Here is a 65,702-nt window from a genome sequence, read left to right on the forward strand (position 1 = left end):
GTACCTGAACTGGGCTATTAGCTCCTGGCATTGGACCCACATTGGGAACAGCAGCTCACTTTCGCACCTGTATTCTTCTGTAAGCTGGGAAATTATCAATTTTGAATCCCCAAAAACTTCCACTGCTTCGGCTCCGGCCTCTAGAAGCAATTCCATGCCTTTACGTACCGCCTCATATTCTGCAAGATTGTTGGTACAGGTAACAGGTAATCTGATCGAGAAAGAATATGTTGCCCCCCGAGGTGATACCAGTAAGACGCCAATATCGCATCCGTCTCCACAAACTGATCCGTCGAAGTACATAGCCCAGGCTCGTACAGAAAGTGCTTCTATATTGGTATTAACCCTCTCAGCAATGAGATCCGCTAATGCCTGCCCTTTAACCGCTTTTGTAGGTTGATATCGGATATCAAATTCTGATAACGTGAACATCCATTTCCCCAATCGGCCTTTCAATACAGGAGCCGATAGCATGTGTTTTATGACATCCGATTTGCAAATGACGATTACCTCAGCCGATAACAGGATATGGCGAAGCTTGGTGCATGTAAAAAATAAACACAAACAAAGTTTTTCCATATCGAGGTACCTTGTTTCTGCATCCAACAACCTTCTTCTGAGATAAAAGACCACCCTCTCTTTGCCATCATGTAATTGCACCACCACTGAGGCAATAGAAGTGTCACCAACTGATAAATATATGTAAAATGGTCTATCCTGTTGTGGTGGCACCAACACAGGCGGTCTCGACAAATATTCTTTAATTTCTTCGAATGCCCGCTGCTGTTCTGCCCCCCAGCGGAACCCATCATTGGTTCTGGTCTTTACTAACTCCATAAATGGTTCAATTTGCCCAGATAAATTAGAGATAACCCTCCTGACGAAGTTAATCTTACCGATAAGCTGCTGGAGCTCCTTCTTGGTGGTGGGTGGCACCATAGTGCGTACGGCTTCCTGACTTTTTAGGCCAATCTCTATTCCTCTTTCATGAACCAGAAATCCCAAGAACTGCGCGGCTGACACACCAAAAGCGCACCTCTTTGGGTTCATCCTGAGCCCGAACTTTCTAGTTCGTTCCAGAACCCGCCGTAGATCATCCAGATGCCCCTCGACCGATGCTGATTTTACCACAACATCGTCGATGTAGATCTCTACTAGATTGCCGATCAAATCGTGGAAAATGTGGTTCATGGCACGCTGATACGTAGCACCAGCATTCTTCAAACCGAAAGTCATAACCACATACTCGAACAGGCCCACCGCTCCAGGCACTCTAAATGCAGTCTTGTGTATATCTTCAGGGTCCATGAAAATCTAATTATAACCTGCATTACCATCCATGAAACTTAAAATTTTATGGCCGGCAGCAGCATTGATCAATGTCTCTGCAATAGGCATTGGGTATTCATCCTTTGGAGTGGCTCTATTGAGATCCCTGAAATCCACGCACACCCGCCATCAGCCATCTTTCTTTTGTACGGGCACAACGCTGGAGATCCATTCAGCGTACCTGCAAGTCCTGATAAATCCAGCTTCTAACATCTTTTCCACTTCTTTCTTTACTTCAACCAGGACTTCAGCTTTCATCTGCCGTGCCCGCTGCTAGAATGGTCGAAATCCGCTCTTAAGAGGGAGCCGATGCTCGACTATACTCCTATCCAGCCCAGGCATCTCTGTGTAATCCCAGGCGAAGCAATCGGCATATCCCTCCAGCAAAGTTATCATCGGCTCTCGTAGTGACGGGTGTAACTTCCTACTTATGAACGTTGGTTGTGGCTTATCCCCAGGACCAATATCTATCTCCTCAAGTTCGTCAGCCGATGTGAAACCATATCCTAACTTCCCTTCCTCCGTTAGATCGATGCTGCAGATGGAAAAGGAATACAATATACAAAAACTTGGCCGATCGTTAAGGTCGGCCGTTCCACGCATCCCATTATTTTCCAAGTTTTTACAAAAAGAACAAGGCCGGCTGCCAGCGCTGGCCATCTCATAACAACTATGTAAAACACTTGTCTTTACAAATTCGATTTTTTGGGGCCGATTGCAGGAATCGCCCTCTATGGCTTCGCTACAACGTGTTGCTCCTTGCAGCTCCTTTACTCTGTAAGGCCGGTGGATAAGACCAGCCTTACTCCATTTTTTGTAGCTTCGATACGGTCACACCCCTCTAGGCTCATCCCTGAAATCGGCTCTTGATCCTCTGCATCTCAAATGCTCATGGCAGCATGCGAAATTTCTATCGAATCGTCTGCCTGGACCACTTCCACCTCATCTCCATCCCACTGGATTAAACATTGATGCATCATGGAGGGAATGCAACAATTGGTGTGAATCCAGTCTAAGGATGGCAACGGGTACAAAATATCCACGTGCCCGCGGATAGCAAACCCGACGGGCGCGGATACGGGTTTGCATCTGTATCCGCGGGCGCGGGCGCGGGTACAACCTTAAACCCAACGGATATCTGCTAACGGGTATAAAAAATTGATACCCGAACCCGTAAACCCGCTAGACCCGTTTTAAGAGCTGACATGTGGGCCTGAATATCCAGATATATAAGTAAGGGCTAGGGTTTCCATCCCCAAATCCTCCTCCCGGCGCCGCACCCCCGACCCCGAGCCCCCCTCTGCTGCTAGTCAACTTCTCTTCCTGTGCGCCCCCAGGCCCTGCCCCCTCTGCTTCTCTTCCTGTGCGCCGCCACCGTCAGCCCGCAGCCTTCCTCCCTCCTCTGGCCCTCCCTCACTGGATCCGCGTCCAGCAGCCCGGCAGCAGGCGCCCAGGCGGCCGTGGCCCCGGCAGCAAGCGCGCAGGCCGTGGTTGCAAGCGATTCTTGGCGAGCTAGCTCCAGCCTCGAGGTCCTTGGCGTCCTGCGCGTCTGGCTCTGCATCTCCTAGTCCTTGAGGATCTGCTCCAGGTCAAGCATCCTAGATTCCCAGCCAGTAGTTCTGTGAATTGACATTTAGAAGAACTGTTTTGGTTTGGTTTCTTTCCTCAGTATACGAATAGGGCAATCCTGATAGTATGTTTCCCTCTGTATGTAGCCATTTGAATGAATTGTTCCCAATTTACTGGGTGGGCGGCACCATTGATCTAGATATACGATTTGAATACAATTTGCATATGAAATTTCATTTCTGAATGCCATATGCTTTAGGTGATTTGAATCTAACAGTACGTCACCAACTCACCATTCATTACTGGAGGGTTGGTATGCAACAGCACAAATTTCTATACTCTTAGTTTCTGATCTTCTTCAGACTTGAGATGATTTATTGGAAATCTGATGGTTCTTTTGACCTGCAGTTCTTATGCTTGTGGCTGGAGTTTGCCCCGTTAAATAAATGATCTTTACTTGCTATTGAAATGTAATATGTGCTTGATTTTCTAAAATTTGCGGGTACATGGGCGTGCCCGCGGGTACGCGGGTATCCGCGGATAGCGGATACGGGCGTCGTTTCATGCCCGTGGCGGGTTGCGGACGCGGGCGCGGGTGCGGATTTCGGTTCGCGGATACGGATATACAAAGTTAATACGCGCGCGGGTTTTACCCGTTGCCATCCCTAATCCAGTATCTGCCAAGTAAAACATTGTAGGTGCTTTTACTGTTGACGACGAAGAACGACGTCGGGACGGTCTTGTTTCCAATAGTGAGATCCACACTGAGGACGCCCTGGGCTTCCGAAGTCTGCCTATTAAAATCACTTAGCGTGACGTTGGTCTTGATTAGATCTCCGGTGGACCGCCCCAAACGGCGCAGAACTGAGTACGGCATGATGTTGACTGCCGCTCCTGTATCCACCAACATTTTATTAACGGGCTGACCATTAATAAACCCTTTAAGATACAAGGCCTTCAGGTGCTTGTAGTTCTTAGCTTGTGGCTTCTCGAATATCACCGGCCGTGGTCCCAAATCAAGTTGGGCTACCGACGGCTCCTCCTGGGTCCGAGCATGGAACTCTGCGGGAAGTATAAAAACCATGTGTGCATCAGCCGATACCTTCTTATCGGCTTTTGCTGACTTGGGCTGCCATTCCTTCCTGGGTGGGCGCGACTCTTTCTCCTACACATAATGGACTTGTTCTGCCAGATCCGGTCGCGCCTTCCTTAAAGTCTCGATATACTTGGCCTCGGCCTCCTCCAAGCTACGCAGCCGCTGAACCCTGCGCTTCTGGGAACGATTAAGTCCATCGGGGCACCAACGTGGACGATGATACCTATCTTCTTCTTCGTCTTCCTTTCGTGGTGACCGAACCCGCACTTGCCGGATTGGGGCAGGTCCTATCCGCTGGAAAACCGAATCCCTTGCTTCTGACCACCTTGGTCCACACTCTGGGCAATCCCTGATAGTAGGCAGCCGGCTCATACCTGAATCCCAACAGTACCTGAAGAACGGGCAGTGCCAATGATCGCGGGTATCTTCGTGCTTCCTCAGGCGCTTCCCGGTGCGGCGCTCATACTCCTCTTCCTCAGATTCCCGCTGGAGGCGCTGCTGGTACTGGTATTCATATTTCCTGAGAAGATTAGAAGAAGTCGGCCGTTGATTCCTTACGTACCTTACTTGCCTCTCTGTAACGTATTCCTTCTTTTCTTTTTGGGGCCGATCGCTAGGATCAGCCTCTTCGTCCTTTCTCTGTCGGCGTGATGCCACCCCCTCCATGTTGATGCCAAGTGCGAAGTCCAGTTGTCGCCTTGCCGTCCGATCGTGATTTTCCACCATATTGACACCAGAGAACGGCTGATTGTCGACTTTCATAGCGGTCTGGCCTAGGATCAATCGGCTCTGCTCAATAGCCGATTGGATCTGCCGACGGAGCTCCTTACAGTCGCTTGTGCCGTGGGTAAAACAATCATACCATTTGCAATATGATCTTCCTTTCAACTCCTGCGCCGTGGGGGGTTTGTATCCTTCTGGAAACTTCAACTGCTTTTCTTTTAATAATAAGTCGAAAATTTGTTCCACTTTGCTCACATCAAAATCAAACCCCTTTGCCGGTCCTATTTGCTTTACCCACTTGCACGATACGGGATTTGCACCACGAGCCCATTCTGCAACCGATACTTCCGCTTCTTCCCCGGAGTCATCGGCTTCTTCAGTATCAGCTAGCGCTACTTGGCGCTTAAAATTTTCTTGGTACAGCTCAGGGTGACGCTGCTCGTGCGTCGTCAACTTCTGGACGAGATGCGCCAAAGAAGTGAATTCCAATTGAAAAGCCAGATCTGTAATCGGCTTCAATAACCCTAGTGACGCCAATTCTACAGCTTCCTTTTCTGAAATCCGTGTTGAATAACACCTATTCTTCATCTCCCTGAAGCGCCGAATAAATTCTGCCACAGTTTCTCCACGCTTCTGTCGCATCTGCGCCAGGTCGGCAATCCCTGCTTCTGCAGCTTCTGAATGATACTGAATATGAAATTGTTCTTCCAGCTGCTTCCATGTACGAATAGAGTCAGGACCTAATGACGTATACCATCTGAAGGCCGGTCCTGTGAGCGATTGCGAGAAGAACCTTACTCGCAATGGATCCGATACAGAAATCATACCTAACTGTGCCAAATATCGGCTCACGTGTTCGATAGAATTAGAACCTTCTGCCCCACTGAATTTGGTAAACTCAAGGAGCCGATACTTGGGCGGCAATGGAATCAGATCATAATCTCTTGGATACGGCTTTGTATAGCCGATCGCTCTCCTCTTTGGTAATATGCCAAACTGATCCCTCAGAATGGCACCAATTTGCTCCGCTGTTTGTAATCCGGGGGCCGAGTGCATACTGTCATGACTCGGCCCTGTAGCATAAGTTTCTAGCCATGCTTGTTTATCCGCGTCGGCTCCAGAAACCCCTCCAGCTACTTTCTGTGCAGAATGTACCGGATTATTACTGTCCGGAATGTATGCACACATGTAACCATGTGGGATTTCCTTGGGTGGCTCGTTGAAGAACTGGTGGTCCGTGGGATCACCCCCCCACTTTGTAAACCACATAAGCTGGAGCACCATGTGATTCCGCCGCTGCAAGCGCATAAGGCAATGAAGGTCTGGTCTGGAATGGCAACTCTCCCTTATGGCTTCCCAGAGTAGGCCCAGTCGGAGAATGTTGATGCTTCATAATTTCTTGGACCACTCGCAAAGCTACACGCTCGAAAGCGTTAACCAAACTTTCAGAATGCCGGTGCAACGAATGAGCCACCGCATAATTCACCTCTTGCCGCAAAGCTCTGGTACGGTCTCCAGATGGGGTAGACAGATCTACTCCATCAAGAGCACCCTCAGGTGAAAACCCTCTCCACCTGACACCGTGGCTACGAGTCCTTTTGAAAGAGCCGATGAGGTCGGCTTCGAATTGAGTCTAGATTTCGTCATATCTTTGTTTATGCTCGGCAGAGAGTTCCTCGTAGGTGATTGGATCGTCTCTTGCCATTCCGCCGTTTGTGATTGACGAAGTCGAAGGTGATGATGAAGTCGATGCAGATGGTGTCGATGATGACGAAGTCGATGAAGATGGTCCCACTGGGCGTGCCAGAATGTGTTGTCGATCAAAACCCGCCGGCGAGCAGTGACAGGCAACACGAGGAGCCGGGAGGCTTCCGGGACGGCTGGTGGGCCCCGGTCCCTCGGTCAACGGCCCAGTGATCCGGCGCGTGCCCTGGCTGGAAGTCGCTAGGCGTGTCACCTGATCCTACACCCGATCAGGAAGGTGTGACGTGTCAAACTCCTGCGTACATAGACACGTATAAAGATTAGTCCGAGCCGTGATCGGCTCATCACCTCTTCCCCGGTATCGGCTATAGAGAGCCGATTGCATCAATACCGGATCGGATCTTTGGAATATGCAACACACGAATATATATATATATTTAAATAAGACTTGCTTCATAAATATCAATCTAATCCAACCCACGACAACTAAGCCCTCATTGCACGATCGGAACATCCTACACGTGATTGAGCCTAACAAATACACGAAAGCATAGGGATAAACGATCTAAACAGAGATTAAAGAAACAACTGAAAAGCCGATTCCTGAAGCAACCTCTATTCAAGCGATAAGCCGATACAGAGCATACTGCCGGAACATTCAACTCGTTTATAAGGCCTAATCATGCACATATTGAGCTAAGCCTCTAAATAAACAGAAACTAGCCATAACAGATCGGATCTACTGATAAACACAAAACAAGATATAACCATCGCATCCGTGAACGAACACGACGATCAAGCACACGAGAGCAACAAACAAAGCATGATTAAGATGCAAAAAGAATAACATTACTCTATGCGTGCTGGGATAACTAATGCTACTCGCCATCTACAAGGCTTCAGAACGAGCAACATATAACAAACGAGCAAGGATAATGCTACCCCGATCACGCAGAACGTGACCGGGGTCGCATGGCACTTACCCGATGGAAAACCCTAGAATAAGGGAGGCGATACGCCGAGAGTTGTTGATGAACGATTCTGTCTTTCTTGTTTATTCATGATACATATTTATAGTCCGTAGTGTGACAGTTCATGTGTTTGTAAACTAGGCATATAATTGGTTAGTGTGAAATATGTATTGTTTATATAAAGCTTATGTGAGTTTATGTGAAACTTTTGAAAATTTAAAAGTACAAGTTAAAAGGGTATTTTTGTAATTACAGAAAAACCTAGGATTGTTTTTGCAAAATGTATTTGGGAAAGGATAATTTTGAAATCAGTGAAAGGTGGTTTTGTAAACATGTTTTCCTTATTTTATCTCTTGTAAAAATATATATTTATTTACCCAAAAGTTGCATTTGAAATGCATATGTTGAGGTGGGTAAAAAGTTAGGGTAAAATGGTAAAAATAAGGGTATTTGTATAATTTTATAAAAATACAAGTCCTTTTATGCAAATATTTGATTTACAAAAAGTAACTTTCAAAATTACTTAGGGCTAAAGTGTAAAAGTGTAAGTCATCATGACGAGTCTATCCCGTCATTATGACGTGTCATAAATGCTTGCATTTAGGTCCTAAATTTTATAAAGTTACGCTCTATAGGACAAAAGTAATTCAAATCCGACTTTTGTTCAAAGATTCACGTGTAAAAATATAAGTTTTGAGTTTTTGAACTTGAGCCCTAAAGCAATATTGTAGAGTTTGAAAAACTCTCCAACTTTCGTTTTGGGAATTTCTTCATTTGAGTTTTAAATCAACGGGAAATTTTACTTTACAAATAGGTCCCTGCAGTTCTCTGATTTTACGTATAAACCCTTGGGGAAATCCAACTGTCTTTCTTCTCTCTTCTACCTTATCCTGGCGCCTTCTTCTTTTTCCCCAACAGGCAGCACTCTCCAATCCCGTTTTCCCCTCCCCACTCTCTCTCCTCAGCTCAAGCAGCAGCGGTCCAGGCGCTTGGTCTCGGGCGGCAGAGGGAGGCCGGCCCAAGCAGCTGCGGGCGCCAGCGCAGGCGGCCCCACGCGGGGCGCTGCGCGGCCGGCGGCGCGGCTCGGGCGGCCAGCCGCGGGCCGGCGCGGCGGCTGGCGAGCGGAGGCCGGCGCTGGGGCAGCGCGCGGCAGGACGAGCGGAGGCAGGCCAGGCGACGGCGGACCCGGGCGAGTGCGGGCACGCGGCAGCAGGCGGCGGCCGCAGGCGGAGCGCGCGCAGGGCGCAGGGGAGCCAGCGGCGCGAGCGGCCCTGGCGGCGGCGCGGCTCGGCCCGAGCGGCGCGCAGGCGCACGGCGCGGGCGCGTGCGCGCAGGCGTATGCGGAGGCGGGGGCGAGCTGCTGGTGGCGCGGCTCGGCTGGCGGGCCCGGCGCAGGGGCAGCAGCAGGCCCAGGAGGCGCTGCGCAGGGCATGGCCCCAGGCGCCAGACGGTGCGGGCAAGCGCGTGGAAACAGACGGGAGCAGTGGCTCGGGTGCGGGGCGCAGGTGCGCGGCAGCAAGAGGTGAACGCCGCGCGGGTGGAGCGGAGTGAGCGGGTGTCGTGCGACGCAGCGAGGGTGGCTCGTGGTGCAAGCGTTCGGGCGAGGTCCCGGGTGGCAGAGCGACGCGGCGCTAGTGCACTGGGCGAGCGAGGAGCGACTCGGCCGAAGCAGGAGCGGAGCTCGGCTAGCGGAGCGGCAACGGCTCAGGCGAGCGGCATGGAGCGCGCGGGAGGCGTACGCGACGGCGTGCGCAGGAGCTAGAGGCGCAGGGCGATGTCGTGCGTGCGGTGGCGTACGGGAGCTGGTGGAGCGCGACGTGGCGGCGCGTGCAGGAGCGAGGGGCACGCAGCGCACTGGAGTGCAAGCGCTGGGTGGTCGGAGGACAGGTGGCGCGAGCAACGCTGGAACGCGTGTGCGAGCGCGGGAGTGACGCGGCAAGGCCGGCCGAACACGGATTCGATAGCAGGAAGCGGAAGAGTAGCTGCACGGCGTGCGGGACGACAATATGCAGGGAGGTCACGCGCGATGCGAGGGAAGTTGCAATGCGGCAGCTGCAGGCTGACCTGCCCAGGAAGCAGTAGAGTCGCGCGTGGAGAACGTCGGAGATCGTTAAGGAGGGAGCCGCGGACGAAGTCAAGCGGCACTGCGAACTGCTCGAGGAGAACGGAGGTGGTTTAGCGCAGACGGTAACGGAAGATGTGATCCTGATACAGGCAGGCCTCGATCCTCGCGGAAGCAGGGAGGCGCTTATAGCGCGACAAGTCAGAAGGAGGAGTTATGGAGCGAAGGCGGCAGTTAGGTGTGACGAGCTCGGAGGAGCCTCGATGCAACCAAGCACGGCAACCCTACCCGGCAAACTTCTTCGTCAACCACGGAATCTCGTCACCGTCGAACTTTTCTCCGCGCCAATCCTGTTCGCCACGGAAAATCACCTTCCGTCTGTTCTTCTCCATAACCAAGGTTTGCCCTGACCTGCTGAACCTTTCTAATGCCGGCGATTCCTTGGCCGGAATATTGTCGTTAACTTCCTGTTAACTGTTTTTCCGGACCAGGGACTTGATTGCTATGTTTTAGAAAGTTCTAGGGTGTCCTTTGTAAAATCTTCAAAACTTTCTTTGTTTCAAATCGGTGAACTTCTATATTTCATAGATTTTCGTAAGAAGTTCATAAAATTACGAAAACAGTTTTGTTTGAAACCCTAAGTCAAACTCTACAAGTTTTATGTTGTGATTTTGATTTGAAAGTCTTTGGATTGTGAGCTAAGTTAAATCTTAGGAAATGAGTGCTTTATTATACCTTGTATTGTATGCATGTGATATAGCTGGAAGATAAATTATAGAGTGTGATATCTAGTTGATCTTATCACCCTGGTGCTTATATCCTTGCCGTCAAGATGTTATCCTTGTCTTGATTGCCGTTTCCTTAAGATCCTTCTCGTAAAAAGATCCCTATTAGTTTATGTGTTTTTGCTGCTTAACTTATACATCTCTACGGCTATGCTTCAGCGTTGGCTATCAGTTCAGCTGCTAAGCATCCGTTTCCTTGAGTTGATGACGTCCCTGTGTAACAGCTATCAGTCGATGCTTCTACCGTCGACCAGTTAGCTGATACGGTTGTTACCTTTCTAGTATCGGCTACTGCCGATACAGTCCTTTGTTCCGTCCTACATCGACTGCACGGAGACGATGTATCGGAGAGACACCCATGATCTTAGGGTTCTTGCCATCGGCCGACCCAAGCTGATTTTGATTGCTTTTCCATATCGGTCACACACGGCCAATCGATCCTTAGTTTCTCTATCCTTATCCACACACTTCTATCAGTCGACTTATCGACTAAGAGATCGGCTGTGTATCTATCGGCCGCATACCCTCAATCACACTCCAATCGGCTATACGTCACTCAAGTGTTGTGTTGACGTAATCGAGTCGATATAACCACACTTAGTTACCTAGGATAACTCTTAAGCACATCTCAGTTAAGACACAACTGCTTTAGGAATCCTCCCCCTGCTGAAGTAATCGATGCTTTCATCGATCATCTAAGAACCCGATGTGCTCATCAATCGGCTAAACCCTCATTGTTTCCAATCAGCTCTGTTGTAACCCTCAACAAGTAGCTGTTTCTAATTGGTTGTTCCCCTGAAGCTCTGTTTAAGTTTAGCTTCAAATCTTTTTGGTTGTTATGTGATAGTGTGTTATATGAGTGCTGGATTGCAACTGTATTGTGAAGTCAGATAGTTTCATATGCACGTTTTGAATGTAATGTTGCATCGCATGTAGATATGACTACGTTCGGCAACGGTACCTGCGAGATCTCCCAGGAGTTTACGAAGGATATGTCTGAAGATCAAGTGAACGTCACCAAGGAATATCGCAAGCCCCGAACCAAAGTTCGGAAGATGTTAACATTTCTGACTTCAGACCCACCAATAAAGGCAAGCCCCGGACATAACCCACTATTTTAATTATACTGCAATCTATACCTATTTACGTATTCTATGCACTAAGTTCTTAGGAATTGCTTGAAAACCCTAGTTGCATTCTCCTAGAAACCAATGTGATGGATACTAGTACTTGAGTCCGACTAGCTGCTATGCTAATAGGGCCGGTAGAAGTCGGGTGATTTCCTGTCACTCGCGCGATATAGGAATTGTAATGTTTATATTCCTGCAATCACTATAAGGATGACGGACGGGAGGTTTATGAGGTATCATGGTTGAGGTGATACCCCGTCTGTGTTGTTGAATCTGTTAAGGTCGCAGCGTGTGGAAGTGTGGGTTAAGTGTTTGAAAGTACTAACCACATGCCGCGAAATATGGTAAGCGGTAAGCCTAGTAGCCAATCGGCCCGAGGAGTGGACATACCTCCCACCACTCGTCTTGCTTCTTCTGGTTACTTAGTTCGACGTGTAGGCATACGTGTTGCTGGGCAACCAGGAGTACGGGTTTTGTAGTCGCGCTACAGACGTACGTCCTGCACTTTGGAAGTGCGTATGACCTGCAGTCGCTTGTGGTGGATCTGATCCACGAGTCGGAATGAAAGGTAAACGGTTGCTTCGGAACGACTCTGTGGTGTTCCAAGCGTGTGAGTTAGGTTTACCTTGCAAGGTTGAATTTCGATTCAGGAATCGTCCGCCTCTCACGATGAAATGAGACTGCTTATCCCCTTTTCCACATAGAGTAACAAGAGCAATATTATGGTTATCAAAGATGATGCTTGACCAAAGATTATACCATGCTTGCTTAGATATAGGTGCTTACTTAGAATGGATAATTAACTAGAATCTGAAAGCTAAAACTTGAAATTAAGGATCTACTCTTTGTTACTTTTCAGCTGAAACTAAACCCAGAACAATTATAAGCTTTCATAAGTCTAGTTATGGGCTAAGTATACCCAACTCCGGGTAAGCCTTGCTGAGTATTAGTATACTCAGCCTTGCTAGTTGTATGTTTTTCAGGTAAAGCCTTTGAAGACCCTACTCTTTCCTTGTCATGGCCCTGTGCTTTTCCAGAAGATTGGTCCGAGGAATGGGATCCGTCCCCGACCAATACTGATGATCTCGAGTGATGTCGTGTCTGGGCTTAGCATGACATCCACCTTGACGACGTGTTGTAATTCTTCGCGTATGTTTTCCGCTGCTTTTAACCCTAGCTTTACAGTTTGTAATCTTTTCTCTAAATTTGAAACTTCATACTTCTTTTTGGAAACCCTTGTTATGTAATTCTCTATGATGTAAAATGTGATGGTGAATGTATCTCTAGACTCACCGTCGTGTGAGGTAACCTTATTTGATCCTGTGTATCGGTGGTTTATCGGGACGTTACCCGACAGGCCAAGGGATTATACCGTTTGAAGCACGTTGGAGCCCTCAGGAATGGACTCACGTACTTGAGCCGGTATAATTCAGGTTGGTTCTGCCACAGCTGGTATCAGAGCTATAAGGTTACTCCGGAGATACATTTTACCTTAAAAATGCTTTCAGTATAAAAGTTTGACCAACAAAATGTTTGGCAAAGCCGTGTTGGATTCGTTAAAGATTAAGTTTAGTACGTAAAGCCCTAGGGTAATGCTTATGAGGGAATTAGAGGTGGCTATAGTATATATATATATATAATCCTAACTACCAGCATTACTTTTCTATCAAAACTTAAATTCATGTACAACTCAACCTTATATTCTGTAACGACATCTTCGATGGTGAGGTAAGGAGGTAAGGATCCTCAGCCAACTGAGGGAGCTTGGCCTTCCCGTCGGTGATGCGAACCGAACGCTGTTTCTCAAGCAGTGGCCTACTTGAGATGCTGCCAATGTACCAATCTCGGTTGACTACATTGGGAGTATATGGTTCGGCGCAGGATATGGCGATCGCTGTTCATATCCCCGCATTTTGCGGTACCCCCGTGAATACGTTATCTCGATAATGTATGCTAACGTTGTCTGTACGGCGGTAATTGTACAGATGCTGTTTCTATAGTGAACAGTAATGATTGTGGACGCTTTCATGACATGCTGGCATGAAAGGTTCGGTATATATATATATATCTTGTGATTTTCTGCAGGTACGCTAACCTCGTTACGTAAGCTTGAACGTAAGAACGACTAGTATATATATAGGGAGAGACGTATCTATATGATGCCACCGTACTTAACCACGTAAGGCCAAGATTACTTGGCAGTTATTTTTATTTGTGAGGACGATAGAACGTGCATACATCATGTTGTCTTGGATTGACGTAATTGCTTTGTTTGTTACGTTGATGTACTGAAATATGTGCTTGTATCTAAATGCCTGTTTTGATTTTGTGTGGTAGGAGCCAGCGTAATCTGCTAGCTTGAACCCTATCACCAATCTTAGCTTGACAGCCGAATCAAACCCTTGATCGTGCTTTGAATCTGTTTCGGTAGAAGCATTGAACTTTTCCTTTGATGATTAAACCTTGATAACTATCATCAAATCCTTCAATCCATCATTTAGTGATCCATCTATCCTCTCCTGATGTTGTACCTTATCTTGTTGGCTATTCTGGTTACAACATCTGAAAATTTGTACCCTCCATTTTTGCTCAGATGATTTTGGATAAATTAAAAAGATGTATGACAATAATTACTTTTTGAATACAATTCTTCTAGCAAAAGTCATGCATTATAACATATACCATTTCTGGTCGGTGCATGGTGTTGCATCATTATCGAAAACCCGTAGACTAACTAACGGGTATGCCTCCGGTACAACTTTAGGTTGTCTTCGGTTTCCTAAGTCTTTCTTGCTGCTGTTGGCACTACAAGGTTGTTATTCCTCTTTTGTGGTGGTGTTTAATCACATGACCATGATGCCGTGTCGGGACCTAAGGCCTCATGTGTGCTGCAGCCATATGATTGAGCCATTAGGGGCGCACTGGTGACTAGGTACATGTGACGTAACCCCACTGCAAACTCTTCTTATGCAACCTTATTAGTGTCCTAACTTTTGATCCTTGTCTAAGGATATAGGACTGTCCAGGTGTTAGTTACGAGAGAACGATTGTAGTATGCGAGTCATATACATTGTTAACTCATAAGGGTATGCATCATACTTCATGCATTTCATATGTGCATACATTGCAAATATCATCATCATTGCATCATGGTGTATGCATCATTTGGTCAGCATCATGATAATTGCATTGTGTCATATGCACCATTTCGGTCGTGCATGGAGTCCTCCATCCTCATGTTGCACCATCATCGCAATCATACATCTCAACAGTGCATCCCAATCATGGTTATATATCGAGCATTGCACTTTAAATTGGAGCATTTATTCACTGTTTCTTGATTGCATCAATATAAATAGGCATGTTTTATAATCAACATCCTCTAAATCATTTAAGTAATAAACTCTGAGCAAGAATACTTCAAACATCACTTTGTCAAACCCTTGTACCATTCTTATTTGTTATCCATGAGTTTTGTGATGAATGTCACCGACATTTGTCGTCCTCATGTACAATCTCTTATCTTGTCAAACTCACCTATGTACAATCTCTTCTTACTTTCGTTATACTCATCTCGCCATGCTCTCGTCATCAACCTCAATCTTCTCTAGTGCGATAGCTTCTTGCCAGATTTACTGGGTGATTTGCTTCTCTTCCCTTCAGAGCCTTACGTCCGAATCTCGGGACGAGATTCTTTTTAGGGGGGAGGGCTGTGACAGTTCATGTGTTTGTAAACTAGGCATATAATTGGTTAGTGTGAAATATGTATTGTTTATATAAAGCTTATGTGAGTTTATGTGAAACTTTTGAAAATTTAAAAGTACAAGTTAAAAGGGTATTTTTGTAATTACAGAAAAACCTAGGATTGTTTTTGCAAAATGTATTTGGGAAAGGATAATTTTGAAATCAGTGAAAGGTGGTTTTGTAAACATGTTTTCCTTATTTTATCTCTTGTAAAAATATATATTTATTTACCCAAAAGTTGCATTTGAAATGCATATGTTGAGGTGGGTAAAAAGTTAGGGTAAAATGGTAAAAATAAGGGTATTTGTATAATTTTATAAAAATACAAGTCCTTTTATGCAAATATTTGATTTACAAAAAGTAACTTTCAAAATTACTTAGGGCTAAAGTGTAAAAGTGCAAGTCATCATGACGAGTCTATCCCGTCATTATGACGTGTCATAAATGCTTGCATTTAGGTCCTAAATTTTATAAAGTTACGCTCTATAGGACAAAAGTAATTCAAATCCGACTTTTGTTCAAAGATTCACGTGTAAAAATATAAGTTTTGAGTTTTTGAACTTGAGCCCTAAAGCAATATTGTAGAGTTTGAAAAACTCTCCAACTTTCGTTTTGGGAATTTCTTCATTTGAGTTTTAAATCAACGGGAAATTTTACTTTACAAATAGGTCCCTGCAGTTCTCTGATTTTACGTATAAACCCTTGGGGAAATCCAACTGTCTTTCTTCTCTCTTCTACCTTATCCTGGCGCCTTCTTCTTTTTCCCCAACAGGCAGCACTCTCCAATCCCGTTTTCCCCTCCCCACTCTCTCTCCTCAGCTCAAGCAGCAGCGGTCCAGGCGCTTGGTCTCGGGCGGCAGAGGGAGGCCGGCCCAAGCAGCTGCGGGCGCCAGCGCAGGCGGCCCCACGCGGGGCGCTGCGCGGCCGGCGGCGCGGCTCGGGCGGCCAGCCGCGGGCCGGCGCGGCGGCTGGCGAGCGGAGGCCGGCGCTGGGGCAGCGCGCGGCAGGACGAGCGGAGGCAGGCCAGGCGACGGCGGACCCGGGCGAGTGCGGGCACGCGGCAGCAGGCGGCGGCCGCAGGCGGAGCGCGCGCAGGGCGCAGGGGAGCCAGCGGCGCGAGCGGCCCTGGCGGCGGCGCGGCTCGGCCCGAGCGGCGCGCAGGCGCACGGCGCGGGCGCGTGCGCGCAGGCGTATGCGGAGGCGGGGGCGAGCTGCTGGTGGCGCGGCTCGGCTGGCGGGCCCGGCGCAGGGGCAGCAGCAGGCCCAGGAGGCGCTGCGCAGGGCATGGCCCCAGGCGCCAGACGGTGCGGGCAAGCGCGTGGAAACAGACGGGAGCAGTGGCTCGGGTGCGGGGCGCAGGTGCGCGGCAGCAAGAGGTGAACGCCGCGCGGGTGGAGCGGAGTGAGCGGGTGTCGTGCGACGCAGCGAGGGTGGCTCGTGGTGCAAGCGTTCGGGCGAGGTCCCGGGTGGCAGAGCGACGCGGCGCTAGTGCACTGGGCGAGCGAGGAGCGACTCGGCCGAAGCAGGAGCGGAGCTCGGCTAGCGGAGCGGCAACGGCTCAGGCGAGCGGCATGGAGCGCGCGGGAGGCGTACGCGACGGCGTGCGCAGGAGCTAGAGGCGCAGGGCGATGTCGTGCGTGCGGTGGCGTACGGGAGCTGGTGGAGCGCGACGTGGCGGCGCGTGCAGGAGCGAGGGGCACGCAGCGCACTGGAGTGCAAGCGCTGGGTGGTCGGAGGACAGGTGGCGCGAGCAACGCTGGAACGCGTGTGCGAGCGCGGGAGTGACGCGGCAAGGCCGGCCGAACACGGATTCGATAGCAGGAAGCGGAAGAGTAGCTGCACGGCGTGCGGGACGACAATATGCAGGGAGGTCACGCGCGATGCGAGGGAAGTTGCAATGCGGCAGCTGCAGGCTGACCTGCCCAGGAAGCAGTAGAGTCGCGCGTGGAGAACGTCGGAGATCGTTAAGGAGGGAGCCGCGGACGAAGTCAAGCGGCACTGCGAACTGCTCGAGGAGAACGGAGGTGGTTTAGCGCAGACGGTAACGGAAGATGTGATCCTGATACAGGCAGGCCTCGATCCTCGCGGAAGCAGGGAGGCGCTTATAGCGCGACAAGTCAGAAGGAGGAGTTATGGAGCGAAGGCGGCAGTTAGGTGTGACGAGCTCGGAGGAGCCTCGATGCAACCAAGCACGGCAACCCTACCCGGCAAACTTCTTCGTCAACCACGGAATCTCGTCACCGTCGAACTTTTCTCCGCGCCAATCCTGTTCGCCACGGAAAATCACCTTCCGTCTGTTCTTCTCCATAACCAAGGTTTGCCCTGACCTGCTGAACCTTTCTAATGCCGGCGATTCCTTGGCCGGAATATTGTCGTTAACTTCCTGTTAACTGTTTTTCCGGACCAGGGACTTGATTGCTATGTTTTAGAAAGTTCTAGGGTGTCCTTTGTAAAATCTTCAAAACTTTCTTTGTTTCAAATCGGTGAACTTCTATATTTCATAGATTTTCGTAAGAAGTTCATAAAATTACGAAAACAGTTTTGTTTGAAACCCTAAGTCAAACTCTACAAGTTTTATGTTGTGATTTTGATTTGAAAGTCTTTGGATTGTGAGCTAAGTTAAATCTTAGGAAATGAGTGCTTTATTATACCTTGTATTGTATGCATGTGATATAGCTGGAAGATAAATTATAGAGTGTGATATCTAGTTGATCTTATCACCCTGGTGCTTATATCCTTGCCGTCAAGATGTTATCCTTGTCTTGATTGCCATTTCCTTAAGATCCTTCTCGTAAAAAGATCCCTATTAGTTTATGTGTTTTTGCTGCTTAACTTATACATCTCTACGGCTATGCTTCAGCGTTGGCTATCAGTTCAGCTGCTAAGCATCCGTTTCCTTGAGTTGATGACGTCCCTGTGTAACAGCTATCAGTCGATGCTTCTACCGTCGACCAGTTAGCTGATACGGTTGTTACCTTTCTAGTATCGGCTACTGCCGATACAGTCCTTTGTTCCGTCCTACATCGACTGCACGGAGACGATGTATCGGAGAGACACCCATGATCTTAGGGTTCTTGCCATCGGCCGACCCAAGCTGATTTTGATTGCTTTTCCATATCGGTCACACACGGCCAATCGATCCTTAGTTTCTCTATCCTTATCCACACACTTCTATCAGTCGACTTATCGACTAAGAGATCGGCTGTGTATCTATCGGCCGCATACCCTCAATCACACTCCAATCGGCTATACGTCACTCAAGTGTTGTGTTGACGTAATCGAGTCGATATAACCACACTTAGTTACCTAGGATAACTCTTAAGCACATCTCAGTTAAGACACAACTGCTTTAGAAATCCTCCCCCTGCTGAAGTAATCGATGCTTTCATCGATCATCTAAGAACCCGATGTGCTCATCAATCGGCTAAACCCTCATTGTTTCCAATCAGCTCTGTTGTAACCCTCAACAAGTAGCTGTTTCTAATTGGTTGTTCCCCTGAAGCTCTGTTTAAGTTTAGCTTCAAATCTTTTTGGTTGTTATGTGATAGTGTGTTATATGAGTGCTGGATTGCAACTGTATTGTGAAGTCAGATAGTTTCATATGCACGTTTTGAATGTAATGTTGCATCGCATGTAGATATGACTACGTTCGGCAACGGTACCTGCGAGATCTCCCAGGAGTTTACGAAGGATATGTCTGAAGATCAAGTGAACGTCACCAAGGAATATCGCAAGCCCCGAACCAAAGTTCGGAAGATGTTAACATTTCTGACTTCAGACCCACCAATAAAGGCAAGCCCCGGACATAACCCACTATTTTAATTATACTGCAATCTATACCTATTTACGTATTCTATGCACTAAGTTCTTAGGAATTGCTTGAAAACCCTAGTTGCATTCTCCTAGAAACCAATGTGATGGATACTAGTACTTGAGTCCGACTAGCTGCTATGCTAATAGGGCCGGTAGAAGTCGGGTGATTTCCTGTCACTCGCGCGATATAGGAATTGTAATGTTTATATTCCTGCAATCACTATAAGGATGACGGACGGGAGGTTTATGAGGTATCATGGTTGAGGTGATACCCCGTCTGTGTTGTTGAATCTGTTAAGGTCGCAGCGTGTGGAAGTGTGGGTTAAGTGTTTGAAAGTACTAACCACATGCCGCGAAATATGGTAAGCGGTAAGCCTAGTAGCCAATCGGCCCGAGGAGTGGACATACCTCCCACCACTCGTCTTGCTTCTTCTGGTTACTTAGTTCGACGTGTAGGCATACGTGTTGCTGGGCAACCAGGAGTACGGGTTTTGTAGTCGCGCTACAGACGTACGTCCTGCACTTTGGAAGTGCGTATGACCTGCAGTCGCTTGTGGTGGATCTGATCCACGAGTCGGAATGAAAGGTAAACGGTTGCTTCGGAACGACTCTGTGGTGTTCCAAGCGTGTGAGTTAGGTTTACCTTGCAAGGTTGAATTTCGATTCAGGAATCGTCCGCCTCTCACGATGAAATGAGACTGCTTATCCCCTTTTCCACATAGAGTAACAAGAGCAATATTATGGTTATCAAAGATGATGCTTGACCAAAGATTATACCATGCTTGCTTAGATATAGGTGCTTACTTAGAATGGATAATTAACTAGAATCTGAAAGCTAAAACTTGAAATTAAGGATCTACTCTTTGTTACTTTTCAGCTGAAACTAAACCCAGAACAATTATAAGCTTTCATAAGTCTAGTTATGGGCTAAGTATACCCAACTCCGGGTAAGCCTTGCTGAGTATTAGTATACTCAGCCTTGCTAGTTGTATGTTTTTCAGGTAAAGCCTTTGAAGACCCTACTCTTTCCTTGTCATGGCCCTGTGCTTTTCCAGAAGATTGGTCCGAGGAATGGGATCCGTCCCCGACCAATACTGATGATCTCGAGTGATGTCGTGTCTGGGCTTAGCATGACATCCACCTTGACGACGTGTTGTAATTCTTCGCGTATGTTTTCCGCTGCTTTTAACCCTAGCTTTACAGTTTGTAATCTTTTCTCTAAATTTGAAACTTCATACTTCTTTTTGGAAACCCTTGTTATGTAATTCTCTATGATGTAAAATGTGATGGTGAATGTATCTCTGGACTCACCGTCGTGTGAGGTAACCTTATTTGATCCTGTGTATCGGTGGTTTATCGGGACGTTACCCGACAGGCCAAGGGATTATACCGTTTGAAGCACGTTGGAGCCCTCAGGAATGGACTCACGTACTTGAGCCGGTATAATTCAGGTTGGTTCTGCCACACGTAGACTTATTCTCTTTAACTAATCCTAACCTAACACGACACGAATCTTAACTGCTTTATTTCTAATTTACACGGCCTTACTGGCCTCAATCATCCGCACAGGGCCCGATTCGCAAGCTTGTCGTGACTGCCTTCTAAGCCCATCTTGCTCCATGGCCCACTTCTGGTCCGGTTAAATTATGGTGATAACAGCTGTACTGGGAAAGGCGCGCGACGTGGCCACGCTCCCCCCCCCCCCCCCGCGTCTTTTAGTGCATGAATCGGGGTTGATTTAAATGAAACTCGAGAGGTTTTGTAAGAAAAAAATGATATTAATTGCCTTAGACTACAATTTGATTCAGTTAAATATAAAAATCTTTATATAAAATTATCAGTCCTTGAACTGGGCCATCCATACGCCCGATCCGACAACCGGAAAGGTGCGCGACATGGCCATCCTCCCCACCATCTTGACGGATACGGGCCTAGGGCCACTAGGGCCACGGCCCTAGGCGTGCCAAAGAAAACCGCTTATACCCAATGTAATTTTCTATGTCCCAGCAAAAATTTACGTCGAGTGGCCCTAGTCTCATCCGGTCCAAGTTCTTTCGCAGCCCACCGGCCCAGCAACTTGTCCCGGAGCCGAGCGGCCTGTCTCTGCCTGCGCTCACCCCAGCACCGCAGCCCCAGCTCATGTGTCGCGGAGCCCCGAGCGCCGCCTGCCGATCTGCCCGACTGCTCCTAACACTAATAAGGGTGCGTTTGGTCGGGGAACGAAGTAGAACGGAGTCGTTCCATCCTACTTTTGTAGATGTTTGGTTGGAGAGCGAAGTAGACTTGTGGAGCGGAGCGGCTCACGACAGTGAATATTCTCGTCAGATGCCGAACGAGCCCGCTCTAAAAAATTGGGCGGACGGAGCCGCTCCGCTCCGGACTCACTCCTGCCTCGCTCTCCCGTCTCTGTGCACAGATTCTACTTTACTTAACTCCTCAACCAAACACAGGATGGAGCCGCTCTGTTCCAGTTCACTCTGCAACTAAAAAAACAAAAAACAGAACCGCTCCATTCCAGTTTACCAAACATAGAACAGAGCGACTCTATTCCTAAAATCTAGACGGACCCGCTCCATTCCACTTCGCTGCTTGACCAAACGCACCCAAGCGGATGAGCGGGCGAGCGGGGAGCGGCGACCTTTATTCATTCCGGCGGCCAGGCGGAGCACGTGGAGGAGGCAGAGCGCGCCCGCGCATCGGCCAGCGGCTGGGGCACGGCGCCTGGAGGCCGGCACGGACGCACAGCGCCTCGCCTAGAAGACCAGAACATTGAGATCTTTTTTTTTCTCCCGCTCCTACGCCTGATGAACCTTCCGTTGAACTTGGACAATAATCAGGGAGTGTAGTGCAGGTACAGCCTGAAACTTGGACAACATCAAGAGCTAGTAATACGGGGATGAACCGACTCGGCACTGGTTAGGTTTTTTTTCAAATTTTTCTTGAGTTTGTTGTACAATTAGATTTGGAATTAGAGATATAATCTAAATCATACAATTTAAGTATTTTTGGCTATCGCTGCTGCTGAACTATCGGTACGTGGATTAGTTTGAGTACTTTAAGCACTTAGATAAGTGGTTCTAGAGGTGAAAACCTGCCACTCCGCCATGGCGTCATTTGGTGCGTGAATCGTATTAAGAGATATATATCTAGAAAAAATTAAGTTAAAATAAATTATAATTTAGGATGAACGTAGTAAGGTGATAGCAACAAGATGGAAAAATAAATTCAGATTGTTTTGATTTCGTTCCACGAACGCTTGTGAATTTCTTGTTAAATACGTTTTTACTCTGGTCAGCGGGAGAGAGTACAAACGTTCTCGAACAGTCTCGTCAGCCGTCGTTCCGTTCGGTTCGAGTCCGCTTGCACAGGCGCGAGATGGCCAGCCTCGAGCGGCCCCGCCGCCGCCCTCCGCCGGACCCCGCCGCCGTGCTCCGCGGCCACCGCGCCGCCGTCAATGACGCCTGCTTCCATCCCTCCCTCCCGCTCCTCTTCTCCGGGTACTCTCCACTCTCTCCCCTCTCCCCCAAGCTCTAAACCCCTCCCCGATCCTCCGCAGCGGCCTCGTGCTGCGAACCCCTTCTCCTAAGAGTGGTGTGTAACGTCTCCTCTCTGGTGCTGCTCGCCCAGCGCGGCCGACGGGGAGCTCAGGGCCTGGGACACCGCGAGCCACCGCACCGCCTCCTCAGTCTGGTTCGTAGCTGCCCCCCTCCTGCTACGACGGGTGGTTCGATCGGGCGTTTTGATGCGATTGCGTGGGATTGTGTAGGGCTCATGGCGGGACGGCCGGGGTGTACTCGGTGGCTGCTGGTGCCGGACTGGGAAACAAGATCATCAGGTTAGTGCGTAGATGTGAATGTGAATTTCGTCAGGAATTGCACAAGCCTAGATGAACTGTTTTTCTAGTTAAGACTAGATACATGTAATGTAATGGATAGTAGCTATGAAGGGAAACTTATTTGAATCAGTGTAATATTTTCATGTATGAACTGCAACTCAGAACATAGCTTTGTCGAATTGTAACTGTACCAGGAGGACAATTCAACCTCCCAGTGATTTTAAGATTTATTTGATCTGGATCCCTATGTAAAATGCCCCTTATAACTAGACTATTCATCAATCTGATTACACATTTCAGACAGCTTCAGCACATTGCATGTTACAGAGATGCCGAGTGCAGCATAATTTTGGGCATTGATCGAATTTTTATATTTTTGGTGTTGATACTCTGATGCAGCCAGGGTAGGGATGGAACTTGTAAATGCTGGGTGATTGAAGAAGCTGGCCTCTCACGGTATGACTTCTTGTCCGTGCACTCTGCTAGAAGATGGAACAAAAGTTTTGTTTGGACACAATATGCAGGTCCGTGCATTTCCGTTTTGATAAAGAGATTTGAGATCTTTACCTTAGAGCATAATCTGGGACATGATTAGTAAGAAATAAACTCTGACGAACGTCAATGTCAAAGGAATGTGCACATATACACATAGACACATGATGTTTTGAATGTTACAAGTCTTAAAATTCATCAATGGAGTCTTTACTCGGAAGCTTCCATTCTTATCCCTGAATTGCAGTGCCGCGGGATGAATTTTCTCATCCATTCTTTTTAACTTCTTCTAGGAGGCCCATATTAACAGTCAAAACAAGCACATACCATTTCTGTAAGATGTCACTTGTAAAGTCTCCTTCTTTTACCCATTCCGTGAGATCGGGCTCAAGCTGTGAAACTAGTGATGCAGAGCCACCAAGAGAAGCCACTGAAGAAAATACAGAATCTCATGTTGTAAATCCTACAGAAGGTCCCCAAGAGCATGGAGAAGGTATTGTGCAATCACTCTGGTAAAGTCAGATAACTCTCTGTTGGTTCTTTCTCATCATCGACTTTATTATGTATTGGTTTACTAGGCATTACCTCTACTGGACAAAATATGATGGCAATTGCTGGTCAAGAATCATCCCAGGTTAGTCCATGACTGTGTTACCTTTTGTGCAAAAGTTGATCTATTGTATGAAATTAGTACCGTAGAATACTTGGATGAGCTGATGCAATACAGGAAGCTGTCTGAACTTTTGTTTTATTTAATTTTCTTACCATTATTTTCATTTGATTCGTTAACTGAAAAAGAGAAAACCCGCAGGTTGAACTTTGGGACATTACAAGTGCAAGGAAGATAATAAGCTTGCCACAATCATCAAGCGCTAATACAAAAGATCACCCTACTAAGCAAAAAGGTCTGTTTTCAAGTGCACCATTCCAGCTGTAGTTGTTTTGTCTCACGACAAAATATGTGTTACTATCCTGAACTCATTATTTGTAGAGCCTTCAGATATTTACAATCCTAAAGATAACCAATTGGTGATAGTACTAAGAGATGCATTAGTGAAAATGATTATATCTCTGACTTGGATGATGGTATTTCCTTATTTCTCCTTAAATTTATCTGTTTGTGAAAAAAAATATTTATGGGTTATGACACTGTTTTTCTTGCTTCTGTTATATGGGGTATATTCAAGATTATAACCAGCCATTGGACACTTTACAGAAAGATACTCGACTCCTACCCTTATCCCAGAACCTATTGTTTTTCAGCAGCCCTTAAACTTTTCCTGTGGAGCCTAACCCCTCTGGCATCACTAGACTCTGGAACAAGGATGTATATAGATATGATCTAGGATGGATCCCCCTTCAATAATTTGATACTAGAATGTGGTGTAGTGCTCAATATTTGCAGGGCAGTCATTAAACTCCCTTTGAAGTGTTCAATATCATTATATGTGCTTCAACTGATTGATGGTAACTTATTCTGTTGATTGTAGGACTCTGCATGGCTGTGCAAGCTTTCATCCCCTATGAATCTGCAGGCTATGTGAATATTTTGTCAAGGTTAACATCCGGATTTAGCTTTTGCAAGCCCAATTTGTCCCTTTCTTTGTTTGGCCTCTGTCCTGATCTTAATTGCTTGAGGATTAAACAAGTTACCTTGGCTTCTATGCACTTCCACTATTCACTCTTTGGCCACATGCTAACTGCTTGGTCTAAGAAAATCCTGTCATATGCAGGGATGCAAGTGGGTACCCAATGGTGTTTTATGGGTCAACTAAATAATTACGATGGCATGCCATCCTAGTTCATTTCTCCTCCTAAATTAATTACGCACAATGCCATTCTAGTTCATTTTATCAAGTTTTTGAGTCGACCCAATGACCCAAAATAAATATAACTTGCATCCCTACATATGCTTCTGGGGGTGGTTATAGCAACCTTTATATTGGATTCGCAAGAAAAATATCTTTGCACAGTCATTATTGTTTAACTTCTATTTTTGCTGAACTTCTGTTGGATTGTTGCTGCTGAATTTCGTTTTCAGTTTACGTAATGGGTTAGTAACAAAGCTCTGGTTTTATTGGAACCAGTTACGAAGATGGAAGCACTCTCTGGTGGGATGTACGAAAGCCTGGGTTACCTATATCTTCAGTGAAGTATCATTCAGAATCAGGTCTCATTGTGACCGCTCTCAGTGTTACATCCTAGCTGTTTAACTTCTATTTTCCAATAATAGTTGCTGGAAAAGGCATGATCTAATAAGGTGCTGGTCTGCAGCTTTATCCATTGCTATCGATGCGTCTTGCAATGGTGGAATCTCAGGAGGCGCTGATGATAAAGTAGTCATTTTCACGCTTGATCATCCAAAGGTTTGCCCTTGAATATTCCCTTTCCTTGCTACTTGTAAATCTTTATCCTTGTCATGGAAATCACGTGCTGTGGCCTGTGGGTAATGATCTTCGCTTTGTACTTGTTTACTACAAGTCTGATTGTACCTTGTATTTCTTGTGGGTTCTCAAGTTTATCTTTGTCAATGCATCATTAGTTATTTTCTACCAAGTTTATGTAAATGTCATAATACATACACGAAGTGCCTACAAGATTTTATCATGGCACATGATAAACATGTTTTGGGGCTAGCTAAATTCCATTGATTAAATTTTTGTATCTAATGAATGTGCAACATTATGTATTATTTCCCTCCGTTTTTTATATTTCGTCCTGTTGTGATAAGACTTTGACCAACAATTTACCCATTAATACATCATTTATGTGATATATAAAAATATAATCATGAGTAAGTATTTTTTAATATGAATATAATAACATCAATTTTGTGACACATAAATTATGTATTAATAGAGTAATTGTTGCTCAAATGCTTTTCCTAACGAAATGAAATAAGCCTGGTAATTTCTAATGGGAGGAGTATGTGTTAGTCTCTATACAGAGCTGCAGTTTTGCTATTCCGGTGATAATGGTCAAAATATTCTGCATATCTGGTCGGATTTATGTTTCTGGTGAGGTCGGATCTGCAAAATGAGCTACTCTTGCCTGCTCACTTTTGGCGTTAGTGTGACTTAGATGGTGATCTCAGGAGAGGGAAGCATTTAGGGATGGATGGATCATGGATGGGTTGCCAGCTGACAAGGACAGGTTGGACCATCTGCAGTCTTGACCCAGGCTTGGCCTTAGGGCATCAGTAGTGTTGGAAATAAGGGGGTCGTAAGCCACATAGGGTCGACCTCATACACTCCGGTACCGGTCTTAAAGGAGGTCTCAAGCGGAAAAAGCTTGAGGTCGGCCTCAAGCTTCCGACCCAACCTCAACCAGTAAAAAATTGATTTCGCTGGCGTCGGTGCCACTGTCGTTGCCGTTGCCACGATGAGGAAGATTAGAGAGGGGTGTAGAGCTCAGCCTTGAGCTGTTGCAGCTTAGTGGTGTCCATGGCCTGGATCCGCGCGGATGGCTCACGTGCGGGCTCGGCGAGGAGGCAGCGCGAGGGACGTGAGAGGAGGCAACGCCGCCAGGGTCTCGCGGAGGCTGACGCCGGCGGCCCTCGTGCCTCCACTGCTCTCCTGTGAGTCTCCGGCAGGGATCTGCCTCCCAGCAACCGCCATCAGAGATGGTGCCCCGTTGCTGCGCAGTCGGGACGGGTAAAGGAGGCCGCAGCAACGGGACCTCACCCCTAGGCAGGCGCGCGCACGGCGGGCAGCCCGGCGCTAGGAGAATGACCGGAGATGGGGAAGAGAGATGGAGAGCAGGAGAGACATCAGGAATCCGGTGGAGAGAATGAAAGATTTTTTTAGTCATGAAGCGGGGCCCACCTTTAAGACCCGTTCGGTCTCATACACAGCAGACCCGACCTCATCCCACCGTGGGACCCACAATTAAGGCCGGTTAGACCTCATACACTCCGGATGCCCTTATTGACCACAGGCCAGCCAGATCCCAGGCAGGCCATGCTTCTGAGCCCTGCCTCTGCATTCTGCAAGCCTGCAGCAACTCCATTTAATCTGCTTGTCACTTCTGTTATAAACGTCATCTTGACTCCGAGATATAGTGTGTTGTTTTAAGAAAATCTGTGTGCGTGCATTTGCACAGTGAACCACAACTTTTGAATTCAGGTCTTGTTGCCTCACACTATGTTGTCATGATTTTTTTTCCCTTCTGATTACAGGGTGCATTTACTCTTAGAAAAGAGATAGAACTTGAGCGACCGGGTATAGCTGGCACAACGATTCGGCCAGACAACAAGATCGCTGCAACCGCCGGTTGGGATCACAGGTTTTCCCCCATTCTTGGCTTTTACTGTTTATACTGTCGACTAGGGGCAGCAATTAAACCTATTTAAGTGGTGTTCCTGTATCAACTTGTTAGTGATTAAAAATGATCCTAGAGGCCACTGAGAGAATGTGGAGGACTCCATATTGTAATCTCTTATAGTTGCTGGATTTTAAGTTTGCAATTGTTGCATTTGTGTGATTCTTCAGTGGTTTTACTCTTGCAGGATTCGAGTGTATAACTACAACAAAGGAAATGCTCTAGCTGTGTTGAAGTATCACAGTGATTCGGTATGCAACTCGTTGATCTGATTGTGTTCCTAACCTTCTTTTCATGTTCTGTATGTCTTGCATAACTTGGCAAGTTGATATGGATGTTACCTCCATGAGCTATTCTCCAAATTCAGAAAAAAAGAATTATAACATTACCATTCTCTCATATCAGAACCTGCATATAATTTGCATTTGTTCCTGCTTGGTGCTAGATTGATACTCGTTTGTCAGTCCAGTTACTACCCCACATCCACTCGTCCAATTTCTGCTGACCATGCAATTCTAATGCTTCTCTTTCTTGCTTACAGTGCAATGCGGTGACTTTCTCATCTGACTGCAAGCTGATGGCTTCCTGCTCGACGGATACCACGGTTGCATTGTGGGAGCTCTATCCCCCAAAACCCCAAAGCAAATTAGACGCCGTGAAATCGGATGAGGTCTCCTGTTAATTTATTGGGACTTCAGTGCTGAAAAGTGGATCAGTGGATGTTACCTCTTTGTTTGTATGAGGGAAATATTTGAGGGGTTTTTTTTTGCCCCGCTAAGCGCGATGTTTCTGCCTACTGAAATGTTCATGCGGTGGGTGAAGTGAAAATCTGAAGTTATCGCAATCGTGTGATGGTGAGTTTTTCTGTCATGGCTGACGGTGATCACACAATACAGCAGGAAGTCATGATAGGCAAACAGGTAAATTTGCAAGAAACAGTGCAAATTTCTCTTGAATTCCCATATAATCCCAGGCGGCGATCAGAGCTACATGTCGATAAAGGACAAGCACGTCAGAAGTTGCAACCCAGGCAGCTGAGAATTATTTGGACAGAAAGAACCAAGCAAATATTTGGACTGTCACTACAGACACCAACTTATGTCTTGCCATAACATTCAGGCCATGGCTCCATTCGATTTCCTCTGGCAGCATAAACGGCTACCAACCAATAATCATGTCAGGGGAGAACCCTACAGGTCATAACATTATCAGCATTAGGCGCTGCAGATTTTGCTGATTCGTCCTGTGATATTACAGCACACATCACAATTCACAATTCAGGGTGGGCAAGAAATTGCTTCGCAAATCCGTTACATCCACCATTGCGATACGATGTGCTCGCAGTAGCAGAAGATTCAAGCTGCAACCACGGGTCCTGGTGATGGATCATCCGGCGAGTGGGTTTGCGTGGATGGTGACGCGGTTGAGCCTGATCTCTGCGAGCGGCCTGTCCCCTGGGCCGGTCTGCGCCTTCTCCATGAGGTCGAGGACCTCGAAGCCGTGGATGACCTTGGCGAAGACGGTGTAGTGGCCGTTGAGGTGCGGCTGCTTGGCGTAGGTGATGAAGAACTGGCTGCCGTTGGTGTTGGGCCCGCTGTTGGCCATCGACATGATCCCCCTCGCGTTGTGCTGCCCACCCATCGAGCACAGTCAGTGGGCGGCGGGGGAGAAGAGAGATCATCAATCAGATCAGTGGTACCTTGAGGGACTCCCTGAACTCGTCGGCGAACTTGGTGCCCCAGATGGAGGTGCCGCCCTTGCCGGTGCCGGTGGGGTCGCCGCCCTGGATCATGAAGCCCTTGATGTTGCGGTGGAAGACGGTGCCGTCGTAGTAGCCGCTGGCGCAGAGGGCCAGGAAGTTCTCCGCCGTGCGGGGCACCTGGTCGCAGAACACCTCGCACTTGATGTCGCCCAGGTTCGTGTGCAGCGTCACTGACTGCAAGCAAAGCCATCCGCCCGTCGATTCGGTCAGTCAGGGAGAGAATCGAGCCAAGGAGAGCGAGGGAAGGAAGGGGGGAGAGGCTCACCATGGCTCCGGCGTGGGGGGGAGAGGGGAGGCGGCGAGGCAGACGACGGGTGTGGTGTCTTGTGCTGTGCGGGCCGAGCGGGGAAGGTGTAGACGAAGAAGGAGGCTGCGTGGGCTTGTTGGGCCCTATCGGGCTGGGCTGGGCCACCGTATAGGCAGGGATTCATTTCTTGTGAATGCGCAGATACCTTTCATCACCATTCAGGTTAAAACCTGGCTTGCCCCTTCTCCCTCTACCTCTAGCCTGGACTAGTTTGGAGAAGCCACAGACACTGGAGAAGCCAATGGGGATCCGGAACTCCACGACAACCTTTGCCCAGAGCTGGAGCAGCACCCAGGGCCGGCTGGTGCGCGTGGAAGTCTTCGTCCTCTTCAGCGCCTTGATCTGGATCCTCGTCGAGTTGCTTGGCTCACGCCGGCGGCGGCATAGCCATGAGTTCTTCCGCTGCTTCGTGTGGGCGGTGTACACGCTCTTCACCGTGCTTGGCCCCTACACCATCGGGCTGCTGCAGGACGGTCCATTCCGTGACCAGACGTTCGTCCTGTGGGGCAGCATCCTCCTCCTCATCCAAGTGAGTGCCGATTCCCTCTCGGTTTACAGCATCCATGACATTGAGCAGAGGAAGAGGGTGCTTGTGCAGCACGTGCTGCAGATCGTCCTCGTGCTCTGGCTGATTGTGAATAGCAAAGGTCACAACACATGCTACACCGCAACCGTCTGGATTTTCTGGATTCAGAGCGTCATTTTGACATACAGAAAGTCCGCGGTTTTGAGCAACGCGAGCAAAAAAGGAGGTTTGCTGAAGCAGTCGAAAGTGGTTGCTGATTACATGATGATCGAGCATAAGCTGATACTTCCGGACGTCGCTCCGAATCCTAAAACCATGGAAGGTTACAGGTACATATTCCATGGTGAAGAAGAAGTAGCTTCCTTGCTTCCCACGGCACCTGAATATAGACAGGGGCCTGGGACCAAATGCACCACCATTGATTCGGTGTGGCGATGGATCGAGGGTCAGGACGTTCTCACCACGGGAGCTGTGGAAACAATAAAGGATGTTGCGCTCTCCTTTTCGTTGTTTAAATTGTTGAAGCGCAGATTGTGTGGATACCGGATCGGGGAAGCTGGCCGCGCCAAGACATTAGATTTCGTGCTTTATGGGCTCATCTCTGAAGAAGGTAACTATGGCCGTGCTTTTGCAGTTATAGAGGACGAGTTGGCATTCCTATATGATTTCCTCTACACAAGATACGACACCAAGAATTATATGTTCTGGTTCTTGACATTTGTTAATGTTGTAGTAACTGTTACTGTTTGGAATAGTATCTCTGGAGCATTTAGCCGGCACTACCATCGTAGCAATTTGGAACAGAGAGTTCATGGAACCGATGTTACTCGCTGGGTAACCATTGTGCTGCTTATCATTGTTTTAGTATTGTCCTTTTTACCTCCCACCATGGACCGGAGGTGGGAAATAGTGGACGAGCTCCATAGCCACAAACAACCCACGTGGGAGACAGCGATGTCTCAACTTTCTAGAAATGGTAGATCAGAGATTTTGTGGCAGAGAGCATTTGGGCAATACTCCCTGCTACTGGACTTCGACTACCACTCGTGGAATGTGCTGCCGCTCTTGTCACTGGGTCTGGTAGACAAAACAAGAGAGGGGCAGAAGGCTGGGAGAAAGACCATGCTGACACGTGAAATCATCGAGCGCGTCCTTTCTGGGTTCAAAGAGAGCAATGGGCAGCTACACGATGGGCAGTCGGCTCTGGCCAGAAATCAGCTGCTAAGCCAGTTCTCATGGGCCTGCACCCTGCCCACAAACATCCACAACATTCTCGTATGGCACATCGGGACGACCATCGCCATGGATGGGCACCCGGTTCCCCGAACCGGCGACCACCGTGTCGCCAAGACGCTGTCGGACTACTGCGCCTACCTCGTAGCTTTTGTTCCGGACATGCTACCCGGCCATGGCTACGACACCCAGCGCATCTTCGACGCCGTGGTCATGGAAGCTCGGAAAAGCCTCACCGGGTGTGACACTGTGAGCAGCAGGTGTGAGAAGCTGACGATGATGGCCCTCGCAAGCGACAGCAGCGGCACAATCCTGGAGCTGGGGGGCAGGCTCGGGAGAGAGCTCAGGGGCGTGGTTCCGGAGGCGCGGAGGTGGAAGGTGCTGGCCGACTTCTGGGCCGAGTTCATCCTCTTCCTCGCGCCGTCAAGCAATGTTGAGATCCACGCCGAGAAGCTCGCCGCCGGAGGGGAGTTCATGACCCATCTCTGGGCACTGCTCACACACGCCGGCATTCTGGAGCGCCCCTCGACGACCGACGGTGCGGGAGGAGGTAACAATGGTGCCCCTGCACGTGATTCGCCTGTCTGAGCAATCAGAACATTCTTCATCTTCCGCCCGAGTAATTGATTTATTATGAATGTTCGCTCGTCATATTGGAAGTTAATTTGGGTAAAGTACAGGGTGAATCTTGTTTTCACATGACTGCGTTTGTATGTTAGCAGTGTGCTGTTTGTGTATGAATAAAGCAGAGTTGCTGTCTGATACTACTGTTATGTGGCTTCTCATGAACATTCGTCCGTTACATTTGAAGTCAATTTGGGTACAGGGTGAATCTTGTTTTTCACATGGTCGTGTTGTAAGCTAGCAGTGTGCTATATTTTGTGTAATAAAGTGGAGTTGGTGGCTGATTTGCTTTTGTGTGGTTTCTCAGCCGAAGGGGCATTCGCTAATTCGTTGTCCCGGTTGTGCAATGTTTGGCAGGAACTAGCATGGAATTGAACGAAATATGGTTCAATTCCCAGCCAATCCCTCCCAATACACGTCAAACCGGAACAAGACCTTGGTTGGACAAGATTTGTGGTGGAATACAGCAGTCCCACAAATAGTTACTTTACTACAGCTGATGCACTAATACCTGATTTCCAGAGTTTTGGTGGGCGTTTAGAAACTGTAGCTGATAGCTAGAGCTGAACCTCTGTCAACACACATCAAATTTCAAGGTCAAACATCAGACACAGAACATCTCCTAAGGAATAACGATGACATTATGAGAATCCAACTAAAGCTTCAAAACTAGTAAGAAGGTTCTGTCGATATCTCATTTCTTCATCTCAAAAAGACCTTTTCTTTAATTCCTTCCCCAATTACTTGGCCCGAAAAGACATATTGAGTTGCCAGAGGCATTTTGGTCACTCGATATGTTCACTCCACAAGTACGGTAGATGTCTCCCCCTTCTTCCAAGAAACAAGTAAAGATTGTAACACATAATTCTTTCATTATTTCCCCGCCCCTTCATTGACTAACTTGTTTTGTTCATGACCCCCCCCCCCCCCCCCCCCCACACACACACACACCCAAAAAAATAAAAATAAATCACTTTCAGTCGCAATGTATAAACAGCGTTCAAAACCCTGGCACATGCAGGAACCATTGCTTTACAAAACCCAAACCTGAACTACTTATGTAACCAAAGAACCAAAAGAAAAATAAAAAGGAAAAAAAGAAGACAGGATCCGGATGTAAGGATTGGCTCAGCTCGGCGCCTCAACATTATCACCAGATGAGCAATTCGTCATCTGAATCACCTACAGTGCTACAAAGGAAGCAACTGAGAGCAAGAGGGTGTAACCATCCAGAGTGCCGCAGCATCATGGCTCATCCGAAACAGCGGACAGCTGACCAATATGAATATGTTTTCAGAATACTGCTCATCCTTCCACCAGTCAAGGGGCTTCTAGCAATTGCCGGTTCCTGTAGCAAGAAGATGCTCAATGTCTATGACCCAAAATAAATGGATTGCACAATTTTTTCCTGAGCACCCCTGCATTCCACTGTGGAGCACCCTGCGAGATATGATTATTTCAATACCTCAGGGGTTTGGAAAGAAAAAGAACCTAGTCTTAACTGTTTGACCTGTGGCTATCAGTAACCCTCCTGAGCCTTTCCACCAAGACAGGAATGTCCTCCTCACTCAATGCTGTGAAACAACACCTGAACCATCCAGGCTCAATGCAATGGCATGATGAACCTGGAGTGACATTGACCTTTGCCTCCTCCAACAGCCTGTCCCAGAGCTTGCGTTCTCCTTTCTGGCTGTAAGACCGGATGTACCTGCTCATGTCTGCCCAGCAATAGAACCCTCCGCTGCTCTTGAAGCATTCAATCCCCACTTGTTTCAAAGCATCGACAAACAAATGGTACATTTTCCGGAGCCTCTCTCTGTTAACTGTTAGGTATTCTGAAATGAACTTTTGGTCTGAAAGCATGGAAACAAGCAAGCGTTGTGTTGGAGTTGACACTGATGAGAATCGAGCAATTTTAGCAGCAGCTGCCACAATGTTTTCATTGTAGGAATATATCACTCCAACTCGAAACCCAGCAAGAGATAGGTCTTTTGAGAGTCCATATATGATGTGAACCCTGCCTTTATCAAAGTCTTCTAGCTCATCCACAACTTCTGCCACACTGACAAATTTGTCACTTCCGTATGTTGAACCAGCAAATATTTCATCAGAAATGAAGTGTATGTTCTTCTCTGCGGCAAATTCTAGAAGATCATGCAGTGTTTCCCTTGGCACAATGCCTCCTGTTGGGTTGGAAGGGTTAGATATGAGAACCCCACGAACCCTTACTCCTCGCTTCTTTGCCTGTTTGTAAGCTATTTCGAGAGCAGTGATACTAATGTTAAAGTTATCAGTGCTACGGCACGGAACAGGTATCAACTCCACGCCAGTTCGCCATTTTATGTCCCTATCCCAACTGCGGAAACAAAAGTGACGAGGTCAGCTCATCACTTCAAATCAAAATCGTGCATAGAAATGTATCAAGAGAGTGAGCAAAATTACCCAGGGTAGTAAGGTGATGGGACAAGAAATGCATTCCCTGGATCAGCAATACAGAAACTCAGTATTTCCATTGCAGGAGTTGCACCAGATGTAATCACCATTTGAGATGGATCAAAGGATACTGATTCATGCATGATTTGCCTCATGAATCCAGCAAGAGCCTGAAATTCATATTTGGAAATTAATTATCACACCGAAAACCAAAACAAATTGGGATTCATGGAAGTAGAGCACAAAACATGTACTAGTCCCACTTTCCATGCAGCGTTCATAATTCAGAACAGGTTACTTAGATTCCCTGAATGAATAAGCTGGAATTAAGTTCTTTACAGCAATGAGCGAAAACGGAAAATAAGGTAAAAGGGAATGTTTCAAATCCAATAAGCAGAACCATATTTACCGACTTCAGTTGGGAACTAGGTGTTTTAGCAGCATACCATTCAACATTAAAAAAAAATTCGTACGTAGCAGGATAATACAATGTAAAATCTCACGTCAGATTCACAGCAGTTAAAGGCACAGAACATGTAACTAATACTTGAAATATTCACAACTTTAGGAACAAGCTGATCAAAACAAGGAGGTCTATCAAATCGAGTCAAGATTTGACAAATAGTGCAATTCCAGCCACCAAGGATCCCATATGCCTAGAATGACAACCAAGAAAAAACAGAGCTGGAATGGTGACTCTTTGTCCCATTCCCATCTGCTTCAGATACCATGTATATGGCTACGAAAAATCAAAAGGAAAAAGAAACGAACAAAATTACACAACACCATGAAAAAATAGGAACAATGATACCCCACACCAGGCTTAGAGGCTAACTCCAGTTGTCTTGTTTTACAACAATTCAATGATTAATCAATACTGTTCTCTCTGATTGAGGTACCAACAACACTGTCTCTAGGATAATCCACCGAATCAAAACAGTAACCTAAAAAGTGTCGATACCACAGGAACTTTTTCTGAAAGAGGAAAGAAAAACTAAAATGATCCACACATGAGAAACAATCCATCATACTACTCCACAGGTTGAATGAAGCAGTACTACCGTCTACACCATAAGTTCTTAAGATTGGCAAAAACTTTTCTGGTCGATGGAACCTAGGTGGCCAATTCCAAAGCAAAGCAAAATTTGGCCAGACACAGATCGCATCTTGCAGATAGAATCATGGAATGAGAAGTTTTATGGACGGAAGAACAGGAAGGGAATCAAGGCGGATTCCGTTAGCCTACCATCTTCAAGTCAAGTATCCCGTCGTACGGCTGGTAGGTGGCGAGCCCCCGGATGGTGAGGTCCCTGGCGTCCTCCCCGACTCCCGCAATCCCGTCCAGCATCGCCGCCCCCGCGTGCTCCTCCATCCAGCGGCCCACCAAATCCAGCGACAGCTGCGCGTATCCATCATTACCTCTGAACAAACTCCTCGGAGGAAAAAAAAAAGGAAGGAAGGAAGGGGATAACGCGATTCCTACGTGGTTCTCGGCGAGGCCGAGGTTGATGAGGCCGTCGGGGTTGGACGCCGGGTGGTACGGGTCGTCGGCGCATCGGCGGAGCCCCGCGTAGTAGAGTGAGTCCTCGTCCCCGGCCCGCACGACTGCGCCGCGGGCGGAGAGCGCGGGGAGCGCTGCGCGCGGGGTGAGGAGGCCCCGCGAGAGGGAGCGGTGGATCGGGGAGGAGGCGGAGTTGGCGTTCCCCGCGGCGGAGGCGGAGCCCGGCGGGGACCCGGGCGCCGGGGGGCGGTTGCGCTTGATGTAGAGCTGGAGGAAGTAGAAGAGCGCGCAGGGGATGAGGGAGCCGAGAACCAGGCCGCCCCGGCCCTGCACCACCCCCTGCAGCGGCACCACGATGCGCATCCCGCCGTCCGCGCGCGGCCGCGCCGCCCGGTCGCGCGACGGCGAGGGCTGCTGCTTCTTATTGCGGGCTGCGGCGGGGCCGAAGTCGTTGTCGTTGTCCCTCATGGGCGCTGCCGCGGCGGCGTCGTGGGGGGCGCGCGGCGGCGCCGGGGCGGCATAGGGCGGGGGTGGCGCGTGTGGTGGTGGGCGGGACTGGGTTTGGGGGTTTGGGAGGGCGGGCGCGCGGGGGCCAACTGGCTGGCTGGGTGGTGGTGGTGGCGGCGGCGGCCGAGGAGAAGCAGGAGAAGGGGGGGGTGGGGGGGGGGGGGCGGCGCGGTGGGGGGACGCCGGGCTTGGCGTCTTGCTTGCCGCTTCTGGCGCAGGGCGGTGGACGAACGATACGATACGAACCCCGTTGGCTCGGCTCAGGTGGGGGGAGGCCGTTGTCCATTCCACGCCAGCCGACCGTTCCCGAGTTCAGCATCCAGCCAGCGAGCCAACGGAACGGAGCCGACCGTGGGTGTGCTAACGGTAGCCATCTCTGTATTGTACGGAACTAACCGTGCTTAACGACTAATGACACTGTCATTTTTCTTTGAACGATCACCTCATGTTGCAGCCTACCCGGCGACGCCAGTTGCCCGCTTGGAGTGGTGGCTGTCGAGTTGCTTCAGCAAGGACAAGCACGCATGCACACGGCACGCAACGGTGTGGTTGATGAATGATGATGCGTGCTCCTCGCTCCGTTCCGTTTTCTTCGTGTTCTTCTTCTTTCTCGCAGCACCAAAAAAAAGAAAAAAAAACCCATCGAACTCTCAGCTCCGTTGGTCGCAAGGAACAAGAGAGGCAACGAACGATTCCGTCCCAGCTGCCGCTCTTGTTCGCATCGGAGGCAGCGAGCGACCTGCTGAGCTAACAAGGGACGGAAGGGGACGGGACGGGGCGCACAACTGTTGCGGAAAATGACGAGGCGCGTTGGCCGTTTCCGGCCGCCGAGAGCCGTGGCGCGGCGGGCACGGCAGGAGGGACGGCGAGGAGGCACCAGGAGCTGCGCTCCCCAAGCTGGTGTGGTCTGGGCCGTGACCTATGCGGCCCCCCGTTTCTTGTTGGGTTGGCGATCAGTGACGTCACAGGTGGCACAACTGACGCATCAAGACATGAACACGCAAAAAAAGGTCTCTTTGCGTCCAGGTACATGCTTACAACTACGTAGTATTTTTATGGAACCAGCTGTTGTCTCTGAACTGAAGCACCCGCCGAAGGTAGCAAAGGCGAAGTGGAGCAAACGGAAAGAAATGAACAGAAAGGATGAGCAAAAATCGTTAACATTGGGAGCTCAGATTAACCAAGCAATAGACCCTGGTATTCCTGGGCAGGTTCATTGAACCTGCATCACACTCGAGAGAAGGAAAAAAAAAAGGCAAGGAACAATCTAATTTGTTTTTTTTTTGTCCACAGCTGGTTCAGCCTGCCATAAAAATACGAATTTCCTAGGGCAAAAAATGCCGATGCCTCCTCGGCCATCTGAACTCTGAAGAGCACTAGCCAGTACTGCGCACGTACCGCCGGCTGTGAAACTGGAACAGAGATTACTACTTCCGTTTTAAATTGTACATCGATTTAGTAAATCTAAATATATAGATTTTGCTATGCGTCCAGATATACATTGTATCTACGTAGATAGCAAAATTAATATATTTTAATTTGTAAAAATAATCTACAATTTAGAACGGAGTAAGCATTAAGTTAACAAACTAAAAACACAGTGCTTGCGGTAACTACAAGCTCTGCTCTCCTCGGCTGGAATAAGCGAAGCACCGGCTGGGGGCACCCAGAACGGCAAAGAATTCCAGCGAAGATATTTTTCTCTCTGTGTGCGTGTTTCTTTGTTTCTGATTGGACGAGGAATCTGGGTCACACGATCGGATTGCGCTCTTGCCTAGTATCTGCGTCCTGTCCAGGCCAGAGGCCACGCACCCACACGCATCCCATGGCGCGGGCCCTGCTCAGATCTCCCGTCGTCGGCGGGCGGCCGCCATCGGCTCCAGTAGCTCTGAATCTCTGATCCTCCATGGACCATGGATTTGATCGCTGATGATGACAAGCATCCGCGGACAACGGAGCGGACGGCCCTCATTCCACTGCTCGGCGTTTCCGTCGGGTGTTGTTGTTGCCGTCCATCCATGCATGACTGGTCCATGGAACGAACAACACTCGGCAGGCCGCGAGCGAACTCGGCCCTTTCGCTTTCTTCTTTGCAAAAGGCGGAACACCAACAGGACAAAAAGCATCCGGTCCGGTGCGCGTCATCCTCCTTTCGCCTTCCTTCTCGTGTCGCCGGCTAAAGCTGCCGCGGACCGGACTCTCCGGTTACGCAGGGGATTAAATCGTGCTCTCTCTCCTCTTTTTTCTTTTTGTACTGCTCTCTCCTTTCCTTGTTGGTGTGTGTAGTATGTGCGTGCGTGAAGCATCTTCCGTTTGTCCCCCACGAGACCAGAGACAGCTGCAGCTGCACCGGGTGAAACGGAAATCGAGCATGCGGTTCCACTTCTTCCACCCTTGGCCCAGTCCAAGGCCCATCACCAGCCGAGACACTTAGATTTGGCCCAACCGACGCGCTAGGCCGCTGGGCCGTCCAACAAGCTGTCCGACCGAGCTCTCCTCCTCCACTCAGGGGCCCGTGGTGTCTGTCGCCTCCTCCCGCTGCCACCAGGTCCAGCACACGCACAGCAGGGGGCTACAGCTCCTACAGATTTGGTCCAGTCCAATCAGCGCGCAGCTTCTGGCCTCGACACTGTGCATACGGTACGTATCGCCGCGCGCCTGCGCGTATCTTAAGGCGGACCTAATCGGATGATCGTACTCGTACCTGCAGGCGCCGGTTCCTCGGATCGGACCGGGCCCACGGATCATGTGTTTTCCTAGTGGGCCGTGGAATGCCATTTTAGCCCACCTATTCTCCTCAATTAGTCAGGTAAAATACCATAGTTGCTCATCATTTCATTTTATAAAGGATCTTGGATTGGCAGGTAACCCAAATCAACTACGGCCTGCAACGGAACCGGCGCTGCCTGACCTTTTCCAAGAGACCAAAAAAGACAGGGCAACAGCACCCCTGCTCGCGCAGCCGTCTGAAGGGAGGCTCGTACAAACGACTCGTCGCGCCCGTGCACGTGGTGTGCCGTCCCGTCCGCGCGCACGCCGGCCTGTGGGCACGCGACGCCTGTGTACCGGCTCGGGCGTGCCCGCCGCGCCGTGTGCGTCTGTCTCGTAGCGTGCAGTAAAGGGTCTCGTCGTACGTGGACGCTTGGCTGCACCCAGCAGCCAGAGCCAGCCTCGTAACTGAAAAGGCGCGTGCGTGTTCTGACGCTTTCAAGTGTCAACCAGCCCTGCCAAAAACAGCCGCGGCAGCAGCAGGGGCGTCACCGACTGCCAAAGTGAACAGCGTACGCAGCCAGGTACTATGCCAGTATACTTGGACAGTGGAAATACGTGCGGTTTTATTTCAAAAAAGAAAGAAATACTTCGTTCGGATGCATCAGGATTCAAAAAAGCTCGGATGGGCGCGTCGGGCTCCGCAAGCGCCCGGATCTCGACGCGTGCGGGCGCTGGGATGCTACAGCTCGTAGACTGGAGCGTAGGCAGCGCCACGCCACGGAATGGAAGGGAAGCCGACAAGCGCCTGCTGCCCGCGCGCATCGGATTCCTGCGCGCGCCGGCCGAGGCAGGCGAGACTGGAGCAACCGGAGGCCGGGGCCGAAAGTACGGCCCTACCCCTGCTCGCCTTCCCGTTGGGGGTTGCGGGCGAGCCGTTTGTTTTTTTCCCCTTCTTCCGAGTTCCGACGCCGCGGGACGACAACTCGACAAGCCCAAGACTATTCGTGCGCTGCCAGATGGAAAATGGGTGGGGCCGGCCAGCCCCGAAAAGAAGTCAAGTGCGCACCGGCATTTGCAGGGGAGCTCCTCCCTTTGCAGATACCACCCTGCCGGCTTGCCTTTAGTGCTGAGCATGTCAAGCGCTCGCGATTGGCCATTCCCGGCGTTGAATCCGTTTTAAAAACTGTCGCCGTACCAATTTATCATGCTACGTTTAGAAGTTTAATTTACTTTTACAACTAAGGGTGCGTTCGTTTCCTACCCTCTAAATTTTAGATCCGTCACATTAATCTTATCATTTAGAAGTATTAAATAAAGTCTAATTATAAAATAAAATAAAATACCGGAGAGAACAGCAACAGCAGTAACTTCTTGACACCTACCGCGTCAGCTGCCACTTGTTTCCACATTACCGGCAACAGTACTGTGCACGATTCGATGGTACGCTGCATTCTCCTGTGCCGCTGCAGCCGTGACCGCTGGTCCTCCCCCGAATCCACCGTCCAACCGAAAAACCGGAAACCACAGGGACCCATACGCAAATGTCCGCCCCCGGGTCAAATCCGGCACTCGCCCAGCCCCCCTCCCGTGCCGACCCCGCATTTCAAATTTCCTCGGCTTTCCCTTCCCTTCCCTTCCGCACCGCCGCTTGTCCGGCCACCGCCGTCAGACACCTCCGCCGCCCTGCCCGTCCCGGCTCGGACCCCAGCGCCCGGCACGCGGCGGCATGGACAGCGACGACGAGGAGATGTGCGACGCCTCCTCCTCCGCCCCCGCCTCGCCCGGCGGCGGCGCGGGCGAGGGGGAATTCGAGGAGGAGGAGGCGGCGGGGGATGTGGAAGACGGCCAGGGCGCGGGCGAGGCGGTGATGGTGATGGAGGTGGTGTGGTTCCAGGTGGACCTGGACTACGAGTTCGACGCGCCCAGGTGGTTCGACCTCGCCCAGGAGGAGCCGCCGCCGGAGGCCGCGGCGGCGCAGGCGTGGTTCGCCTCCGCCCCCAGCTGCCCGCCCTCACGTGCGTGCCCCCCTCGCCTCGAAATTTCTGGTTTCGTGTTCCGCGTAAGCGGCAGAGGTTCCGTCGATCGGGTTCGCGTTTGAAAAGCGATGCTCCGGCGTTCCTCCCGCGATGTGTGTTTGGGAAGGTTCGCTGGCGGAATCTGATGGATTTAGGAAGTGTCCATTTCGTGAGATTTTTGTGGTTCCTTGCTATTATTAGCGCACAGTCCGCATGGTTAAATGATCGGAGATAGTTCGGAGTTTGCGGTGTCTTGCGGGTTAAACGAGCAGGTGCCAGTTGATCCTTCGAGCATTTCGGGCAATTTTCGTGCAACGGCGAATGTCTCCCCATTTCCAGTCCTTTGACCGTTAGGAAATTTGCGAGAGAAGTTGAGGGTTTAGTCAGTGTTTTTTTTTTTTATAAAACAGGTTTTTGACCGTGATGGTCAAACGGCATCCATCTATGATTAGTATCCATGATTAAAGTGTCTGCGTGGAGGTCGCCATTCGCCAATCTCTAGTTGTTAAACTGGTTTACACATGTAGAGCTTGATTGCCTAATTATTACCTGACACATGGAGAAAAAAACTGAGGGAATGCGGACGCCAGAAAACAGGATCACATTTGCTCGTGGCCATATATCCTTCGTTCTCACCATTTCATCTTTGATTTCATGAGGAAGCTAATGCTCTTCTTTGCAACTACTATCTGGTTGAGAATTTTGTTGCTAGTGAATATTGGAAAAGCTCTTTAGGTATCAGAGGTAAAAGTAATATAGCTGAGGGCGCTGCACCATTATGGGCTTTTACATAGTTTGATGAGTATATCTGCTTCACTTGTCAGTAGTACTGTGTCAGATGGGTAGAGCAAGAGGTGCATACATCTTATAAACAGGAGTAATTTGAATAAGTAATTAAGCACTGATGTTAAAATGCAAGCTCCTGGAAAATTGCAGTCATGATTGTTGATTGATCCACTATACAGAAAATTTCCGTGTGCTACTTTATTTTGCTTTGCCAGCATTAAACTTTATGTTTATTTTTTGCTGTTGTTATTGGTGTTCAGTGCCTAGTAACTATCACTAACCTTTTATCTTTTTGTTTCTTCAGCCTTAATTGCTAAGATGTTAGCTGAAGATCTTGGATTGCAAGCCATCACAACCATTGCAGATACAGATGTTGTGCATTGTTCTACAGCTTCTCATGAAAGTTCCAGTGGTGCTGAACAAAAAATACATCGGGTTCAAGGTCTTGAAAAATCTACATATTGAGTTTCCTGAAATTCTCCTTTTCACTTCTCATCTGTCGACTTGTTACATGATTCAGTTATCATCTATATTTGTGTTTTACAAAATATGTGGCTGAATCAATGTTTGTGTTTTTCCTACTAAATAGGATGGAAACCATTCCATGGCTCATCAGAAAATGAACGCCGACCTGGCTGTCGAACAACCATGAAGGGCACTTCCTTGAAAGGCTCCACACTGATGAAACCTACAGCCAGCCAATTAGCCAGGCAAAACAGACAAGTGGAACCAAAGAATGTGATGCAGTAAGTATGCATAGATCTAACAACTAACCTACTTTGTGAATTTTATGTGGGCCTGGCTATAAAAGAATTTGAAATTGCATTTTCTTCGTTGATTCTAACTGAAATCCTCAAATTTCTTTCACCACACTTGCCGGTTTGTTCATTTAGATTAATCATTCTTTGTGAAATCTGGGTCTTCAACACTGGACATAACAGTTTATGACAAATTATGGGTTTCAATATTTATAAGCACAAGTATTTCTGACTCGTCCATCATTTTTCACATTTTCCCTTTTCATTCTCTTTTTACAGTGTCCCCAAATGGCCAAATATCTGTTACTACTTATTAGTACCCACTAGTTAATTAGTTTTCAAAGAATGTCAAATGTGTTTCATCTTTCTTTTAAAAAAAAAAACTAATAGAAGACTTCAATTTCATGTTTGTGAACACCATGTGTACCTCAATTTTGTTTGTTTTCAGGATTAAAAAGCCAGTGGGAGTTAGAAGTGAGAGAAGTACCATAAGCTCAAACGATTGCACTTACCAATCAGCTAAAAGACAGAGATTAGAGAATGGGCATCTCAACAAGGTATGGTACAGTTTTCAAGCAGAGATCCGAAGTTTGCCAAATTTTGATGTTCTTATTCTTTTTTTTTCCGTAGAAATAATCTAATTTACAATGTTATAATGACACTGATTTTCTCAAGTAGCAATTGCAGCTCCTATTGCACTTATGGTGGCAAATATAACCGCTAGTGAACTTTCTAATATTTCCTCTACCCAGTGCAGTGTCATTCATTTGCAGAGAGTGAACTTGCTAATGTTCCTCCCTACAAGCTGTGGTGTTATTTGTTTTAGTTGGGGCCTTCAGTATTGGCACCAAAATGAACAAACATGCCTTGATTCTGGGTGCTGCATATACGAATCATGCTCATTCTTTCTCCATTTTGAAGGGATATCCTAGTTTCTTTTACCATAAAACTAAAATTTACACTGGATGAACAGTTCTTCTGTTGGTTACTGGAAGTACCAAGAGTCTTCAGAAGTTGGCAATAAGCAATAAGTTCTATGTTTGAAAGGAAAAAAAATATCACCTTGATGTGAACTAAAGTTCTTTGATACATTTAATTAGATCTAAATACTGAACACCTGTTTTTGATATTTTTTTTGTTATTTTGTGTTGTTTGTGAGCCTAAGGGTGCAAATTGGTAGTATTTTATCTGATAACTTTGTTTCTTGCTCTTCACTGATGCTTTGCTTGTGGTACAGGCTGCTGCTGCTACCTACCAGCATGAGTTTATTCATAAAAATCATGAAAAGGTAAAAAGCATCCTAAAACCATGTGCTTAAATTGATTATGAATAGACATTTTATGCTTGTATCATCCATGTATCCTTTAATTCCTAGATTCTCTTTCACATGTTGTACTGTTCCAGTTCTCTGAGGTACTTAGTTGTATTGTTTATTTTTTTTATAAAACACAGGTTTGCTACGTTTGCATCTAGTTTCAGTTAGACCATGTCTTAAGCTACCATGTAAAAATATTAGTATTATGGTACAAAACATGGCCATTCTATTAGTTCTCTGGTTCTCCCTCAAATTTGATTGATGGCAATTTGTTATGGATGCTGCAGAATGTTATGAACCATAACGTGGATCGTCCCACTGGTCCAACCAAATTAAAGATTACAATTCCCAGAGAACCTGAGTTGGCCACAAAGCTAAGAGCGGAGAGGTCAAGGGTTCTAAGATCAATGTAAAGTCATTTTCACTTGATGTCATGTTTTGATTCCTGAATATAAGGTACTCCAACTATGGTAGTTTTCCGTTTTCACACCTTTGCCTGAAAAATTTCAGGCCAACTAATTTGAAGCAGTTAAAGCAACAGGCTGCACCATCTGCTTCTACAGCACAACAACTGGCCTCAAATAGAAAGGTGGGAACATCATGCACTTCTTAAACCTTTAAGTGGTTATGAATTACATCCAAATTTACACTTGATTCTTAAAATCTAATTCTAAATTCATCGTATAGCCATGTTACCTTGAAATAAGTGAGCACAGTGGCTCCCAGGAACATATGCTTAGTTGAGATATGCTTCTCAGTAGCATGGTCTGTGTAAAACTTTTAATTTAACGTTCTATGTGTGATTTTGTTAACGTTAACTTCTAAGAAATGAATGATTGATAATGATCTGAAGAGAGTCAAGTTCAGGGATACCATGCATTCATAAATCATCGACTCACTACCTGAATTAGCTTTGCCTTCTGTTATTTATCCTCGTTGGTTTGCTCCTTGTTTTTTCCCTTGGTATTTGTTTTGGTGTCCTTTGTTCGAGCAGGCACGTGCACTTTCAATTAGAGAGCTATTGAATTTGTAATTTGTAATAATTACTCTCTTTCTTGTACGGTTGTATACTTTGATTCTGGTTTGTTTTGAAGTTTGAACACTGTTCTGTAGCAGGGAGTTCAACCACTTCGGGCTACTGGTCATCAGCATACAAGTAGACAACATGACGATGTTGTGTCAAATGTGCCAGCATGTACATCCAATCATGCAAGGCATCTTAACAAGTATGTCTGTTTCATATCTATTTTTAATTCAAGCAGACTACCCAAATTCTAGTCCAATCGTACTTTTATAGATGGTCAAATCACCAAATCTATTGACTGCGTTTATCAATGGATGATTTGATCTGGCATAAGGTGATATATAAGATTCCTTTTGTGATCGTTCTATGGAGCACCTATGGTTTTACCAAAACATGTGCAATTTGGCATGAAGTAATAAGATGCTTTTCTGCAGCCTTTTGTCTGATAACAAACATCTTATGCATGTTTCCTGTGTTGTCTTGTTTCAGTGTTGATAAAAAGCGAGAAGATTGCAGAGACGATCTGTTTAAATTTAAAGCCCGGCCTCTGGATAGAAAGGTAGCATGCGTTTAATACCTTCTGTCTATTTGTGAGATCATTTTATGAATGTTACTGCTTTGTAGTATATTCAGACAGCTGCTGTTAATCTTGTATTTTCTTCCTTGGAACAGATATTAGCGGGCAAAGGTGACATTGGTGTATTCCGATGTGCAAAAAGGAATACAACTGTGCCTAAGGTAATTTTCCAGCTACACTATTTTCCCTCAGATATTTTCTTTCTTGCCTGTGGATAATGTCTCCCTAATTTTCTCAAATCACCTGCATCTTTGTGGTTCAAAATCGTAGGAATTTAACTTATCAACAAGCAGGAAAGGCAACCCAGCCCCTTTGTCTGAACTATTTAACAAGGTTTGTATGAGTACAAAACAGATGGGTCGCCACTACGTTAATTAATTACACTGACATTTGCACAAATAATGTTGGCAGCTGTCTTTAACTGCGGGAGCACACCAACACCGAGGAATAGAGCGTCACATCAGTGATCTGCCAAATTATATCACTACCAAGGTTGTCTCGTTGTTTCCATTTCATTTCTTATTTGTACTAATCTTTCATCTTGATTCAAAGCGCTCAAAGACCTGTTTTGTTCTGTTGCAAGGATTGCAAAGAGAACATGATTGGTAACATGCAATGTTAGCTCTGGTAAGTATAATGTTCATCCACTTGATGAGATAACTGTCATGTTGTTTCTCTAGGTCTCTATTGACAGACACCCTTCCATTTGTTTCCCTTTCCAGACCCAAGTCAATCAAGAAATAGAATATACAGGATTTTTCTTTTGACAATGACTGGTTCAGACTCAACATTTCTCCACCGGCACAAAGGTAAATATTTACTCTATCTTCACCAGTTTTACAGTTAAGTTACCGTGTTGACAGTGCCTCCCGTCAATCCTCTGTGTGCAGGGTTTTTCTTGGTGTTTTGGACTGTAGGACTCACAAGGGAGCTCTCAACTCCTCTTCTTCATTTAACAAGATGAAGCCATACATTATTTGACATTATGGCGCACCTCGGCTACTGGCATCGGCGGCAGTCGAACATTGTTTGTCATCTCAGCCTGTTATAGAGTTGTTGCTGCCGGGCAGCCTAACGTGATTGTCTCTCAGCCGCCCAGAGCCATGGCTGGGATGGTTTTTGTACAGCAAGATAGACCATAGCGGCATAGCTCGGTGAGGGGCGGCTCGCCTGGTGTGTCTGCAGACTGCAGTTGCCGTGCCTCCCGTGGCGACTCCAAAGTGTAACATAGTGCAGTTTCCGTGCCAAGTCTCTTCTTCGCCGTGCCTTCCATGACCCGATCTCCAAATGCATCATGTAGCTCAGAAATCCCCCATGATCAGGCGGCAGCTTCCGGAATTTCCTAATATGCTGAGCAGGAGCGGGACGAAGGTTTCGTCGTTGCCTGTTGATGGCCGGACCAGGAATCTCCTGGCAAACAGTAGAAGTGAGCAGTGTTGGCGCCGGTGCCCAGGGAGCGGTCAGCCTCCTGGCCCGGCCTCCCGGGCCCCCCGAAGCGTGTGTCGACACAACTGCTGCGATTAGCCGGTACAGTTGTTCGCCATGCTTCTCATTCTCAGTGCGTCGTAACTCGTAATGGTCAGGGAAATGATCTGGTGCATCATCCCGAAATCCACAGATGTAGGGGAGCAAGACACCACTGTAGCTGTAGATGGTGGCGGCAGGAATCTGCAGGTTCCTGCCGGCCTCGTTCACAGTTGCAATGAGCAGGGCTGTGGCCGGCGCCGTGCCCTGTGGCTCAGGGATCGGTCACTGGTCAAGCGCGTGGGGGTCCCTGGACCCTGGAGATCGACGAAACCGCCGCGAGATCCCACATCGGTCTGTCCCATCACGGCCGAATAAAGCGCGGCACCAGCCAGCCACCAGCCACCTGCTCCTCCGGCCTCCACGGCCAATCCGGACTCTCTATTCGTGCGCAGAGTCGCGCCGGGGGAGCGATGCTACGATTTCGTGGTCCATAAGATTCATGATCAACATGTCCCGCGTCCCCGTTTAGCCTGCTGCAGTGCTGCTGATCCCTTGATGAGGATAGTGGCAAGCGTGTCCACTGGATACGGTTGCAATGCATTAGTCTGGATCAGCAGCGAGAAAAAGAGTGCGCCTCCTCGGACTCCGGGCAGCCACAGCATGCATCTGACAAACGATGCTCCAAACATCCCATCCCAACCGATGCTTGATTTCTCATTTTAGCCGCAACGTGCAAACTATTGATGGTAGGACCCACTTTTGCTGATAAATAATCACAACTCTCCTTTCTGGCTATGATATCGCGCAAACATTCAATACCCTTCGTCCTGCTATACCCGCGTCTGCTGCAAAATTATTTTTTATTCATCTGGCATCGATGCATGTAGAGGAGGCCGATGCCACAATTTTTATTTCAAGCATGGATGGTTGCATGTGCAAACCGATGCTTCGATGAGGATAAGAGGGAGGAACTTGAAGCAACGTTTTTATGTACGTTTCTTCCCTGACGCCTCCAGTTCCCTCCTCCATCTCTCCATGTCTACCTCTCATCGCACTAGGTCCTGCTACATCCTTCTGTCTGTCAGCGTTCGCCTCTCCTCTCAAGTGTGCTCTTGCTTGTGCCTGCCGATAGATGATGCAGATTGGTGTGTAAGCAGCTGCAGTGCGGCGGTGAATTGAAATGGGGGTGCATGATACAGACTGTATGGTTGGTTTGGTGTTAAATAGGAGTGGCTTGTGCGGGTGCATCAGTAGATCTTGTACAGGAGATCCTCCGCATTTAGTTACTTGATCTGGTGCAAATGAACACCTCTTGATGGTGGGCAGCATAGATCAGTTTGCAAGGAATTGAATTGATGCAACCACTACTTAAGAAAAAACAAGTGTATAACAGTGCAGCGTCAGACAAAGATTTGTGCCTGCCTGATGCAGGGTTGAGAATTTAGATGCCGTGTGAGTTTTGTGATAAGACCAAAGAAAAAGAAAATTCTGGTGCGGCTACTGTTCTGCAATAATAAAAGTTAGCATGAATTTCATTGATGCTTTGGTAAGCATAGTTCTAAGCACCACAAAGATCCGTGGAAAGTGGAAACCTTGCAGTTACACATAGTTTAGAAATAAAAACAGATCGGAATTCATCGTGAAATGTGTGTACCACTGACATCACACGAGCTAGACTCAGGTGTGTCTAATCAATTAGATATGCATCGAAGCCTTGCGGTTCTTCACATGGCTAGTAGCCAAGAATAAATATTTGACGGCGGACAATTAGAAAAAAAAAAGAAGGCTGGAGCAACTATCACTTTCTATCAGCTGTGCTACACCACCACAGAAACTGCTCATCACCTGCTCACTAAATGCTCCTATGCTAAGGAGGTCCTTCCTGCAATCTGCTCATAGTCCGATCAAAAACAATGCTTGCCGGAGTTCCCTACTTCACCCACTTCATGGCTCTTAAAAATTCTAAGGCAAAATGCCTAAGAAGGCAAGAACGTCAGGAGGCCATGGACGTCCATGATATAGCTATACAAGAGACTAGCGACCACCCACGCAATGATACAGGCAAAGTTGTTTTGTCTTGACCGTTGCTTATTCAGCTCAACTAAAACAGAAGCTCAACTAAAACAGGTCGCACCTGTTTTAGTTGAGCTTCTGATAGCGATCGTCCCTATGAGCTATCGGTATTGTTTCTCAAAGCTAGTTGGGCATGGTGTAATTCTTACTACTACTAATAACTTTGTGCATGAACACTCTTGTTTAATCAAACAGAGTCAGCCCATTTCAGAAACGGAGTGATCAGCTATGTTACCCAGATACGGCGATATGGATATGGATACGCGATACGGCGATACTCCGATATGCCATTTTTCCAAAAACACTGGTACGGGGATACGTGGATATATATGTTCTATTTATATTCTTAGAAATAATTAATAGTGATAAAATAAAAATGCATACATAATTCATAAACATCGCTTAAAATGTTTTTTTATATCTAATTGCTTAGTATTTGATATAATAATTCATCCATTTTACATGTATTTGATATAATAATTCATCCATTTTAAGTAGTTGCTCACATCTGATTATCTTTTCCTTCCACTTGAAAGAATGATGAAAAATAGCTCGGGCTTCCAGGAAAGGGAAAACCATGTTGCGGCCATATGTTCCCCGACGCCTCCCGTTCCCTCCACCATCCATGGCTACTTCTCACCCCACACCCAAATCAATCATTTTCCTTTAGTCTCAGCATTCGCCGTTACTCCCTTCTCAAGCGTGTAAAATGGAAAGTTAAAAAGGCTGGGGAATTGTTGCCTGCATATCATGTATCTCTTGATGGTTGGCGTTGGCCGGGTTTGAATGAACTCAACCAACCACGAGATTTACTTGCTAGACCTGACAATGCTGCTATCTGGTGGCAAAACATAAAACATAGCTACATGCCTGTATCAGTGGCTAGAGGTCCATTGCACCATATCAACACGATCTTTTCATTTATTTTGGAGTTGTACATTACATAAGTTGGACTACGGAGCAGCAATATTGTGTCTACTCCTGGGTAATATACAAAGTCTCAGCACACGAAGTGTAAACAACGATTCTAAAACAAAGACTCCCATACTTCTTCAAACAAAAAGGGTCCATCTCCAGTCCCAGAGTAATCTCTTGAAAATGAGATAAAGAAAGATCTCCTCCCGGCATGCTCGCGCTAGGACCAGCCCCACTATGTGCATCCATCCTGCTACCGTCCAAGCTAGTTTGTGCAGAAGTAAAATTTAAAAGTTGAGGGATATGAAATTTAACCTAAGCGCGTACTGCAGCAAAGAGCAGCCACACATATTTAAGACTCCATTGGTGTTTAAATTCACGATCGATCAAAAGCAACCAGCCTCGCCAAGCGCCTGCACAGATCAGAATCCCGCATCACTTTCCATGCGCATGAACCGAACACCTTTTGCAGTGACACAGGCAGCATACAAGGGTTTCATGGACGCTACAGCCGGGGCTCTCGTTTCTGCACCGGCAGCAACCAACCCCGCCCCCGTTGTAGCTCTTGTGAACGCCAGGTGAACGGACGCGCCAGGATGGCCTCACGCAAGTGCTGCCTCAAAGGCCTTTAGCTCGCCTTCCGGAAATCCAAGTTGCGCCCGACGCCTCCCGTTCCCTCCCATCATCCATATCCATGGCTTACTTCTCATCACACTCACACATCATTGTTGACCCTTCTCTTTCAGCATTGGCCACTCTCCTCTCGAGCGTGTCGAATGGCGAAGTTTAAAAGGCTGGGGAATCGTTGTCTGCACTGCATATCATCCATGTTTATGTGCGACGGTCGTCTCTGACCTCCTGACACCCAGTGTATCTCTCGATGGTTGGCACCGAATGGGTTTGAATGAACTCAACCACTACGCGTTTGCTTGTTAGCCATGTCAATGCTACCATCTGGTGGTAAATCTTGAAACATAGCTGCATATGCCTGCTGCATCAGTGGCTAGTGGTCCATCACACCACATCAACACGATCTTTTTCATTTATTTTGGATTTGTACATTACATAAGTTAGACTATGAAGCAGCAACATTATGTACATTACATAGTCGTGGCTTGAGGCGTGTTCTGTAATCGAAATGTTCAGTTCAGGTCTTCAGGATGTATGCTGGCTCCAGTCCCACCGATATCTCTGAATTTGTAACAGCAAGCTGATCATCGAAGCATTCAGAAAAAGTTTATGCCGATTCAGCTAAGTCCCTGCGCAAATGCTCACGGATATTCTTCCAGTACTCACTGCTACAAAAACTATTTGTACGGACGTCTCGTTTTTCTTCTAGGAGCGGCCTAAAAGGTAACCCGCTCTTATAAAAGAAGCAGGGTTGCCGTAGCAATTCACCCGACTCTGGAAATATATTTTTAGAAGCGTCACCCATCTCAAAAAAATGCACGAAACAATCCGCACGGCTCGATCGGCCTGCACAGTTTCTTTCTTTTCACGTTAGGAGCTCCTGTTGCACTAGATTAGCCCACATATTAAAGGCCAATGCAGCACCGGTCTAAAATATAGTCAAAATTATAGAAAAAAGGCCATTGTTTGCAAATCATTATCCTATTCAAATTGTGATTGCACTATTATACACTTATACTTCCGATTGTTAAAATTAGATCACACTTTAACTATATATGAATTGTTTTCTTGGAACATTTCTATTTGTTCTCAAATATTTGTTCCGGAACAATTTTTTTTAAACATTTTGTTTTTTTGAAATATTTTTGATTTTTTTGTCGGAATGATGTTTCAAATTATCTTTTATTTGTTTCTTCTTCCGCTAGTTACGTGAGCCTGCATATGCCTAGCAGCGGGCCGGCCGGCCGCACACCAACACCCCCCCCCCCCCCGCCCCCACCCCCCTCCCCCGCCGCGCCGCTGCCGGTCGTGGATCGCACGAAGCAGCTGCAATATTCCTCGGACCGCCGCCGATTAGATAGGGTAACTAAATTTTAGCCTGATCACATCAAATATAAATTACAAGTATTAAATATAGGCTAATTATAAAACCAATTGCATAAATAAAGACTAATTCGCTATACAAATCTATTAAATCTAATTAATCCATCATTAATATATATTTTCTGTAGCACAATATGGTCAAATTATGGACTAATTAGATTTAATGGATTCGTCCTGCGAATTAACCTCAATCTGTGCAATTAGTTTTGTAATTAGTCTATATTTAGCACTTCTAATTATATCAAACATTCGATGTAACAAAAACTAAAGTTTAAAATTTAGTTGGAGCGATCCAAGAAGCTCCTAAACACACATAGCACGGTGTTCCATTCCAGAGCTAAGAGGTCAGCAACAGCACAAGCACAGAAAATCGCGGGAACACGTTCGGCTTCATTTACTGCGAAGATGTGCTCACGAGCTGCATGATTAGCTGTAAGAGTTGCCAGTTTCTCGCTCATGTGCCTGACGAACAAGCAGGACACTGAAGCAGCCAAACAGGCGTAAATTCAGTTACAGCCATACACCGGAGAGGCACCAAGATGTGCACAGCAGCGAGAGAGAGGCAGAGCAACTCATAAATACCAGTCAAAAAAAGGTGATGCATTTCATTTACAACAGCCCGGCCTGTCCCATGCCGGGCGCATGGTTCAATTCAATGCGTTCTCCAGGATCCAAGAAACTCCATGGCCTAGCTCTGAATCACAAGCGCATGAATGCTTCAGATTCATGGCGCTCACGGGACACCTCTGACAGATCCATCCACCCCACTCGTGTTGTGATTACACCAAGAACCACCACAGCAATCCCCATCCTGACCCACACCACATCTTCTTCCATTTGGACGCTTCTAAACCGAACATCAAGAGGAACAATGGACATCATCTACTGGGAATCCTACACCTATTTCCTGCACTGTGCTACTATGGTTTTACTACCTTCTTACTTGGATCTCTACTTGGGAGAAAAATTTTTTGGGGCCCTAGAGTTAGAGAGACAGAGCAACGGGGGATCATGACATTGTGTGCTTGGATATGACCTCGCCGAACCGCACGAACCACTGCTCGTCGGAGGAGCTGTTGTCGCCGATGTCATCGGACACGTCGTGCTTCATGTCGGCCGTCGTCGTCGCCAGGAAGCGGGTGTAGTCGCCGGCCGCCCCCTTGGTCGTGGGAGGCTTCACGGCGGGTGCCGGCAGCAGGGAGAGCAGCACCCTCGCGACCTCGTGCATGGTCGGACGGTCGGCGGGGTGCCGCTTGGTGCACAGCAGGGCGAGCTGGAAGGCCTTCCGGACCAGGTTCATGTCCGTGCACGTCACCGACACCTCCGAGTCCACAGCCTCCATCACCGTGTTGTCATCAGCCTTAGAGAGTATCTGCACGTGCAAGGAACATCTATCACTCACGCAGAGCATTCCAAGGAATCAGAATACTGCTAAATATTAATGCATCACATTCTTCTCATTGCTCAGTACTGACTAGCATGGAGCAATTAAAGAAGGATCTGGTAAAGGAATTCAGCGTGGTGACTTACCAATTGATGCAAGTTGGATTCATTGTCGACGGCCTTTTTCCCAGTGAGCAGCTCCAGAAGGACGACGCCAAAGCTGTAGACATCAGATTTCTCATTGAGCCTTGACGTCCGGGCATACTCTGGATCAATGTAGCCGATGGTTCCCAGCACGTAGGTGGAGGCATGGGACTTGGCAGCCGGGACACATTTGGCGATGCCGAAATCAGAGAGGTGCGCTTCAAAGTTCTCATCAAGCAGGATGTTTGAGGACTTGACATCCCTGTGGACTATGCGAGGGTTGCAGTCATGGTGAAGGTAGGCCAGTCCTTGCGCAGCACCCACCGCGATCTTCAGCCTTGTGTCCCAATCAAGCTTCACCTTCTTTGATGGACCTGAAAGTGACCAAGTATCACCACAGATATGTTTAATGAGGAATCTGTAAAAGAATGCATGGAAGGAAACGGCGCGAATAAAAGCTCAGAAATCCTAACCATGAAGAAGGTCCCACAGGGAACCATTTTCCATGTAATCATAGAAAAGCAAGTTTCCATGAGGAGAGAGTGAGAAGCCATGAAGGCTGACGAGATTCCTGTGTCGGATGCTACCGATTGTCTCCAGTTCTGTCTCAAACTCACGGAGGCTGTGATTATACTGACTGTAAAGCCGTTTGACAGCGATGGCCTTGCCGCTCTTGAGATCACATTTGTACACAGTACTTGATGCGCCGTAACCAATGATGTATTTCTCACTAAAATTCTCAGTCAACCTCATAATTTCTTCATAGGTATGGGAAGCCATGTCCATTTGAAGGACTACTAGCTTTGGTGGTCCTGAAACATGATCAGGAAAAATAATAGATGAGTATCAACATGTTAGGACATGGCTCTGGAATATATTGCAATGCAAGGGGTGAGTGACATATGCACAAACCTTGCACTGGCTTGTCAGATCCTTTCTCAGGTGGAAGTGGCTTATTTGTTTTGTATATTGCCAGCAGCATAATGCAGAGTAATATGATGAAGCCTAAAATAATGCAAGCAACTGCTGTCCGAGAAATATTAACTGTAGTAGTCATAAAAGCATGGGTTAGAACTTAGAAGCAAATAGAGAACTGGCTGCTGAGGACTAGCTCAGAACTTATGGTACCTTTTGTTCCATGAGAACGTCCACAGATGGAGTCTTGGCAGTACACGTGGAGCATAGGATTACCCACAAAGCTGCTTTTAGATACCGGTTTCTGTCAGAAACTATAATCCAATAGAAAAATTGATATCAAAGACTGCAGATGGAGCCATTTGTTTACCTATCCATTGGGAATTTTGAGAAATTCTTTGCCGATGGGACGTGTCCAGAGAAGTTGTTGTATGACAAATTCCTGAAATGAAAATAACGCATGATTTAATGCTGGAGAAATAATTAACAATGCTTCTAGGACAAAGTTAGCACAGAAAACATACAAGGTAACTAAGCTGAAGCAGTTAGCCAGCTGAGCAGGGATCTCCCCAACCAAATTGTTGTTGCTAAGAATCCTGTGTAAGAAAACCACAGATCAGTAAAGTTCTACCGTGGTATGCAGTAGAAATCAAAATAATAGTACCATGAAGGAGGACTCACAAGCTATCAAGGTTTTGCAACTGTCCAAGTTCTTCAGGGAGATAACCGGACAAGTTGTTGCTGGATATGTCGCTGTACGTAAAGAATAGTTCAGATGAATAAATATTACTGCATGATTACTAAACATATGACAAGGGTGTTCACTTACATTACTTGGACGCTTCTCAAGTTTCCAAATTCAGCAGGGATAGATCCCATAAGATGGTTTTTACTCAAATTCCTGCATGAACAGTTGTGGACATCAGGCAACAATGCACATAGAAAAGACAACATGAATTCTGAAAGGCTGGTTTTTAACATACAATTCAAGAAGATGCTCGAGATCACCAATAGTGGGAGGAACTGGTCCAGAGAATTCATTGTAGGAAAGATCCCTGTGCCAAAATGGAGGAAAAAGTAGATATCAAAATGAAGTGGCAGTGATGTAACACATAATTCGGAGAATTCATAGGACTAGGTAACAAATAAATAGGTAAAGGGTTTCCTTACAGTGTGTCCAAGTTGACTATGTGACCAAGTTCAGAGGGAATCTGGCCTTTGAAATTGTTTGAAGAAAGGTTCCTATAATAATTTTAAAATAAAATCAACTACATATCAGACTAGTAAAACAATAAAAGGAAATAATAATGTGCTCTCAGTGGCAACAGTTGTAAGCAAGCTGCTGCACGTGCAACTACTCACAGGTATGTCAAGCTCTCCAACTTCTGGAAACCACCAGGGATAGAGCCATTCAGTTTATTGCCATACACATTGCTGAGAACAAAATAAACACGATTAAGCATGAGAAAAACATAATTTTTCTATTGAAACCTGCAATAAATGCATGCACACAGACTTACAATTTGTTCAGTGCACTGCAAGAACTGATGTTTGCAGGAATATGACCCTCAAGATTGTTGTTGGCAAGATTTCTAAAGAATTATACAACTTATCAGAAAATGCAGAGATCAAAATAAACATTAATTTGTATACTTGAATATGGGATAGGTTCTTACAATTCAAATAATTCTGTGAGCTTGCCAAGCTCAGCTGGAATGGTGCCTTCTAGTTCATTATCATTCAGCTGCCTGGATGGAAGTAATGTTGAACTTCATTAAGATCACACATCAACATAAATGCAAAACTGTTAAGATAACAGTTACTTACAAGTAGCTAAGTTTACTCATGTTCCCCAGTTCTGGTGGTATGTGTCCAGTAAGTTTGTTGCCATGTAAATAGCTGAAAAAGAATGGTTATACAAACCATTAATAAAAGAAAATGATGGTTTGTGAAAGAAGAGTATTGTAGTTGATACTAACAGTTTGCCAGTGTATGATAGGTTGCCAAGTATAGGAGGAATCGGCCCTACCAGTTCATTCTCGCTCAGGTCTCTGAGAAATAAATTTGGAAAACTGTTTATGGAAAAGTAAAGTAACCAGTAATGGTGGACTGAAGTGTTTTATTACACTTTTTACTCACAGGACAGCAAGAGCCTGCATGAGGCCAATCACTTCTGGAATTCTCCCAGTCAGTCTATTTCCTTGAAGTGACCTGGAAAAAAAACAATGCAAGGATTAAACAGAAGGCCTGCATGCGAGCACCTACTTGTGCATGGGGGCACAAGTGAGCTAAAGAACTACCTAAATGAAAGAAAACACAGCACTGCAAGATTATGAAAAAGTAAAAGTATTGAAGATTTGAAGAAATCAGATGATTACAGTGTGGCTACTTGAAGGTATCCTATGTTGTAAGGTATCTCTCCAGAGATTTGGTTGTATGAAATATCCCTGCATGCCAAATAGGAAAGAAAATTAGGATCCTAAACTAAGGAGAACCAAAACACCAACACAATCGTCAGGGCCAACATACAGAATTTCAAAGCTAGTGCAGTTCCCTATGCCCTCTGGAATGGTTCCTGTGAGATTGTTCCCCCTTACATCACTGCATATATGGAAGGCAACCCAGTGTCAACAAGATCAAACTGTACACATGAATCAGACCATACAGTGGAGCAGAGGAGTAAACTTACAAGTACCACAGGCCAGTCAGTTGGCACATATCAGGTGTCAAAGTTCCAGTCAGTGAGTTACCCCTCAAGCCTCTGAGGATCAAGAGAACAGAAATGTTATCATCTGAAAACATATTCTACAGTACGCAAAAAAAGTGTTGTAGAGTTCTTACAGGTACTGCATTACTTCATTCCAGTAGATGAGCCTCGGGATGTCACCGGTAAGTTTGTTCTGAGCTAGATCCCTGTTCCAAAGGAACAAATGAGCATTTCATTACCAAGACAACATAAGTGACAAAAAAGCATCACAAAAGAAAATTCCTTTGGTGTGGACAATAAAGCACAAAGGTAGGTGAAACAAACAGAACAAAAAATCATCCAATGTGTCCAGCAATCATAAAAGAAGTAAAGAGTCACGGATAGAGAAAGGTCCTAGGAAGCTTACAAGGTCTTGAGATTTGGAATCTGGGACAGCGTGGAAGGGATGGGTCCCGTGAGTTGGTTGTTCTTCAAAATCCTGCACCAAGAAAAGGAGAGGAAAATGTCACAAAACCAGCAATCTAAAAGCAGTAAAAAGAGTAGGTAGCAACACATAAACCATAAACAAACAAATTTCCGGAACCACAACAAATGTCTGTATCACACAAGATAATCATGAATGCAGCATGTGCAACTGCCTCCCATTTTCTACTGCAACCACTTAGTTACCCCAAATATAGGTGCAAAAGTTACCATGTCTCAAAAGTCATAGCTCATGCTAAAAAGGCAGTAAGGAAGCAGGAATGGAGTGTGCTTACAGGTCCTCAAGCTGCTTGAGCTTGGAGATGGAGAAGGGGATGTCTCCATACAGCAAGTTCCCAGACAAATCCCTGCAGAGACAAGAAAAAAACAGAGACCAATTAAAAAATGCTTATCTACAGCAAAAAGGCAGTAACACAATAAAAGAAGACTTGGATTTAGGGACGTACAGATATTTTAAGGAGACACAATCCCCAATCTCATCTGGGATTTGGCCTGTGAGCTTGTTCAGCTTGAGATCCCTGCACGAGCAAATCATTAGCACACAAATAAACTAATCAGCAAGCAAATCTAGGATGTGTCGGCCTAAAGCAAATAAAATATTAAAGAACCGTGTCACATCATGGCACGAGTGGTCATATCAAATCAGGTGTAGGATTGAAAATAGGGATACGGGTATAGTGAAATGCACAAAATCTCAGGCGGATGCAAGGGAGGGGGAACTGTACGGTCCTCCGAGTCATCAATCAACTTACACGAACTGTAGGCTCTTGAGCTCCCCTATAGCCGGCGAGATCTCCCCTCCTAGGTTTAGATTTGACAGGTTCCTGTTTTTTCCACAGAAAACAATCTCATCAGAAGATTGTTATCATTTTTCAGCAAACATATAAAAAACGACCCTTCATTTTTTTTCCCCAACAAAATGGGCAACATGAACACAGGGTCCATATAAAAAAAATCGAACTTTGTTTCTCTCAGGTATGCTACGGCCTACGGCACAGAATGTTTCAAGAATAAAGCTTGATTGGCCAAAACACGCTGCAATGCCCAAAAAAGAGACAAACATTCCAGCGAGTGCTTGCTCCTGATCGAAACGCAAGAAAGACACCGCAAGCAACCCACGCGGAGCAACAAAATGCAGGAAGCACGGCAAGACTGCAAGAAGATTTTCGAGAGCACCGCCACGCAGCCGCGAGAAACGAGACGGCACAAGGAGGCGGAGGAGAGATCGCAGAGTGTACGCACAGGCCGACGACGGCGAAGGAGGCGCTGTCGCAGGCGACCCCGCGCCAGGCGCAGTGGTCGCGGCCGCCGTCCCAGTCCACGAGCGTGTTGGCCGCGTTCCCGAACCCGGCCTTCACCGCCATCAGCGCCCGCCCGTCCCCTTCCCCTCCTCCTCCGGCCTCAACCTCCGCCGCTACCGCCGCAAGAACCAGCACCGCCGCCGCCGCCGCCGACCACCACGGCAGCAGCGCCATCCCGCGCGAGTCCGCAAGAGGGAACCTTCCGAAGCCTTCTCCCTCCCAGCCCCCAAAGCCACCACCTTTCAGGCAACAAACACTCAGCCAGCCTGGGCCAAGAAGTCCGGGCCACCACCGTTGCCTGCGAGCTCGTCGTCGCAGCTAGCACGGGCACAAGTGCCGCCGCTCCGTGTCCATGTGACGAGCAGGAGGGAGGGAAGGGAGGAGTAGGAGTGCGACGGGGTCTGCGTGCGATGCGTTTTTGTGGTGGTGCTGGCGATAGCGACGTGACTGTGGTTGCTTTCGGGGGGCAGCCGCTGCTGCACTGCGCGCAGTGAGAGAGAGAGAGATCAGAGCGAGAGCGTGGTAGGGTGGTGGTAGGAGAGAGAGAGGGGGGGGGGGAAGAGGGAGGAGGAAGGGGGTGTTAAGGCTGACGGTCCCGGGCCCACCGCGCCAGAGACTGGGCCCGTCGCAGAGGGGATACGTGTAGCCCGTAGGGGCCCGTGGGCCTCCTGTTTTCAAACTCCTCCGCCCCGTTTGGCACGTTGCGGCGGCCAGGCTGCAAGCTCAATGACACGCGGGTCCGGCACCCACCTGGACCACCTGTCAGTGAGAGGAGCAGCGGCCCGCCGTCCTCGGCAGGGGATCCTGGACCCACCTGTCGGCGAGGGTGGGTGGAGGTTTAAGCGGGGCAAGGCAACAGGGCGAGAGCTCGCGCGCGCGTAAAAGGAGAGTCGCCCGCTAGTCGGTAACCAGGCGGGAGGGAGGCGGGATCGTCTCCGCGTGGGGGAACCCTGTGGCCTCCCGTGTGGCTCCGCATCGTCGGCCATCCTGCCCCTGCGGCCTTTTGTACGTGCAGAGATTGTACTGTACCGGGCTGGGCTGGATCACGCCGGGGCTGTGACTGCGAGCGGCGGCGGAGTGGGTGGAGGGGGGAGATTGGAGAGCGGCGGCGTCGTGACGGCGTTCCCCTGCTCCTCCTCCTCCTCGTGGTCACCACCGGCCATTGCCAGGCGGGCGCTGCTCACCTGACCACGACCAGCCGTGCAGCCGTACGAGCTGCCGCCCATGGCGGAAGGCTCCTCATCAAGGTCTCAAGGAGATGCTGCTGATACTGGTCGTGGCTGCAATTATTGGTTAATTAATCATGGTTGGGGCCGGGGGTTTAGACCAGACACCAGAGTACACAGCACCATGTGGCCATGACTCCATGGGATTAGGGCATGGGATCGGCGTACCTACCAAAGTACCAAACATCGAGTAAATTGACGTGCCTCATAGTGGAACCATACCCTCCCTAGGTATACATAACTTCCATGCAAATTAAAAGAAAAGGTTGTTCTTGCACTCAAAATGAAGAATTCAAAAATCAGCATTTGAAAAAAGATTGGACAAAAATGTGGGGGCTATGGGGTTAAGGGGAAAAAAACCCTCATTAGATTGTACTAGTTCACACACAAAAAAAGACCATGCACAGAACAACCGTGCCCTTTCTTTTGTTATTTCTTCGAATACAAGACAGCGAATGTTGGGGTTGTTCCCTCCAAAATTTGAGCCGTCGTCCTCCCGATGCCGGCACGCGTACCTACATGGGTGGCGTACCAAATCAAGGCCATTAACGCCACACACAAACGGAGCCCTCTGAATCTGATCTGATCCCTCCGTGAGCAGCATCTACTTCTCCCTGCGTCTGCATATGCTTGCCCCGCATCGGTTCCTGCACTGCACCCAGCGCACTACCAGAGATTCAGAACGCATTCTGCAGAGCCATCAGGCCTCGAATTGAAGCCGCGATCGAAGTAACTCCTGCTGCCGCTGCCGCAGCAGCGTTGTTCAGGCTCGCTCACACTTGGTCCATGATCGAGGCGGCTTGCAATTTGCAATGGATCGAACAGCTAGCAATGGCTGCTGCTCTCTGCGTCATCTTCTGCACGTACATGTATGCGCTGTTACTGCATACCAGTTTGCGACGTAGGCAAGGAATTGATTCGTGTTAGGTTTGCATGCAGAGAGTCTGCTCATATACAATACTGTATCCTAGCTGCTGCAGGAATGTAATTAATGGAGTTAAGCCACCCTTCATTTCGTTGATCGATCCAAGACGACCATGCTGTGTTGCAGGATCCGAGATCGACCGAACTGAATTGGTAGCAGTTAGACAATGCATTGGGAAGCCAAATGCACATTACACTGTTGGGGTTGCAATTTTGCAGATCAGTCGATCTATGCATGCAGCAGTTGCAACTTATAAGGAATACGTACGGCCTTGGGACATCAACGTACGGCGGATTTTGATTTGAAAGAAAGGTCAAAATTTTGTAAGTTTAAACCAACAATTAGTCAATAAAGTTGTAGTTTTGCAAAGTTCAATCGTTTTTCTTGTGTTTGCATAGCAGTCGATCTATCTCTTTTTCTTTTGAAATAAAACAGTTGATCTATCTCTCTCATGGGGCGAGGATACGATCGTACAATGCGGTTGCAACTCACAAGTAGCAACGATGGCTACAGCTTCTGCGCGCCTGATGCCCTGATGTGCCGAAACATCGTCTTGGATTAAATCTGTCTCTCTTTTTTCACGTGTGTTTCAAGCTTGTGCCCCTGACAAAGCTGATGCATGCGCTCCTCGCTGCTGCCTGCCTGCTGCTGCTTCTTCTTCCTTTGAGCTGCCCAATGCAATGCATTGGCTGCTGGCTGATCCTGCTCCTTGTAGGCTGGATGCGAGACAAGCAAGTACTCCATGAGCAACGCGTCAGAGAAATATTACTACTAGTATTCAGAGAGAAGAGATGCCTTATAGCTCTCCTCTCATGCATGCATGCATGGCACTATGGCAGCATGAGTCATAAAACACACAGCTCAGGCTCACACCGAGTGTAGTAGCCTCAGGCTTTGCAGCCTTCATCACCATGGCTAGAGCTGAATCGATCACAAGGCGCCCTGTACAACCCTCACCTAGCTAACCTCTGTGGCTCTGTGTGTGTGTGTGTGTGTGTGACAACACGAGCCAGCAGGGCAGTAAAGACTAAAAAGAGAGAACCCGAAGCAATGCAGGCTTATTTTCAAAAAAGAAAAGAAACAATGCAGGCCAAGTAGCATATCGATGGAGGAAAAATAGGCACAAAGCAGCTAGCTAGGCAGCCACACAGGCATCATAGATAGAGAGATCGATGCTGGCTGCACAGTACTCAATACTCATGCACACCACATGCAAACAAATATGAACATTCCAACCTCTCTCTCTCTCTCTAAGGAGAGAGGAGAGCCAAAGAGGGAGATGCATCCAAACTTGCCTTCAATGAACCAGTGACACCTCTCTCTCCCTCCCTCCCTCCCTCTCTCTCTCTCTCTCTCTCTCTCTCGCTCTCTCTGCCTGGCCCTGGCCGAAAGCCTAGCCACAACTGTGCAAAGGCGTTGCACCTTTGTAACTGCCGAGCAATAACTGGATGCAGGGACCTAGAGCTGGGCAAGGCCAAGCAACCGCAGCACAGGCAGCTCTAGCTCTGCTGGCAACTCATCACAAGTCAGCTATGGGCTATGGCTGCCTGGGTCACAGCCTCACAGGGCCGGCCATGCATGACACATGGGACAAGGGCTGCGTGCCTAGTTTTGGACTAGTCAAAAGGTTGCTGCTCCATGCCATTGTGGAGTCTGCATTTTTGCTAACTTGCCATTGCTGCAGCAATGCTAGCTGCTTGTATATACAACTATACAACCAGCCTAGCTCTTGGCAAGATTTCAGATTTCTGCATCTCATGTATCTCTTGTACCTCGTTTGGTTTTAGTTTTGTTCTGGCAATCTGAACTCTGGAGAACTGTACACGTTGGAGAAAGCATTGGAGAGAACCCGAGACAGAGATTGTGCAGTGCTTGGTAGGGGACCAACGCCAACAGTACATATAACAATGAACTGTTTCCGTCTTCTCCCGGGTGGGTCTGATGGCAATACTCTGGAAGGTTTCGCTTTCAGGCTCCCTGCAACGTTCTGAAGCTCTGAACTGTTTGAGTTGATCACTGATTGATTTTGCAGCCCCGGATAAAATTAGTATTTACATGTTCAGTTTTTAAGCAAACTTGTAAGAATGCCCTAATCCATGAGGGAGATGTTCTTAAACTGGCCACTGTAATTTCTACAGCAAACAATAGGTATAGTGTGCGCACAACCAAGGAATGCTGCTGTTCTGCAGCTGTTGTGTGCAGGGCAACAGGGTCCCTCATTTGTGCAAGATCACAGGTCCCATCAATCAGCAACAACATTTCGGCAGCCTTTTTCTCCTTACTGTGCACACAAAACCACGGCCTGGTGATCATGAGAATAGTGATTCTTTTTCGTTTCCGTTCAGTTTTCTCCTCCATCTTCTTATGTGCAAGAAATGAAACTGAATAAATGGCCGGGGCACTGTTGCAGCTGAGTGTACAATGGATAATGCAGGTGCAGGGGTGAGCAGGTGAATAGTAGTAGCGTATCCTCTGGCCTCACAGTGCCCTTTTGGTTCGTATTATTGATGGTATGACCGTATGTGCCATGTACGCATGTGTAGAGTGGCTAGGACCATGCCATGCATACACATGGATTGATTGAACCCATCATAGAATCCGTGATGGGTCTCTCTCTCTCTCTCTCTCTCTCTCTCTCTCTCTCTCTCCCCCCCCCTAATGAAGAAGATGTGATGGAAGAACCATATGGCTTCCAAAAAGTGTAGGTTGAGAGAGATTTTGAAATGTGGCTAGTGCATATGTGCCCATGCAAAGATTTTAAAATATTGATGGCATTGACCAAAAATATGAGGACTTGTGCTACATACTGGTAAATGTGATGTATCTACTACACACCGAGCTCAAGGATCATGAGCCCACTCTTCTTGACTTTTCACTATGATTTCTATTTCTATGTGATTTAAATTTGGCAACATCATATCACATTCTTCTTATCCACAGCACAACTAGTAAGCAAGCAAGCTGCTCCTCTACAAAGAGAATGAAGAGCCACACCATGGACCACACCTGCATTGCACGCACCAGCCCACACCTAATCCAGCCATACACGCACCACGCAGACCTAACCTCATGCATTGGCAAAATACAGAATTAAGCCCTGCACCATACATCCATATGCCGAAAGGGGGGCAAGAGTTTTTATACTTCATGTAGTGAGGGGTGATGTGCAAGAAACCAGTGTGCCGCGCCAAAAGGGGAAGGGCACAGTGGTACTGATGCCCCATTACCGGGTCCAGCGGGCATATTATTTGCTGGCACAGGCCATGTGATGTGGAGGAGGAGGCAGAGCCAGCATGATGATGGCAGCCCCAGAAGTAGGGGAAGCTAGAAGAGAGGAAAAAGTTTGTTACTCGCTTGCAATGGTGCGCAGGATAAAGAGATAGGGCCAACAACAGCCAACAATGTGGAGCACTGTTTTGCGGTTGTGGCCTAGGGACTACTACTAGAAGAGCTCATTGCTTGCTCTTCAGAGGTTGTTTTACAGCATGTGAAAATGGGCTGTACCACAATTGTCTCATGCGAGCACGTACATGCATAGGCTATAGCCTGTAGCTCCATGCTCTGAGAGGAAAATACAGCTTCACATGAATCACAATTTGCCTGTTTTCCCCACAGAGGGGAAAGGAAAAATGAATGTGAAGCACAAGAAAGACGGAGTCAATTATATATAGCAATTTCAAGCATTATTTGAGTGTTGTGGCAGAAATCTCATTAAAAAGGACTTAAAGCATTTTGTGGAGAAACACCTGCATTTCTAAATGGAGCCTTAATGAAACCCCAATGATTCAGCAAAAAGATCCTATGGTTAGTGGGTGAATCTCTCCCTCTGATTCTCTCTCCTAGACTCCTGCAACACAGTGCACTGTCCATCTTCCTCTGGCGGTCTAGCCTCTACCCTTGCTCCTACAACAGCGTGCTGTCCAATGTCCATCCGCCCACCCGTCTCTTTCTCTCTCTAGGATCTTTTGAGCACGTCTAGATCACTGTAGCATCGAGCACTGCCTGCCTTGCGCCGTGATTAGCTTCTTCTTCGAGTTGTAGCTTCTCTCTCTAGCTTGTGGCGCGCCACGCTAGAGACGAGTAGAGGAGGGCACTCACTCGCTTGCATGGCCCCAAAGAGGGTCCTAGAGTACTACTCCCGGAAGGTTTCTTTCAATCCCACCTCTCGATGTGTGCAAGGAAAGAGATCGAGGTCGAGGCGAAAGGGAAGGAAAAGAGTGATGGCCATCCGGCAACGGCCATGCCTGACGTGACGCGAATCCAGCCGGAGCTCCCACCCATCCCAGTGACTCAAAAACTGAGGCATACCCATCATGGCCACATGGCCGGAGAGGTAGGCCGGCCGGCGGCGGCGGCCGCGGCCGGCTCCATGCCTCGCCTCCATGGGTCTGGGTCACTCATGTGACCTGTGAGGCCGTGACATGTGATTGCTTGCGCGTGTTTGTTTGTGCGAGCTACGAGTACTAGCTCGTAGCTGTGGCCTGTGGGCTGTGAGAG

General features: G+C 47.6%; 6 protein-coding genes across 8 annotated transcripts; 3 read left to right on the forward strand and 3 right to left on the reverse strand.

Moving 5' to 3' along the window:
• The first annotated feature begins 21,567 nt into the window (after window positions 1-21,567).
• LOC112890017 (protein DECREASED SIZE EXCLUSION LIMIT 1) lies at window positions 21,568-28,417 on the forward strand. Of its 2 annotated transcripts, none has more exons than XM_025956844.1 (14): window positions 21,568-21,846; window positions 22,222-22,423; window positions 22,554-22,616; window positions 22,693-22,761; window positions 23,161-23,285; window positions 23,501-23,746; window positions 23,832-23,887; window positions 24,065-24,158; window positions 24,744-24,810; window positions 25,341-25,423; window positions 25,528-25,619; window positions 27,431-27,537; window positions 27,761-27,824; window positions 28,115-28,417. In XM_025956844.1, the coding sequence occupies exons 2-14, from the start codon at window positions 22,302-22,304 to the stop codon at window positions 28,253-28,255; spliced, it is 1,329 nt and encodes a 442-aa protein (XP_025812629.1). In that variant the 5' UTR covers window positions 21,568-21,846; window positions 22,222-22,301; the 3' UTR covers window positions 28,256-28,417. The 2 variants fall into 2 exon arrangements, with proteins under 2 accessions (XP_025812629.1, XP_025812630.1); XM_025956845.1 differs by having other exon boundaries at window positions 21,569-21,846; window positions 23,161-23,217; window positions 23,547-23,746; window positions 28,115-28,255.
• A 200-nt stretch (window positions 28,418-28,617) lies between these two features.
• Window positions 28,618-29,735, reverse strand: LOC112890018 (peptidyl-prolyl cis-trans isomerase CYP18-1). The gene is made up of 3 exons (XM_025956846.1): window positions 29,601-29,735; window positions 29,273-29,509; window positions 28,618-29,202 (listed from the first exon to the last, which is right to left on the reverse strand). Exons 1-3 carry the CDS (start codon window positions 29,601-29,603, stop codon window positions 28,960-28,962), a joined length of 483 nt encoding a protein of 160 aa, XP_025812631.1. The 5' UTR covers window positions 29,604-29,735; the 3' UTR covers window positions 28,618-28,959.
• A 148-nt stretch (window positions 29,736-29,883) lies between these two features.
• LOC112890649 lies at window positions 29,884-31,989 on the forward strand. The gene has a single exon (XM_025957502.1). The coding sequence runs from the start codon at window positions 29,884-29,886 to the stop codon at window positions 31,987-31,989; it is 2,106 nt and encodes a 701-aa protein (XP_025813287.1).
• A 951-nt stretch (window positions 31,990-32,940) lies between these two features.
• Window positions 32,941-36,555, reverse strand: LOC112889739 (probable aminotransferase ACS12). Its single transcript, XM_025956505.1, has 4 exons — window positions 35,942-36,555; window positions 35,705-35,857; window positions 34,468-34,628; window positions 32,941-34,381 (listed from the first exon to the last, which is right to left on the reverse strand). The coding sequence occupies exons 1-4, from the start codon at window positions 36,425-36,427 to the stop codon at window positions 33,523-33,525; spliced, it is 1,659 nt and encodes a 552-aa protein (XP_025812290.1). The 5' UTR covers window positions 36,428-36,555; the 3' UTR covers window positions 32,941-33,522.
• A 4,224-nt stretch (window positions 36,556-40,779) lies between these two features.
• LOC112889984 (protein TPX2-like) lies at window positions 40,780-46,925 on the forward strand. The gene is made up of 15 exons (XM_025956801.1): window positions 40,780-41,193; window positions 42,284-42,421; window positions 42,569-42,725; window positions 43,186-43,294; window positions 43,975-44,025; window positions 44,340-44,461; window positions 44,563-44,641; window positions 45,169-45,278; window positions 45,566-45,635; window positions 45,749-45,814; window positions 45,924-45,986; window positions 46,065-46,145; window positions 46,237-46,280; window positions 46,376-46,462; window positions 46,544-46,925. The coding sequence occupies exons 1-13, from the start codon at window positions 40,905-40,907 to the stop codon at window positions 46,273-46,275; spliced, it is 1,374 nt and encodes a 457-aa protein (XP_025812586.1). The 5' UTR covers window positions 40,780-40,904; the 3' UTR covers window positions 46,276-46,280; window positions 46,376-46,462; window positions 46,544-46,925.
• Window positions 46,926-52,706: 5,781 nt separating this feature from the next.
• LOC112888477 (LRR receptor-like serine/threonine-protein kinase ERL1) lies at window positions 52,707-59,569 on the reverse strand. 2 transcript variants are annotated; one of them, XM_025954699.1, is made up of 26 exons: window positions 58,996-59,569; window positions 58,506-58,577; window positions 58,200-58,271; window positions 58,029-58,100; window positions 57,677-57,748; window positions 57,405-57,476; window positions 57,253-57,324; window positions 57,093-57,164; window positions 56,942-57,010; window positions 56,703-56,774; window positions 56,543-56,614; window positions 56,391-56,462; window positions 56,240-56,311; window positions 56,084-56,155; window positions 55,926-55,997; window positions 55,734-55,805; window positions 55,547-55,618; window positions 55,393-55,464; window positions 55,245-55,316; window positions 55,088-55,159; window positions 54,934-55,005; window positions 54,777-54,847; window positions 54,561-54,692; window positions 54,122-54,460; window positions 53,652-54,022; window positions 52,707-53,493 (listed from the first exon to the last, which is right to left on the reverse strand). In XM_025954699.1, exons 1-26 carry the CDS (start codon window positions 59,226-59,228, stop codon window positions 53,131-53,133), a joined length of 2,946 nt encoding a protein of 981 aa, XP_025810484.1. In that variant the 5' UTR covers window positions 59,229-59,569; the 3' UTR covers window positions 52,707-53,130. The 2 variants fall into 2 exon arrangements, with proteins under 2 accessions (XP_025810484.1, XP_025810483.1); XM_025954698.1 differs by having other exon boundaries at window positions 54,777-54,850.
• Between the last annotated feature and the right edge of the window lie 6,133 nt (window positions 59,570-65,702).

Source organism: Panicum hallii, chromosome 4, assembly GCF_002211085.1.
Source record: "Panicum hallii strain FIL2 chromosome 4, PHallii_v3.1, whole genome shotgun sequence".
Classification (NCBI taxonomy): domain Eukaryota; kingdom Viridiplantae; phylum Streptophyta; class Magnoliopsida; order Poales; family Poaceae; genus Panicum; species Panicum hallii.

Bases quoted from the DNA above. Each gene is read 5' to 3' on its own strand.
- LOC112890017 (XM_025956844.1), top strand. From the start codon at position 22,302: ATGGCCAGCCTCGAGCGGCCCCGCCGCCGCCCTCCGCCGGACCCCGCC. The intron at 23,888-24,064 runs GTTAGTCCATGA...GAAAACCCGCAG, and splicing joins CTGGTCAAGAATCATCCCAG to GTTGAACTTTGGGACATTAC. The intron at 24,811-25,340 runs GTTAACATCCGG...TATTGGAACCAG, and splicing joins TATGTGAATATTTTGTCAAG to TTACGAAGATGGAAGCACTC.
- LOC112890018 (XM_025956846.1), bottom strand. The intron at 29,203-29,272 runs GTACCACTGATC...ATGGGTGGGCAG, and splicing joins AGTTCAGGGAGTCCCTCAAG to CACAACGCGAGGGGGATCAT.
- LOC112890649 (XM_025957502.1), top strand. From the start codon at position 29,884: ATGGGGATCCGGAACTCCACGACAACCTTTGCCCAGAGCTGGAGCAGC.
- LOC112889739 (XM_025956505.1), bottom strand. From the start codon at position 36,427: ATGAGGGACAACGACAACGACTTCGGCCCCGCCGCAGCCCGCAATAAG. The intron at 34,629-35,704 runs GTAGGCTAACGG...TATGAATTTCAG, and splicing joins GGATACTTGACTTGAAGATG to GCTCTTGCTGGATTCATGAG. The intron at 34,382-34,467 runs GTAATTTTGCTC...TTGTTTCCGCAG, and splicing joins CCATCACCTTACTACCCTGG to TTGGGATAGGGACATAAAAT.
- LOC112889984 (XM_025956801.1), top strand. From the start codon at position 40,905: ATGGACAGCGACGACGAGGAGATGTGCGACGCCTCCTCCTCCGCCCCC. The intron at 44,642-45,168 runs GTGGGAACATCA...GTTCTGTAGCAG, and splicing joins AACTGGCCTCAAATAGAAAG to GGAGTTCAACCACTTCGGGC. The intron at 45,279-45,565 runs GTATGTCTGTTT...GTCTTGTTTCAG, and splicing joins CATGCAAGGCATCTTAACAA to TGTTGATAAAAAGCGAGAAG.
- LOC112888477 (XM_025954698.1), bottom strand. From the start codon at position 59,228: ATGGCGCTGCTGCCGTGGTGGTCGGCGGCGGCGGCGGCGGTGCTGGTT. The intron at 57,477-57,676 runs GTAAGCTTCCTA...CCTTTGGAACAG, and splicing joins ATTCCAAATCTCAAGACCTT to GGATCTAGCTCAGAACAAAC. The intron at 53,494-53,651 runs GTAAGTCACCAC...TTGCACGTGCAG, and splicing joins AATCCAACTTGCATCAATTG to ATACTCTCTAAGGCTGATGA.